The 72,089-nt window shown below is 46.3% G+C and overlaps 1 protein-coding gene across 1 annotated transcript; it reads right to left on the bottom strand.

The window, feature by feature from the left end:
* Positions 1 to 45,873: 45,873 nt before the first annotated feature.
* LOC120994461 (receptor-interacting serine/threonine-protein kinase 4-like) lies at positions 45,874 to 64,265 on the bottom strand. The gene is made up of 8 exons (XM_040423042.1): positions 64,039 to 64,265; positions 55,422 to 55,713; positions 51,267 to 51,415; positions 50,890 to 50,939; positions 49,795 to 49,953; positions 48,415 to 48,521; positions 47,541 to 47,793; positions 45,874 to 46,926 (listed from the first exon to the last, which is right to left on the bottom strand). Exons 1-8 carry the CDS (start codon positions 64,218 to 64,220, stop codon positions 45,995 to 45,997), a joined length of 2,124 nt encoding a protein of 707 aa, XP_040278976.1. The 5' UTR covers positions 64,221 to 64,265; the 3' UTR covers positions 45,874 to 45,994.
* Between the last annotated feature and the right edge of the window lie 7,824 nt (positions 64,266 to 72,089).

Below are 72,089 nucleotides of genomic sequence, written 5' to 3'. Positions count from 1 at the left end.
TTCCCAGAGATGCTTAGCACTTGTTGGCCCTTTTGCCTTCACTCTGCAGTCCAGCTCACCCCAAACCATCTTGATTGGGTTCAGGTCCGGTGACTGTGGAGGCCAGGTCATCTGGCGCAGCACCCCATCACTCTCCTTCATGGTCAAATAGCCCTTACTTTCAAAGTTTTCCCAATTTTTCGGCTGACTGACTGACCTTAATTTCTTAAAGTAATGATGGACACTCGTTTTTCTTTACTTAGCTGCTTTTTTCTTGCCATAATACAAATTCTAACAGTCTATTCAGTAGGACTATCGGCTGTGTATCCACCTGACTTCTCCTCAACGCAACTGATGGTCCCAACCCCATTTATAAGGCAAGAAATCCCACTTATTAAACCTGACAGGACACACCTGTGAAGTGAAAACCATTTCAGGTGACTACCTCTTGAAGCTCATCAAGAGAATGCCAAGAGTGTGCAAAGCAGTAATCAAAGCAAAAGGTGTCTACTTTGAAGAACCTAGAATATGACATATTTTCAGTTGTTTCACACTTGTTTGTTATGTATATAATTCCACATGTGTTAATTCATAGTTTTGATGCCTTCAGTGTGAATCTACAATTTTCATAGTCCTGAAAATAAAGAAAACTCTTTGAATGAGAAGGTGTGTCCAAACTTTTGGTCTGTACTGTATTTTTCGCAAGTTTAGATTGTTCTGACAAATGCCGAGCACCATCCACGATATCACACGCTAATGCAGACAAACTCCAGTCCACCCTAAAAGTGGCAGCAGTGCCGTCACCGGAATAGTGTTTTCCTTTCTTTTTTGTTTTTTTAAACATGCCTGGCACTATTCGTGGAGACAATGCTGCTGCCATTATTCATGGGGGCATTTTTGCTGGTAGCAATCATGGGGTCAAGGTTGCCAGCACTATTTATGGGCGCATTGCTGCTGATATCATCCATGGGGGCACTATTGACAATATTATTCATGAGGGCAATGTTCCAGGTATTATTCATGGAGGCACAGTTGCTGGAACTATTTATGAGAGCACAGTTGCTGGTATTATTCATGGGGGTACTTTTACTGATATTATTTATGGGGGCAATGTTTCTGGTATTATTCCTCGGGGGCACTGTTGCTGCTATTATTCATGGGAGCACTGTTGCTGGTATTTTCATGGGGTACTGTACCTGGAATTATCCATTATCCTGTTGACAGTATTATTCATTGAACCTTGTTTGTGGTTTTTATTCTTGAGGACACTTTCTGGTATTATACATGGGAGCACTGTTCCTGGTATTATGTATAAAGATAAGGCAATGTTTCTGGTGTTAATGGTATTATTCCTGAGGGGCACTGTTGTTAATATTATTCCTGAGGGGCTCTGTTGTTAGTATTACTCCTGAGGGGCACTGTTGATGGTATTATTCCTGAGGGGCACTGTTGATGGTATTATTCCTGAGGGGCACTGTTGATGGTATTATTCCTGAGGGGCACTGTTGATGGTATTATTCCTGAGGGGCATTGTTGATGGTATTATTACTGAGGGGCACTGTTGCTGGTATTACTCCTGAAGGGCACTGTTGTTGATATTATTCCTGAAGGGCACTGTTGTTAATATTATTCCTGAGGGGCTCTGTTGCTGGTATTATTCCTGAGGGGCACTGTTGCTGGTATTATTCCTCAGGGGCTCTGTTGCTGGTATTATTCCTGAGTGGCACTGTTGATGGTATTACTCCTGAGGGGCACTGTTGCTGGTATTATTCCTGAGTGGCACTGTTGATGGTATTACTCCTGAGGGGCACTGTTGCTGGTATTATTCCTGAGTGGCACTGTTGATGGTATTACTCCTGAGGGGCACTGTTGATGGTATTATTCCTGAGGGGCACTGTTGCTGGTATTATTTTTCAGGGGCTCTGTTGCTGGTATTATTCCTGAGTGGCATTGTTGATGGTATTACTCCTGAGGGGCACTGTTGCTGGTATTATTCCTGAGTGGCACTGTTGATGGTATTACTCCTGAGGGGCACTGTTGCTGGTATTATTCCTGAGTGGCACTGTTGATGGTATTACTCCTGAGTGGCACTGTTGATGGTATTACTCCTGAGGGGCACTGTTGCTGGTATTATTCCTGAGTGGCACTGTTGATGGTATTACTCCTGAGGGGCACTGTTGCTGGTATTATTCCTGAGTGGCACTGTTGATGGTATTACTCCTGAGAGGGCACAGTTGCTGGTATTATTCCTGAGTGGCACTGTTGATGGTATTACTCCTGAGGGGCACTGTTGATGGTATTACTCCTGAGGGGCACTATTGATGGTATTTCTCCTGAGGGGCACTGTTGCTGGTATTATTCCTGAGTGGCACTGTTGATGGTATTACTCCTGTGGGGCTCTGTTGCTGGTATTATTCCTGAGTGGCACTGTTGATGGTATTACTCCTGAGGGGCACTGTTGCTGGTATTATTCCTGAGGGGCACTGTTGCTGGCACTATTCATAAACACACACTGGCTGGAGTATATATAAAGCAATTCTTGTTGTGATCATTTTAAGAGGTACTCCCGCTGGATCTTCTACAGAAGGCACTCTGCCTGACTCATGGGACACCACCAGCACTATGAATGGGGGCACACTATACTAGAATCCCCATCATGGAGAAGGACACCAGAAAGAAAGTGTGCTGCTCAGCAGATTCCCCTCTTTTTCAAAAAGGGTAGGTAGGTCAACAACCACCCCCTTCCTCCATGGTCCAGGAAAGTGCAGCCACATGTAATACATTTAATAACAACAAATCGGCTCAGTGGCTAAGTGCGCACAGTCCATTACAGCTGAAATGTGACTGTTAGCAGACAATTACTGCCAGCAGAATTAGCTTCAAAAGATCACAACCGGTGACTCACAAGATCAAACATGGAGCTGCGGGCACAAGTCTCCTCTGTTCCTGTGAACCTCTCATTAGGTTTTATTGGCTCAGTCTGATGTGTACACAGCTCTGCTATGTCACTGAGGTAGTGTATCCTGGTGAGGAACCCTTACCCTCATGATCTGCTCTTATTCATGATGATCCAGCATTACACGTTACCAGTAGTGCATCACAATATCCTGAGGAGAAGGCCGCAGACTTTACTTACTGTCAGGTTATTGACTAGCTATCGCTGCCCACTGACTCCTCCGTGGTGGATTCCGTTACCACGGACCATAACGCCATTGCATGACAGAATTATACATTTCGTCATAATAGAAGTCTATGTGCTGCATAACGGATCCGTCCCGTTTCCGTTATGCAGGCCATAGACTTCTATTATGACGGAATGAATAACGGAATGTCTCTAAAGGCATTCCGTTATGCATTCCGTCATGGAATTGCGTTATGGTCCGTGGTAACGGAATCCATAACGCAATTCTGCTTTTACCATCAAATGAAGCGTGAACGAATTTCAAAATATGAAATTCGCTCCTCTCTAATCAGCACTGCTGAAAAATGTCTTGTTTGGCTGTTCTCCTGACTACCACTTTCGTACTGCATAGCCAGCTCTGCTACATCGTTACTGCAACATAATTAATTTGATGGCTACATATTCAGCCCTGCTACATCACGGTCATTGAATCTGGGCTTGTTTAACCATTCTTTTGACTACCACTACTGTACTACATACCCAGTATGGCTACATCACCATCATAGAAACTTGATTGCTTTTCCAGCTTTACTCACTACCGCCAGTGTACTTCATACTGGGCTTTGCTTCATCGTCATTACTGAAAAAATGACTTGTTTGACTATTTTCCTACTGCTGTTGTATTGCACATCCGGCTCTGCTACAACATCATTACTGCGACATGATTTGTTTGCCTGTTCTCCTGACTACCGCTACTAACCCACATAACCAGCTCTGCTACATCACTGTCACTAAAACCTGACTCATTTGACTGTAAACTCACCCGTTTGGCTTTTCTTAACCTTTCTCCTGGCTTCTTCTAGTGTACCGCAAACCCAGCTCTGCTACATTTCCCTGATTGTATCTCTGATATGTTTTTTTTGTGGTTTGGTTCCCCATCAGCTAAGGGGTTGTGTAGGGTTAAAAAAAAATGGCTGCTTTCTTCCTGACACAGAGTCACCCCTGTCCTATGTCTGGTATTACAGCTCTGCTAAGGCCTCTTTCACACTTGCGTTGTCCGGATCCGGCGTGTACTCCACTTGCCGGAATTACACGCCGGATCCGGAAAAACGCAAGTGTACTGAAAGCATTTGAAGACGGAACCGTCTTCCAAATGCGTTCAGTGTTACTATGGCACCCAGGACGCTATTAAAGTCCTGGCTGCCATAGTAGTAGCGGGGAGCGGGGGAGCGGTATACTTACCGTCCGTGCGGCTCCCGGGGCGCTCCAGAATGACGTCAGAGCGCCCCATGCGCATGGATGACGTGATCACATGATCCATGCGCTTGGGGCGCCCTGACGTCACTCTGGAGCGCCCGGGGAGCCGCACGGACGGTAAGTACACTGCTCCCCCGCTCCCCGCTACACTTTACCATGGCTGCCAGGACTTTAGCGTCCCGGCAGCCATTGTAACCATTCAGAAAAAGCTAAATGTCGGCTCCGGTAATGCGCCGAAACGACGTTTAGCTTAAGGCCGGATCCGGATCAATGCCTTTCAATGGGCATTAATTCCGGATCCGGCCTTGCGGCAAGTGTTCCGGATTTTTGGCCGGAGCAAAAAGCGCAGCATGCTGCAGTATTTTCTCCGGCCAAAAAACGTTCCGTTCCAGAACTGAAGACATCCTGATGCATCCTGAACGGATTTCTCTCCATTCAGAATGCATTAGGATAATCCTGATCAGGATTCTTCCGGCATAGAGCCCCGACGACGGAACTCTATGCCGGAAGACAAGAACGCAAGTGTGAAAGAGCCCTTAGTGAGCTGCAATACCACACACGACCGGTGCATCGTGTGCCGCTATTTTGGAAGAAAGCATCCATGTTTTTCTATCTCTGGACAAATTGGAGGCAATGAGCTCATATTATCTCACACTGCGCTGCATCCCCAGGGCTACAAACCACAAGAGAGTGGCTTTCAAGTCTTAAGGTTGGGCTCAGTGCCGTGCCATTGTATCAGCCCCCCGGTAAGAGCTATTGTTTCCCGTGTGGGACCCTGAAGCCGTACAATGACTCAGAATATCTGATTACGTGACGGCAAACCTTATAATCACCGAGCGAAGGCGCCAAATCTTGTGGTCCAGGAAAGAAAGGCTTGACAGTCGGTCGGCCCAGACCTGTAGACATCGCACACAATGACACGACTCATTTGCGCCGCTGTAGGGTGGGATACTTTAAATCTGGGCATCTTTGGGACACTCTAAAAAGAGACTGCAATGACAGTCTCAGGGTCATGGAAATGTCTACATAATAGAATTAGTTGTGTGCATAGAAAATGAGGAGAGGGTGGCTCATAGCAAGGATAAAAAATTAGGTGGCTCTCAGGAACTGCTCGACACCAGCACACAACTGCAATGCCCCAGAGTAAGGGGGTATCTGCAAACTGTTTGTTTTTTATGTACTGTGATAATAGAATTCTATGCTATGTATTGCACCCAGCCAAGCTAAGAAGGGATGCAAGATACAGGGCTAACAATCCTAGCTCAGCCTTTGTAGGAGGTTAGGTGTGGGCTGGCTCCACCCCTAATCTTAAATCAGTCTAGATTGGAATCCAGAGAGAGAAGAAGCCCATGTGCTCCTTCTTCTTAGGCCCAGAACACTGTGGAGATTAACAGATCTCTGCATGATCTACAGAATGAGAGGAGGAGAACCACAAAGGTGAGAACTGGAGAACCTAGAGTCTGCATGGCTGAGCACTAGAGTCAGTAAGGTTAAAGAGGACCTTTCATCGGTCCAAACATTGTGAACTAAGTATCATGACATATACAGCGGCGCCCAGGGATCTCACTGCACTTACTATTATCCCTGGGCGCCGCTCCGTTCTCCCGTTATGCCCTCCGGTATGTTCGGGGACTTGGTTATAGTAGGAGGAGTCTGCCCTTGTTCTGCTGGGCGTCTCCTTCTCCTAGGCTGTAGCGCTGGCCAATCGCAGCGCAGAGCGCTACAGCCTAGGAAAATTAGCCTTTGTCCCTAATTTTCAGAGACAATCCCTGCAAATTTCAGTTGTCTCTTGCCAAAAATGGGCAATCCCACACACTTTGGGGGCGTTCCCAGGGGCAGAGTCTACTTGTCCCTAATTCACCAGCTGCACTGTTGGTAAGTATGCCTGAAGGGAGTGAGATAACTTCAATCCCAGCCCTGAGAGGGTTAACTGTTGGCGGCATTTAAATGATCAAAAGAAGTTTATCCAGCCATCGTCCCATTTTACTGCTCCCATTTGCATCCAAACATGTCCATCTCGAATTGTCCTCTCACTTCTTATCCCACTCACTTTCTGATAAGATGCAATCTGGCTTCAGACCAAATCACTGCACTAAAAGTGCCCAACCAAAGTCACCAACGTTCTGCTAGCTGTCAAAGCTAAACGTCATTACTCTGCTCCTCCTTCTTGACCTTTCCTCTGCCTTCGACACTGTTGACCGCTCTCTTCTCCTACAAATCCTCTCTTTCCTTGGCGTCAAAGACCTAGCCCTCTCCTGGATCTCCTCGTACCTCACCAACAGAACCTTCAACGTTTCCCATTTATCCACCACCTCCTCGTCACGCCCCCTTTCTGCTGGTGTCCCTCAAGGCTTTGTCCTGGGTCCCCTGCTTTTCTCCACTTATACATTTGGCCTGGGACAGCTCACAGAGTCCTATGGCTTCCAATATCACCTCCATGCTGACGACAATCAAATCTACCTTTCCGGCCCAGATGTTGCTTCCCTCCTTTCCAGAATCCCAGCGTGTCTGTCGGCAATATCTTCATTCTTCTCTTCCTGCTTCCTAAAACCCAACATGTGTAACGCCCCAGAGAGGCATTACCACTTTTGCACCTCGCTACTATCTCTAATGAGCTAGTATGATGTCATCCTATGTATTAATTTCCAGGTCCTGCACAATGTGTATTCATATTTTTTGTAAATGTTAACATGTAATGTGCCTGGTTTGTCAGCAGGTGGCAGCATCAATGGCAGAGCTACAGGTACATAGAATGGAGCCTTCCTTTCCATTCTAACCCCCCTCTGTGGTGTGGTGGGCTTGTCCTGCTTGCTGCAGGAAGGGTTGGGTTTAGTTTCTAGTCAGTTTAGCTTACCCCCTTCTAGGGGAAAGATGTAGTTTTCCCCCTGCCAATTGGGGGGTGCAGCGGGTGCACGTCCCTGTTGGACGTGCTAAACCAGAGCCAGCTAGAGCACCTTCAGCTATGCTGGACATGGAGGCAGAAGCTTGAAGCCTCAGAAACCAGGAGTAACGTTTTCCCTGGACAAAGCTAGAGACAGACCAGATTACAGCATAAAGAAGAAGCTGAGTTCTATAGCCAGCCTGTCAGCATAGCAGTGCCACAGAGCAACCGACGTAGCAAAGAGGAGTTTGCCTGCCACATTAATGCTAAAGCCTGCTGGGAACCGAGACAAAGCCTGTAAACTGTTTGGAGGAACGTTTATTGAAAGTAAATCTGTTATCAACTTCATCACAAGGTCTGGACTCAACTTATTTTATCATCCCCTTTATCAACTACCCCCTTTGTCTGCTTCAGAGCCAACGTCTGGGATTCAAGCATATCCATGTAGGAGCACCGTGACACGTGCACAAAACAAAGAGACATTTAGGCCACCCTACACCACTCTGGCATTCCTACACCTTGGTACCATTCTCAGTATCACTAAAAGGGACCCTGTGCCCTTGTTGCTTCATTGCAACTGGCATCATGAAAAACAAACATGCATCACATTTCTTAAAGGGACCCCAGCGCATCACCTGGTCTTCTGTTGCACATGGAGTAACTGAATTCATCTTTCCCCCATGTCACTCAGCTCCCCCCCCTTCCCTACCTGACCTGTCCAATGTCCATCACAGTTAATAGCACAACACTTTCTCCAATCTCGCAGGTCCGCTGCCTGGGGGAAACATTTGATTCTGCCATGTCCTTTAAGCCTTGCATCCAAACCCTTACCTCCACCTGCCGTTTCCAACTTAAGAACATCTCTCGTATTCTCCCCTTCCTCACCCCTGAGTCAACTAAAATACTAGTGCATGCCCTTGTCATCTCCCGCCTGGACTACTGCAACATCCTCCTGTGTGGCCTCCCATCCAGCACTCTCGCTCCCCCCTAATCTATTCCCAACTCCGCTGCCTGGTTAATCCACCTCTACCCTCGTCTCTCCTCTGCCTCTCCCTCTGCCAATCCATCCCCATTGCCCAGCAAATTCAGTTTAAAATACTTATAACTACATATAAGGCCATCCACAACCTGTCCTCTCCTTACATCTCTAACCTGCTTTCTCGATACAGCACCTCACATAATCTCCGATCCTCACAGGACCTCCTCATCTGTTCTCCTCTCATCTGTTCTTCACACAATGGACTACAGAATTTCTCATCTGCATCTCCCCTATTCTGTAACTCACTTCCCCAACACGTCAGGCTCTACCCCAACATCCAAACCTTCAAGAGTAACCTGAAAACCACCTTTTCAGGAAAGCCTACAACCTGCAATGAGCCTGCTGCCACCACACAGCCACATGAGCAGCCTATACCCTCACCTACTGTGTTCTCCCCTTCCCTTAGGCCCCTTTCACACGGGCGTTGCGGGAAAAGGTGCGGGTGCCTTGCGGGAACCTGCGTTTTGCACTCGCGTGAGAAAAATCGGCATGTTTGGTACCCAAACCCGAACTTCTTCACAGAAGTTCGGGTTTGGGATCGGTGTTCTGTAGATTGTATTATTTTCCCTTATAACATGGTTATAAGGGAAAATAATAGCATTCTGAATACAGACTGCATGGTACAATAGCGCTGGAGGGGTTAAAAAATAAAAATTAAACTCACCTTAATCCACTTCCTCGTGCAGCCCGGGTTTTCTTCTGTCTTCTTTTTTGCTCTGTGCAGGAACAGGACCTGTGGTGACGTCACTCCGGTCATCACATGATCCATCACCATGGTAAAAGATCATGTGACGGACCATGTGATGACCGGAGTGACGTCACCACAGGTCCTGTTCCTGCACAGAGCAAAAAAGGAGACAGAAGAGATGCCGGCTGCGCGAGCAAGTGGATTAAGGTGAGTTTAATTATTTTTATTTTAACCCCTCTAGTGCTATTGTACTATGCATTCTGTATTCAGAATGCTATTATTTTCCCTTATAAACATGTTATAAGGGAAAATAATAATGATTGGGTCTTCATCCCGATCAACTCCTAGCAACTGTGCGTGAAAATCGCTCCGCATCCGCACTTGCTTGCGGATGCTTGCGATTTTCACGCAAACCCCATTCACTTCTATGGGGCCTGCGTTACCAGAAAAAAGCACAAAGAGGAGCATGCCTCTGATTTTCACGCAACGCACAAGTGATGCGTGAAAATCACTGCTCATATAAACAGCCCCATAGAAATGAATGGGTCGGTATTCAGTGCGGGTGCAATGTGTTCAACTCCCGTGTGAAAGGGGCCTTATAGATTGTAAGCTCTTGCGGGCAGGGTCCTCTACCCCTCTGTACCAGTCTGTTAATCGTTTCTTGTTTACTGTGTTTTTTTATTTCTGTGTGACCCCAGCTGGATGTACAGCGCCATGGAATTAATGGCGCTTTAAAATAAAGAAGAAAGTCCTTAAAAACTAGGATCCCTGTGAGTATCACAAAGGGTCTTCAGGATTAGAAGTGATGGCTTCTTGCAAAAACAGGGCTACAGACTGTGCGTGGTGGGCGCTTTGGCCCTCAAAGGAGCTGAGCTGTAATACCACACACAACCTGTGGGGTGGTGCTGTTTGAGATATCCCCAAAAACTTATTTTGTGAAATTCTCAGACTTTTAAAGACTTCTGCTTCCTGTATCTGAATGTATCTGGCCTATACCAGTAAGGAGTCTCCACCAGCCAATCTCCACCTCAAAGAATCTTCTGATAACTTCCTTCCTATGTCGTATAGATGTTTGCTTGACATCACTGTCTTCCACTCTCTATGACAGGGGGCACTGTTGCACGAACCATGACCACGGCCACCCTGGAGCGATTATTAACAAGGTGCCAGGGAATTATGGGATCACGTAATCTGTGTAAAATCTGCCCGGTGATGTAAGACCTCTGCAGCCCACAACTCTTTTATTGCTCTCAGGTTAATCATTCTGAGCCGAGAAAAACAACACAATCCTGGAATTGAGTCCAGAGGACAGAAGGTAATGTGGTCAATCATTACAATGGGGACTATTTATGGTCAGTATAAGAATGGGGCACTGAGGAGTGAATGAGACCATTACTGCAATCTCCTATGGTAAACAGACATCCTATTGACATAAATGCTTGCTCTGCAATACTTCTCTCTGCCTGTGGAGGAGCTGTAGGGAAACTGAACACCTGCTGCCAGGCAGGCCCACAGATTGCAGATGACTGGTGGGGGTATAAGCTGGGGGACACTTTGTGATCAGTCACCTTTAGGGATGGATTGGTAATTCAGTTGCATTTTAAGGAACTGGAGATTTGGTCCTTGTCCAGGACAATCCATGGGAATTCGGTCCTTTAAATCCTTAATGGCGCAGTTATAACTTCACGGCACAAACTGAAAACGTATGTTCTACACGACCTCAAATTCTCACTTCTATCAATGGCATCATTCCAAAGAGCTTCCACTGTCCTCTATTGGGCCATCTCTGAGTCCTGTGCTGACCATAGCAACGTGATAAGTGAGCATCGCTGTCACAAGCCACCAGACATGTTATACCGCCATATACCTGCCGATTCAGTGAATTGTTCATTTTAAGTCTCGAGGATCGTGGCAGCGCTGTTCAGCAGTCATCTTGTCATGGCCGGGGCAGGCTTCAGCTGCAGCCTAGTAGGACAGGGGGGATGTCTAGTATGGTGTCATTATGGACTATTATAGAGCAGATACATAGATAGATAGATAGATAGATAGATAGATAGGAGATAGATAGATACAGTACAGACCAAAAGTTTGGACACACCTTCTTCAAAGAGTTTTCTTTATTTTCATGACTATGAAGGCATCAAAACTATGAATTAACACATGTGGAATTATATACAAAACAAACACGTGTGAAACAACTGAAAATATGTCATATTCTAGGTTCTTCAAAGTAGCCACCTTTTGCTTTGATTACTGCTTTGCACACTCTTGGCATTCTCTTGATGAGCTTCAAGAGGTAGTCTCCTGAAATGGTCTTCCAACAGTCTTGAAGGAGTTCCCAGAGATGCTTAGCACTTGTTGGCCCTTTTGCCTTCACTCTGCGGTCCAGCTCACCCCAAACCATCTCGATTGGGTTCAGGACCGGTGACTGTGGAGGCCAGGTCATCTGGCGCAGCACCCCATCACTCTCCTTCATGGTCAAATAGCCCTTACTTTCAAAGTTTTCCCAATTTTTCAGCTGACTGACTGACCTTGATTTCTTAAAGTAATGATGGCCACTCGTTTTTCTTTACTTAGCTGCTTTTTTCTTGCCATAATACAAATTCTAACAGTCTATTCAGTAGGACTATCAGCTGTGTATCCACCTGACTTCTCCTCAACGCAACTGATGGTCCCAACCCCATTTATAAGGCAAGAAATCCCACTTATTAAACCTGGCAGGGCACACCTGTGAAGTGAAAACCATTTCAGGGGACTACCTCTTGAAGCTCATCAAGAGAATGTCAACAGTGTGCAAAGCAGTAATCAAAGCAAAAGGTGGCTACTTTGAAGAACCTAGAATATGACATATGTTCAGTTGTTTCACATTTTTTTGTTATGTATATAATTCCACATGTGTTAATTCATAGTTTTGATGCCTTCAGTGTGAATCTACAATTTTCATAGTCATGAAAATAAAGGAAACTCTTTGAATGAGAAGGTGTGTCCAAACTTTTGGTCTGTACTGTAGATACAGTAGCGGATTGGCCATAGATTCTTCGGAAAATTTTCCCAGTGGGCCAGTGCCTAAGAGGGCCACCCAAGCCCTCCTCACAGTCGTCACCCAGGTACATAATGATCTGATTCTCTCCTATGCACCTGGCCAGCAGCCTTAGGTGCCCTCCTGTATACAACAGTATCTATGTCCTCAGGACATCGATACAGTTGAATACTGTGCAGCAGGTGCCAATATTTAGTGCTGCACTGTGGTATTGCTGGCCCTGCCTAATGATGTTGCCCTGCCTTCTGTCAGTTTGGACTTACCTACAAGATGAAGCCGCTTTTAATTTTTTTTCCCATGGGGCCGCTTTTAGTTTCCAATCCGACCCTGGATAAATAAATAGATAGATAGACAGACAGATAGATGATAGATAGACTACTAGATCTGACAACAGCATCCTACTGATGGTTTCAATATACAGTCAGGTCCATAAATGTTGGGACATCGACACAATTCTAACATTTTTGGTTCTATACACCACCACAATGAAACGAACAAGATGTGCTTTAACTTCAGACTGTCAGCTTCAGTGTGAGGGTATTTATATCCAAATCAGGTGAACGGTGTAGGAATTACAACAGTTTGCATATGGGCCTCCCACTTGTTAAGGGACCAAAAGTAATGGGACAATTGGCTTCTCTGCTGTTCCATGGCCAGGTGTGTGTTATTCCCTCATTATCCCAATTACAATGAGCAGATAAAAGGTCCAGAGTTCATTTCCAGTCTGCTATTTGCATTTGGAATCTGTTGCTGTCAACTCTCAAGATGAGATCCATAGAGCTGTCACTATCAGTGAAGCAAGCCATCATTAGGCTGAAAAAAACAAAACAAACCCATCAGAGAGATAGCAAAAACATTAGGCGAGGCCAAAACAACTGTTTGGAACATTCTTAAAAAGAAGGAACGCACCGGTGAGCTCAACAACACTAAAAGACCCGGAAGACCACAGAAAACAACTGTGGTGGATGACCGAAGAATTCTTTCCCTGGTGAAGAAAACACCCTTTACAACAGTTGGCCAGATCAAGAACACTCTCCAGGAGGTAGGTGTATGTGTGTCAAAGTCAACAATCAAGAGAAGACTTTACCAGAGTGAATACAGAGGGTTCACCACAAGATGTAAACCATTGGTGAGCCTCAAAAACAGGAAGGCCAGATTAGAGTTTGCCAAACGACATCTAAAAAAGCCTTCACAGTTCTGGAACAACATCCTATGGACAGATGAGACCAAGATCCACTTGTACCAGAATGATGGGAAGAGAAGAGTATGGAGAAGGAAAGGAACTGCTCATGATCCTAAGCCTACCGCCTCATCAGTGAAGCATGGTGGTGGTAGTGTTGTGGCGTGGGCATGTATGGCTGCCAATGGAACTGGTTCTCTTGTATTTATTGATGATGTGACTGCAGAATTCATCATGCTGATTTTGTCAGAAGTGTTTCGGGCAATATTATCTGCTCATATTCAGCCAAATGCTTCAGAACTCATTGGACGGCTCTTCACAGTGCAGATGGACAATGACCCAAAGCATACTGCAAAAGCAACCAAAGAGTTTTTTAAGGGAAAGAAGTGGAATGTTATGCAATGGCCAAGTCAATCACCTGACCTGAATCCGATTGAGCATGTATTTCACTTGCTGAAATTCAAAACTGAAGGGAAAATGCCCCGAAAACAAGCAGGAACTGAAGACAGTTGCAGTAAAGGCCTGGCAGAGCATCACCAGGGATGAAACCCAGCGTCTCGTGATGTCTAGGCTGAAAAGGATTTGCAACCAAGTATTAAAAAGTGAAAGTTAAATTTATGATTATTATTATTATGTCCCATTACTTTTGGTCCCTTAACAAGTGGGAGGCACATATGCAAACTGTTGTAATTCCTACACCGTTCACCTGATTTGGATGTAAATACCCTCAAATTAAAGCTGACAGTCTGCAGTTAAAGCACATCTTGTTCAAATCCATTGTGGTGGTGTATAGAGCCAAAAATGTTAGAATTGTGTCTATGTCCCAATATTTATGGACCTGACTGTATCTACTTAGATATCTATAAGGGTGTCTTCGCACGCTGCAGAATTTGTTGCAGAAATTTTCTGAAACCGAATGAGGCTTGGAGAAATCCATGAGCTTCCTGCCCAAAATACACAATTCAGATGAATGTATGCAAGTTGATTCAAGTAAAGCTGTTGAATTTTTTTAAAGTCTGGACTCGACTATTTCTCCACCTCCACCATTATTCTTCCCTTCATTGCTTTGGAGCCTAACCCTGGGGAGCGACGGTATCCAGGTAGGAGCACCACGACACACGCAGAAAACTATTGGAGCCGCACCACACCACTCGTCATTCCTAAAATCCTGGGACACAATCAACCCTGGGGCACGTTGCAAATGGAATTTAAGTTTCTGTTACAGAAATTTTCTGAAGGGAGCCATAGTGAGTCTACATGGAAAATGGTGGTCACTGGTGACAGTATGATAAGGAACTGGGTCACTGTGCCACTATATGGTACATGGCACAATTATCACAGTCCTTCACATGAGCTCATCCATCTGTTCTGATTCCAGCACCTGGCATCCCTCCAGGATCCACCTTCATATTTTCTTAATTACCCCATGCCAGAAGCATCCCCGTACAGCACGTTCCTTCTCAGAGGTCGATAATTGCTAATTACCACCACGCTTGGAATTTAGAAGACACAGCAGGAATGTTCTCCAGGGGAAACCTGCTCATTGCTGTGATCACCAAACAAACACAACCGTAGCTGGCATCATAAATATGTAGAGCAGAGAGGACTGAGCACAAGGGACCTGACACCAAAAACTGAGGATCCCCAGAAGACGCTGCACTGTGTATGGTCGAGATCCTGGACATATCACAAATACTGCAGTTATACTCTGATAGTGGAGTCATGCATTACTGTGTATAACACAAGTAATGTATGTATACAGTGACTGCACCAGCAGAATAGTGATTGCAGCTCTGGAGTATAATACAGGATGTAACTCGGGATCAGTACACGATAAGTAATGTATGTGCACAGTGACTGCACCAGCAGAATAGTGAGTGCAGCTCTGGAGTATAATACAGGATGTAACTCAGGATCAGTACAGGATAAGTAATGTAATGTATGTACACAGTGACTGCACCAGCAGAATAGTGAGTGCAGCTCTGGAGTATAATACAGGGTGTAACTCAGGATCAGTACAGGATAAGTAATGTAATGTATGTACACAGTGACTGCACCAGCAGAATAGTGAGTGCAGCTCTGGAGTATAATACAGGGTGTAACTCAGGATCAGTACAGGATAAGTAATGTAATGTACAGTACAGACCAAAAGTTTGGACACACCTTCTCATTCAAAGAGTTTTCTTTATTTTCATGACTATGAAAATTGTAGATTCACACTGAAGGCATCAAAACTATGAATTAACACATGTGGAATTATATACATAACAAACAAGTGTGAAATAACTGAAAATATGGCATATTCTAGGTTCTACAAAGTAGCCACCTTTTGCTTTGATTACTGCTTTGCGCACTCTTGGCATTCTCTTGATAAGCTTCAAGAGGTAGTCCCCTGAAATGGTTTTCACTTCACAGGTGTGCCCTGTCAGGTTTAATAAGTGGGATTTCTTGCCTTATAAATGGGGTTGGGACCATCAGTGGCGTTGAGGAGAGGTCAGGTGGATACACAGCTGATAGTCCTACTGAATAGACTGTTAGAATTTGTATTATGGCAAGAAAAAAGCTGCTAAGTAAAGAAAAACGAGTGGCCATCATTACTTTAAGAAATGAAGGTCAGTCAGTCAGCCGAAAAATTGGGAAAACTTTGAAAGTAAGGGCTATTTGACCATGAAGGAGAGTGATGGGGTGCTGCGCCAGATGACCTGGCCTCCACAGTCACCGGACCTGAACCCAATCAAGATGGTTTGGGGTGAGCTGTACCGCAGAGTGAAGGCAAAAGGGCCAACAAGTGCTAAGCATCTCTGGGAACTCCTTCAAGACTGTTGGAAGACCATTTCAGGGGACTACCTCTTGAAGCTCATCAAGAGAATGCCAAGAGTGTGCAAAGCAGTAATCAAAGCAAAAGGTGGCTACTTTGAAGAACCTAGAATATGACATATTTTCAGTTGTTTCACACTTGTTTGTTATGTATATAATTCCACATGTGTTAATTCATAGTTTTAATCCCTTCATAGTCATGAAAATAAAGAAAACTCTTTGAATGAGAAGGTGTGTCCAAACTTTTGGTCTGTACAGTATGTACACAGTGACTGCACCAGCAGAATAATGAGTGCAGCTCTGGAGTATAATACAGGGTGTAACTTAGGATCAGTACAGGATAAGTAATATAATGTATGTACACAGTGACTCCACCAGCAGAATAGTGAGTGCAGCTCTGGAGTATAATACAGGATGTAACTCAGGATCAGTACAGGATAAGTAATGTAATGTATGTACACAGTGTCTGCACCAGCAGAATAGTGAGTGCAGCTCTGGAGTATAATACAGGATGTAACCCAGGATCAGTGCGGGATAAGTAATGTAATGTATGTACACAGTGACTGCACCAGCAGAATAGTGAGTGCAGTTCCGGAGTATAATACAGGGTGTAACTCAGGATCAGTACAGGATAAGTAATGTAATGTATGTACACAGTGACTGCACCAGCAGAATAGTGAGTGCAGCTCTGCAGTATAACACAGGATGTAAATCATTTTTTTTTAAAGACAGAATTGCTAATTTATTCTTAGTTGCCACTGAATAAACTTAATAACAAGCGATCAAAAAGCGCCATTTACTCCAAAATGATACCAATGAAAAATACAAGTCATCTCGCAAAAATCAAGCCCTCACACAACTCCATAGAAAGAAAAAAAAAAGTTATGGGTCTTGGGAAGCGGCAATGCAAAAAAAAATATTATTTTAAAAAAAAGGGGTTTTATTTAAAAAAAAGATAGTAAAATGTAAAAAAAAAATATATGTATTTGGTATCCCTGTAATCAGACTGACCCATAGAATAAAGATATTGTGTTATTTATACCGAAAAATGAACGCCGTAAAATTTATAATGTAAAAACGCAGTGGCGGTATTGCTGTTTTTCCCATCTCCCTCCCAGAAAGAGTCAATAAAAGTTAATCAGAAAGTTATATGTACCCCAAAATGGCACCATTAGAAACGACAACTTTTCCCGCAAAAAACAAGCCCTCATAAAGCTATATAGACGGAAAAATAAAAAAAAGTTATAGCTCTTGGAACGCGACGATGAAAAAAGGAAGAAAATCGCTTGGTCAGTAAGGCCCAAAACAGGCTGGTCACTAAGGGGTTAATGTTGCAGGGTACGATAAGCACCATTGTTTTATATCTTCCTGGTTATTTCCTGACGTCCTGCATTTACCCGTCCAGAGCATCATGGAAGGAGTAATACTGAATTGTCCTGCAGAACATGTTGTGTAAGAACATAAGAAGCGCTCAGTTACTCATCCCAGGAGAATGTCAGACACCATACACACATAATTATATATTTGGGACTCGGGCAATGAGTGGTAGATTGTGGCACTGACTTACTGCACCCCCGCTGCTCGGTGTCACCTCTGTAATTGCCCTATTTATATTCCTCACCTCTTATAGTAACATGAGGATAATGAAAGCTATGTATGGACGTTCTTTACAAGTTACATAACCCGCAACTAGACCAGCGCTAGATAGGGACCTTGGTATTGTGACATGTAACAGCTGCCGGCTGAAGCTGGCCATGCAATACCTGACGGCCAAACTGTCCCCAACCCCTCCATATTTTATTAGAGAGAGTGGAAGTGAGCTGCTGCCAGAAACCTCTGAAACCTGCTGATCTCCTGCAGTCACATAAGAATGAGCATGACAAAATCCTCTAAAGGGGTCGTCTCACTTCAGCAAATAGCATTTATCATGTAGAGAACGTTAATACAAGGCATTTCCTAATGTATTGTGATTGTCCATATTTAGGAATGAGCGAACCCGAACTGTATAGTCCGGGTTCGGTGTTCGGCGCTTTCTTGGCGCTTTTTGAAAGGCTGCAAAGCAGTCAATCAACAAGCGTCATACTACTTGCCCCAAGAGGCCATCACAGCCTTGCCTACTATTGGCATGGCTGTGATTGGCCAGTGCAGCATGTGACCCAGCCTCTATATAAGCTTGGGTCACGTAGCGCTGCACGTCACTCTGCTGATTGAAGCATAGGGAGAGGTTGCAGCTGCGACGTTAGGGCGAGATTAGGCAGATTAACTCCTCCAAAAGACTTAAGACAGTGATCGATCTACAGCTGTGGATCATTGAAGTGCTGATATTCAATTGCTCAGTGTTTTTAGGCTGCCCAGAGCGTTTTTCAGTCACTTTTTTCTGGGGTGATCGGCGGCCATTTTGTGGCTTGTGGTGCGCCAGCACAAGCTATCACCAAGTACATTTAACCATCAATAGTGTGGTTATTTTTTGGCTATATCCTACATCAGGGGCAAGCTGCCACCAAGTCCATTTAACCATCAATAGTGTGGTTATTTAAATCTATCCCTAAAAGGGTATATTAGATTCAAGGTGCTGATAGGGTCATTCTCAAGAACTTCACACACACGCTACTGTGCATATCCCAGTCTAATTCTGTCCGTAAACGTATACCGGTCACCCAGCGCCTAAATAAAAGGCCTCAAATTTATATTCAGCTAAATCTGTGGTTATTGCTGTAGCTGGTCAAGTTATATTGTGTCCGTCAAAGCACAGTTTTTGTTCTGGGTTGAAATACAATTCCCAACCTAGCAATTTCCTAAATTAGTGGTTTCTGCTGTATCAGGCCTACTTTAAATCTATCCCTAAAAGGGTATATTAGATTCAAGGTGCTGATAGGGTCATCCTCAATAACTTCACACACACGCTACAGTGCAGATCCAAGTCTAATTCTGTGATTAAACGTATACCTGTCACCCAGCGCCTAAATAATAGGCCTCAAATTTATATTCAGCTAAATCTGTCATTACTGGTGTGCCTTTATTAGTGTAATACGGTACCTAAATAGATAGCCAGATAGTGTTAGGTGTCTGTAAAAAAAAGGCCTGAATTTGAATTCAATACATTGGGCCAAATAATATTTTTCTTATTGTGGTGAACGGTAACAATGAGGAAAACATCTAGTAGCGGACGCGGACATGGTCGTGGTGGTGTTAGTGGACCCTTTGATGCTGGGAGAGGACGTGGCCGTTCTGCCACAGCCACACGTCCTAGTGAACCAACTACCTCAGGTCCCAGTAGCCGCCAGAATTTACAGCGATATTTGGCAGGGCCCAATGCCGTTCTAAGGATGGTAAGGCCTGAGCAGGGACAGGCATTAGTCAATTGGGTGGCCGACAGTGGATCCAGCACGTTCACATTATCTCCCACCCAGTCTTCTGCAGAAAGCGCACAGATGGCGCCTGAAAACCAAGCCCATCAGTCTGTCACATCACCCCCATGCAGGGGCGTAGCTATAGGCTCATGGGCCCTGGTGCAAGAGTTCAATTTGGGCCCCCCCTACTCCACAGCAGAAGTATATGCCAATCGTTCACCAGCAAGGCAGTTGGCACTGGGATCTCTATGTTATTGGTCAGTTAATACATCAGGGACCCCCTGGCATGGGGCTTATTATCACAATCTCACCGGCGCTCCCACCAGGCGGGTCAGAGCCCGGATTCACTCAGGACAGACACAGAGTCGCAGTCACTCACTCACTGGACCGACCGGACCAGGACCCCGGTCGGTCGGACGCTCACCTCAGTAAGTCAGTCAGGTCAGTCAGTGTGTCTCGCAGTCGCAGTCACACTCACAGGATAGGAGAGCAGTGGCGTAGCGTGGGTTGCCTGCACCCGGGGAAAGCCAAAAATGGTGCCACCCCCCTACCCCGGGCACGCCCCTTTTAACAAATACTGTAGTAGATCACTAGCAGTCCTATGTAACACAGTGATAACTCTCTGAGTACAGATAATGTTGTAGATGGGTGTGAGGCCCCAGAATTCAGAACACAGTGTTACCTGAAGTCTGGGGCCAGATGCGGCAGTGTGGGTCAAATTCTATATACCCCTTACCCTACCGAGAAACAGATATGTGCATGGGTAATATTATTACAGGAGAATGCCGCACCATACCTGTTACATCCAGTGACGTCTCCTGTGATGTAGACTTTTCTCAACATCTTCATCCAGAGATAAGACCTCCATGACACCTTCTTTCAGCCGCTTCTCGTCTCTGCAGAGTTTCACAGATTATTTTTTAGGTTCCTCACTTTACTCTCATCCTCTCCTTCCTGGTGTCTCAACAACTCATCCTGCTGCCCCCCAATACTGTGCTAGAGCCAGATAGTCCCCCATTCCCCATAATATTATTCCCCCTGTATATTATAATGGCCCCACTTTATTATTAATATAATGGCCCCCACTTTATTATTAATATAATGGCCCCTCTTTAATAACAAAGAGGGGGCCATTACATTAATAATAAAGAGGGGGCCATTACATTAATAATAAAGAGGGGGCCATTACATTAATAATAAAGAGGGGGCCATTACATTAATAATAAAGAGGGGGCCATTACATTAATAATAAAGAGGGGGCCATTACATTAATAATAAAGAGGGGGCCATTACATTAATAATAAAGAGGGGGCCATTATATTAATAATAAAGAGGGGCCATTATAATAATAACAAAGCGGGGGCCATTATATTAATAACAAAGAGGGGGCCATTATATTAATAATAAAGAGGGGCCATTATATTAATAATAAAGAGGAGGCCATTATATTAATAATAAAGAGGAGGCCATTATATTAATAATAAAGAGGGGGCCATTACATTAATAATAAAGAGGGGCCATTATATTAATAATAAAGAGGGGGCCATTATATTAATAACAAAGAGGGGGCCATTATATTAATAATAAAGAGGGGGCCATTACATTAATAATAAAGAGGGGCCATTATATTAATAATAAAGAGGGGCCATTATATTAATAATAAAGAGGGGGCCATTATATTAATAACAAAGAGGGGGCCATTATATTAATAATAAAGAGGGGCCATTACATTAATAATAATGTATTGGCCCCCTCTTTATTAATAATATAATGTCCCCCTCGTTGTTAATATAATGTCCCCCTCTTAATTATTAATATAATGGTAGTCTCTCCAGTCTCCACTCTTATTAATACTATGACTGTCAGTGGTCCTCCTCTCGTGCCCCCAGTGCCTCTGCAATAAGGGTAGAACGTAGGGTACATAAAAAAAAAAAATTAATACTTACCTCTCTCTCCTTCACAGCTTGTGGCATCCTGGTACAGGCGGTCACCAATGCCTCGCTCACTGTGTCTTCCCACGCCGCGTCATCTCGCGAGATCCGACGCAGGAGGTCACAGTGAGGTACGTGACTAAGTCCTACGTCGCACCTCAATTGAAGCCGCTCCCCCGGCCCCTCCTCCTCACTTCGCCTGCCCAGCTGCCCTGCACAGTGCGCGTCACGCAGGGCCTCTCCTCTCGGCCTCCGCTCCGCCCCCTGTAAATCGTATTTTAGTTATTCAGCTGCGGCTGCGTTCTCCTGGCTTGAGGGGGGCCTGTGGGCCCCCCTGACTCAGGGGCCCGGTCGCAATTGCGACCGCTGCGACCCCTATAGCTACGCCACTGCCCCCATGCATACCAGGGAAACTGTCTGAGCCTCAAGTTATGCAGCAGTCTCTTATGCTGTTTGAAGACTTTGCTGGCAGGGTTTCCCAAGGGCATCCACCTAGCCCTTCCCCAGCGGTGGAAGACATAGAATGCACTGACGCACAACCACTTATGTTTCCTGATGATGAGGACATGGGAATACCACCTCAGCACGTCTCTGATGATGACGAAACACAGGTGCCAACTGCTGCGTCTTTCTGCAGTGTGCAGACTGAACAGGAGGTCAGGGATCAAGACTGGGTGGAAGACGATGAGGTCCTAGACCCCACATGGAATGAAGGTCGTGCCACTGACTTTCAGAGTTCGGAGGAAGAGGCAGTGGTGAGACCGAGCCAACAGCGTAGCAAAAGAGGGAGCAGTGGGCAAAAGCAGAACACCCGCTGCCAAGAGACTCCGCCTGCTACTGACCGCCGCCATCTGGGACCGAGCACCCCAATGGCAGCTTCAAGGAGTTCCCTGGCATGGCACTTCTTCAAACAATGTGCTGACGACAAGACCCCAGTGGTTTGCACGCTGTGCCATCAGAGCCTGAAGCGAGGCATTAACGTTCTGAACCTTAGCACAACCTGCATGACCAGGCATCTACATGCAAAGCATGAACTGCAGTGGAGTAAACACCTTAAAAACAAGGAACTCACTCAGGCTCCCCCTGCTACCTCTTCTGCTGCTGCCGCCTCGGCCTCTTCTGCTGCTGCCACCTCGGCCTCTTCCTCCGCCTCTGGAGGAACGTTGGCACCTGCCGCCCAGCAAACATGGGATGTACCACCAACACCACCACCTGCGTCACCAAGCATCTCAACCATGTCACACGGCAGCGTTCAGCTCTCCATCTCACAAACATTTGAGAGAAAGCGTAAATTCCCACCTAGCCACCCTCGATCCCTGGCCCTGAATGCCAGCATTTCTAAACTACTGGCCTATGAAATGCTGTCATTTAGGCTGGTGGACACAGACAGCTTCAAACAGCTCATGTCGCTTGCTGTCCCACAGTATGTTGTTCCCAGCCGGCACTACTTCTCCAAGAGAGCCGTGCCTTCCCTGAACAACCAAGTATCCGATAAAATCAAGTGTGCACTGCGCAACGCCATCTGTGGCAAGGTCCACCTAACCACAGATACGTAGACCAGTAAGCACGGCCAGGGACGCTATATCTCCCTAACTGCACACTGGGTAAATGTAGTGGCGGCTGGGCCCCAGGCGGAGAGCTGTTTGGCGCACGTCCTTCCGCCGCCAAGGATCGCAGGGCAACATTCTTTGCCTCCTGTCTCCTCCTCCTCCTCCTCAGCTTCCTCCTCCTCTTCTTCCACCTGCTCATCCAGTCAGCCACACACCTTCACCACCAACTTCAGCACAGCCCGGGGTAAACGTCAGCAGGCCATTCTGAAACTCATATGTTTGGGGGACAGGCCCCACACCGCACAGGAGTTGTGGCGGGGTATAGAACAACAGACCGACGAGTGGTTGCTGCCGGTGAGCCTCAAGCCCGGCCTGGTGGTGTGCGATAATGGGCGAAATCTCGTTGCAGCTCTGGGACTAGCCGGTTTGACGCACATCCCTTGCCTGGCGCATGTGCTGAATTTGGTGGTGCAGAAGATCATTCGCAACTACCCCGACATGTCAGAGCTGCTGCATAAAGTGCGGGCCGTCTGTTCGCGCTTCCGGCGTTCACATCCTGCACTGCTCGCCTGTCTGCGCTACAGCGTAACTTCGGCCTTCCCGCTCACCGCCTCATATGCGACGTGCCCACCAGGTGGAACTCCACCTTGCACATGCTGGACAGACTGTGCGAGCAGCAGCAGGCCATAGTGGAGTTTCAGCTGCAGCACGCACGGGTCAGTCGCACTGCGGATCAGACCCACTTCACCACCAATGACTGGGCCTCCATGCGAGACCTGTGTGCCCTGTTGCGCTGTTTTGAGTACTCCACCAACATGGCCAGTGGCGATGACGCCGTTATCAGCGTTACAATACCACTTCTATGTCTCCTTGAGAAAACACTTAGGACGATGATGGAAGAGGAGGTGGCCCAGGAGGAGGAGGAGGAGGAGGAGGAAGAGGGGTCATTTTTAGCACTTTCAGGCCAGTCTCTTCGAAGTGACTCAGAGGGAGTTTTTTTGCAACAGCAGAGGCCAGGTACAAATGTGGCCAGACAGGGCCCACTACTGGAGGACGAGGATGAGGAGGAGGTGGAGGAGGATGAGGATGAAGCATGTTCACAGCGGGGTGGCACCCAACGCAGCTCGGGCGCATCACTGGTGCGTGGCTGGGGGGAAACGCAGGACGATGACGATACGCTTCCCACAGAGGACAGCTTGTCCTTACCTCTGGGCCGCCTGGCACACATGAGCGACTACATGCTGCAGTGCCTGCGCAACGACAGCAGAATTGCCCACATTTTAACGTGTGCAGACTACTGGGTTGCCACCCTGCTGGATCCACGGTACAAAGACAATGTGCCCACCTTACTTCCTGCACTGGAGAGTGATAGGAAGATGCGCGAGTACAAGCGCACGTTGGTAGACGCGCTACTGAGAGCATTCCCAAATGTCACAGGGGAACAAGTGGAAGCCCAAGGCGAAGGCAGAGGAGGAGCAAGAGGTCGCCAACGCAGCTGTGTCACGGCCAGCTCCTCTGAGGGCAGGGTTAGCATGGCAGAGATGTGGAAAAGTTTTGTCACCACGCCACAGCTAACTGCACCACCTCCTGATACGGGACGTGTTAGCAGGAGGCAACATTTCACTAACATGGTGGAACAGTACCTGTGCACACCCCTCCACGTACTGACTGATGGTTCGGCCCCATTCAACTTCTGGGTCTCCAAATTGTCCACGTGGCCAGAGCTAGCCTTTTATGCCTTGGAGGTGCTGGCCTGCCCGGCGGCCAGCGTTTTGTCTGAACGTGTATTCAGCACGGCAGGGGGCGTCATTACAGACAAACGCAGCCGCCTGTCTACAGCCAATGTGGACAAGCTGACGTTCATAAAAATGAACCAGGCATGGATCCCACAGGACCTGTCCATCCCTTGTGCAGATTAGACATTAACTACATCCCCTTAACCATATATTATTGTACTCCAGGGCACTTCCTCATTCAATCCTATTTTTATTTTCATTTTACCATTATATTGCGGGGCAACCCAAAGTTGAATGAACCTCTCCTCTGTCTGGGTGCCGGGGCCTAAAAATATCTGACAGTGGCCTGTTCCAGTGGTGGGTGACGTGAAGCCTGATTCTCTGCTATGACATGAAGACTGATTCTCTGCTGACATGAAGCCAGATTCTCTGCTATGGGACCTCTCTCCTCTGCCTGGGTGCCTGGGCCTAAATATCTTACAATGGACTGTTCCAGTGGTGGGTGTTGTGAAGCCTGATTCTCTGCTATGACATGAAGACTGATTCTCTGCTGACATGAAGCCTGAATCTCTGTTATGGGACCTCTCTCCTCTGCCTGGGCCTAAATATCTGACAATGGACTGTTCCAGTGGTGGGTGACGTGAAGCATGATTCTCTGCTATGACATGAAGACTGATTCTCAGCTGACATGAAGCCAGATTCTCTGCTATGGGACCTCTCTCCTCTGCCTGGGTGCCTAGGCCTAAATATGTGACAATGGACTGTTCCAGTGGTGGGTGACGTGAAGCCTGATTCTCTGCTATGACATGAAGACTGATTCTCTGCTGACATGAAGCCAGATTCTCTGCTATGGGACCTCTCTCCAATTGATATTGGTTAATTTTTATTTATTTTATTTTTATTTTAATTCATTTCCCTATCCACATTTGTTTGCAGGGGATTTAACTACATTTTGCTGCCTTTTGCAGCCCTCTAGCCCTTTCCTGGGCTGTTTTACAGCCTTTTTAGTGCCGAAAAGTTCGGGTCCCCATTGACTTCAATGGGGTTCGGGACGAAGTTCGGGTCGGGTTCGGATCCGAACTTCTCGAACCCGAACATCCAAGTGTTCGCTTAACTCTATCCATATTGCTTCCTTTGCTGGCTTGATAAATTTTTCCATTATACACTGTGGGTATCCATGGTTATGACCACCACTGTAATCCAGCAGCGGTGGTCGTGCCAGCATACTATACGAGAAGGCGCTGGCCTATGTGCAGTGGCTGGATTTGAGGTGGCCTCAATGCTATGCTAGGTCCTTCTGACACCGTCAAGGTCTCGCCACGTGCTGCGGATCTCCGGAAGGGTTGGTGGTGGCACGGTCGTGCTTGCACAATATGGGAAAAAAGGGCCGGCCTACCAAGGTGTTACCATGCGTTGCTGCTCTCCAATAGGGATGATAAGGTGTGGTGCACCCCAATTGGAAATAAGTCCAAAGAGTCAAGATCTGCAGTAAACCAGTGTTCTTCTTTACACGAGGAACTCAAGTTCAAAACAATAAAAGCAAGGCACTGAATTGGTTTCCAGTCTCGTCCTGGGCAGAAGAAAGGTTAATTGCTGAGGAAAGGCCTGATCTACTGAAGCTGTCCTTCTCTCTCTCAGAAGGCTGGCACCCTTATCAAAGTCTGGTGTCCCTGGGTCTGTGGCTCAGTCATCCGGCTGGCTACCTGGTCATAGAACTGGTGGGCCAGGGTCTGTGGCTCAGCATCCCCATCTCAGCATCTTCTGGTCACTCATACAGTCTGGCAGAGTCTCCTCTTCTAAGCACTGGTTCCTATCTACAGACAACTAGGGTCTCTGACTGCTCTCCTAATATACAGATTCTGTCTGAACCATAACCTTCTAGTGGGAGAATGGAGTGGAGAAACTCAGCACAAACAGATACAATGTTACAATTCTGGTCTCTTATAGACTTGTATAGAGCTGCAAGGCAAGTCTATTGGAACAAATAAGCAGTTTTTCCAGACATAAACAAAAGCGCTAAACCAGACGGTCTGACAGTCAGTGTGTCTGTTTTTAGACCTCCAAAACTTTACATAGAAAGTAAAAAATTCTCTCAGTATTAGCTAGCTGTGCATTAACCCTTTTCTATAATGCAGTGCAGATATAGCGTAATAACAGAGCAAATGAACAGGATATGTTACAATCTCTTATATATATAAAAATGTGTTTCTGTATGTCTGTCTGTCTGTCTGGAAGTCTGTCTGTCTTTTCTTTATAAGCGACCAAACGACTGGACCGATCTTCACCAAATTAGGCACACAGGTACATCAGGTCTCAGGGAAGGTTTTAGACTGGTCTCAGCTCACTAGGACGTACCGTTCCTGAGATATTCCCGAAAATTTACCTGCATTAGCCAATACAAGCCTGCAAGTCCCTAACTACCATACACATATTCACATGTCCCTTATCAGCCAATAGAGGCTCACATGTCCGTCGAAGCTCACAGGTCCTTCATCTCCACATAGACACAGTTTTACACTAGGTTTCCATAACAACCCAGCCATTTTTCTTCACTTCTGTAGGTCAGCTTTAAAGGGGCAGGGTGCTGTGGATGACACTATTAAGGGAGCAGAGTGCTGTGGAGGTCACAGTTCAGGGGGCAGGTAGGGTGGCCATTCAGGTCACGCTCAAAAGACAGACTTAAAACCCCACCCCCAGGTCCCGCTAAGCCACACCTCTGATCCGGGTTAGGTCATGCCCCCACTCATTAGCCGACAGGGATTGAACAAATTAAGTTAAAAATCAACTTGTCACGGGGTAGCGTCACGGGTATAAAGATAGAGCAGAGATGCACCCCCTGAGCTGCCACCCGGTCCCCTGTCCCTGCCTACTTGCACCACCCGCCCTAGGCGACGGGGCGCAACTGGGCGACAGTCCCTGACCTGAGTAAGTGCAAGCAGAGAGATAGAGACAGCAGGGAAGCGGACAGCCAATGAGAGGTAGCACTCGAGCGGACAAAGAGGTGGAACAAGCAAGGTACCACCAAAAACGGAAGGGCGAGGCAGGTCAACTAGCCGGGGTCAGTCCAGGAGGTCACGTCAGTACGAGGGAGGAGACAGAGACAGATCCGAGAACGGGCCAGGGTCAAAATCCGGGAGGTCACGTCAGTACAAGAGAAGAGGCAAAGATAAAATCCAAAAGCAAGCCGAGGTCAAAATCTGGGAGGTCACGTCAGTACAAGAGAAGAGGCAAAGACAAAATCCAAAAGCAAGCCGAGGTCAAAATCCGAGAGGTAGCGTCAAGGTTCAGGGAGCAGGCAGAAGAGGTGTCAGGAAGCAGATCAAGGGTCAAATCTAAAGGCAAGCTTAATAACAATAATAATACACAGCCTAAGGGACCAAAATCACAGGCAACCTGTAGCCAGCAGGTTGCCTGTATTTATAGTGGGGAGTGAGGGTCATGTGACGTGGCCAGCGTCACATGACCGACAGACAGACAAGTCGAGCACCGAGTGATCAGCTCGGCGCTCAAGGCAGACCTAGGAGCAGGGAGCCTCTCAGCTAGCAAAAGCCGCCCTGGGAACTAGGCCGAACGCAGATCCTCGCTCCCGAAGCTAAGTAGCAGGTCTGCGGCTGATAGGAGACTGAGTGCGCCTTCGGCGCCCCGTTACAGTACCCTCCCTTTTACGAGGGGCCACCGGACCCAAGCCCTTAGGTACAAATCTCCTAGGATGCTCATCATGAAATTTCTTGATGAACCTTGGGGCGTGGATCTCAGTAGCTGGGACCCAAGACCTCTCCTCGGGTCCATAGCCCTTCCAGTGGACCAGGTATTGAAAGGAGTTCCTAACCTTTCTAACATGAATAATTCTAGAGATGATGAATTCCTCCTGACCTTCAACCTCCACAGGTGGAGGAGGTTTTTTAACCGGAACCACTGGTGACACATATCTCTTAAGCAACGACTTATGAAACACATCATGTATACGAAATGAGTCGGGTAGCTTAAGTCTAAAGGACACTGGGTTAAGAACCTTAATAATATTGTATGGTCTAATGAAATGCGGAGAGAATTTCCTAGAACACTGTTTCAAAGCAAGATTCTTAGTCGACAACCACACCTGATCGCCGAGTACAAAATTTACCCCCTTGGAATGTCTCTTATTGGCATGTTTACACTGGGTTTCCTGGGCCTTTTCCAGGTTCATTTGAACCTGTGCCCAGACTGTGCACAGTCTAGAGGTAAAAGAATCTGCCTGCGGGTTGAGTGAGGATACAGAGGGACTAGAACAAAAGCGAGGATGAAAACCACTGTTACAAAAAAAAAGGAGACACCCCCGTGGAAGAATTAACTCGATTGTTAATAGTGAATTCTGCCAACGGGAGGTATCTCACTCATAAGAGTTGATTATGTGATACATAGCACCTTAGAAAAAGCTCCACTGCCTGATTTAATCGTTCCGTCTGCCCATTGGTCTGTGGATGGAAAGCAGACGAAAAGGATAAAGAGATGTCGCATCTTTGACAAAAAGCCTTCCAGAAACCAGAAACAAACTGAACGCCTCTATCAGAGACGATATTCTCAGGGACACCATGCAGACGTACCACATGTTCAATGAACAAGGATTCTAAGGTCTTCGCATCAGGGAGCTTACTTAAAGGAACAAAGTGCACCATCTTGCTAAAACGGTCAACCACTACCCACACCACTGATTTCCCCTCAGAAGGGGGCAGATCAGAAATAAAATCCATGGAAATGTGAGACCATGGCTTGCAGGGAATGGGTAGTGGTTGTAGTTCACCAGCGGGAAGTGTTCTTGGGGTCTTAGACCTGGCACAAACATCGCAAGCCAAAACATAAGACCGTACATCCTTAGACAAAGTGGGCCACCAGAAAGACCTCAGGAGCAATTCCTTAGTGGCAGCAATACCTGGATAACCAGAGAGCACGGAGTCATCACATTCACCCAATAATTGAAAACTAAAGCACTCAGGAACAAATAATTTATCTGCCGATGTTTGTGGAGGAGCAAGTTGCTGAGCCCGTTGAATCTCAGAGGAAAGATCGGCAGAAACTGCTGCCACAAAGATACTTGCCGGCAAGATGGGTTCCGGGGGGGAGTCAGGAGGTTGGACGGCATTAAAACTCCGGGACAAGGCATCTGCCTTAATATTTTTACTTTCTGGTCTGAAAGTACCAGAAAAATTAAAACGAGTAAAAAACAGGGCCCATCTGGCTTGTCTAGGATTAAGGCGTTTGGCCGCCTCAAGAAACACTAAGTTCTTATAATCGGTAAGGACAGTAATACGGAGTCGAGCCCCTTCTAAAAAAATGCCTCCATTCCTCAAATGCCCATTTTATGGCCAGTAATTCGCGGTTTCCAATATCGTAATTTCTCTCCGAAGGAGAGAACTTACGAGAGAAGAAGGTGCATGGCCCTAAATTAGTGAGGTTAGAAGACCCATGAGAAAGAATGGCCCCCCACACCATCCTCTGAGGCATCAACCTCCACCACAAAGGTTCCTTGGTATCGGGGTTTCAAAGGCCCGACAGGCCCCCAACGACCAGTTAACCAGATCAGAACCTTTTTTAGTTAAGTCAGTAAGGGGCTTGGCAATAACAGAAAAATTATTAATGAATTTACGGTAAAAATTGGCGAATCCTAAAAAGCATTGGAGTGCCTTTAAGGAGGATGGTCTTACCCAGTCTTGGATAGCCTGAACCTTACTGGGATCCATTTTAAATGAATGAGGAGTAAGAATATAGCCGAGATAAGGAATCTCTTGAACGCCAAACACACATTTCTCTAATTTAACAGACAGATGATTCTCCCTGAGGATTTGAAGAACCAATCTGATGTGAGACACATGAGAATCCCAGTCAGGTGAAAAGACAAGAATATCATCGAGATAAACAATCATAACTTTGCCGATGAGTTCTCTAAAAATGTCATTCATGAAATTCTGAAACAAGATACTCAAAGTGTCCCTCTGGAGTATTAAAAGCATTTTTCCACTCATCTCCCTCCTTAATACGAACTAGGTTATACGCTCCTCTCAAATCAAATTTAGAAAACCACGAAGCACCCAAAATCTGGTTAAACAAATCAGGAATCAACGGGATGGAATACTGATTCCTAATAGTGATTTTATTCAAATTTCTATAGTCAATGCAGGGCCTGAGACCACTGTCCTTCTTTTTAACGAAAAAGAATCCTGCTCCCAGGGGAGAGGTGGAGGGCCTAATATGTCCCTTCTTGAGACTCTCCTGGATATAGTCTTTCATGGCCCTGCGCTCAGGACCAGAAAGATTATAAATTCATCCTTTAGGAAATTTAGACTCGGGTACCAAGTCGATAACACAGTCATAAGACCTATGGGGAGAAAGAGTATCTGTCTCAGTGGTGGAAAAAACATCTGAATAATCAGAAATAAAATGAGGAATAATATCTGATGAAACCCCAGCTTGAACTACGGTTAAGCAAGAACTACAGTTAGGCCCCCATCTCTCTAACTCGCCCGAACTCCAGTTAATGACCGGATTGTGTTGCAGAAGCCAGGGCATACCAAGGACTACCTGGACAGGAAGATTCTCTAAAACAAAGAAAGAGCATTTCTCTGAGTGGCAGACCCCCACAGACAGGGTAACCTCCGGAGTACGGCGTTTGTTTAACAAATTTGCAATCAATAAAACTAAAAGCTGACCCTTTAAGACTCCAAAGGCAATAGAATCCGGCAACATTAATTTACTTCTTACCACCTCCGGGAGTACCTTGTCCTTGGATCCTTCAGACTTGGATGACTTTCCAGAAGGCGGAGCTTTAGGACACTGACGGATCCAGTGGTCGGGATCCCCACAATAAAAACAAGGGCCCCGACGACGGCGTAGCTCTCTTCGCGTCATCCCGAGTTGCATGGGCTCGTCCGAGTGGGCCTCCATCTTGGGTTCAATGGGGGAAACCTCAGGTTGAAGAAGGGTATGAGGAGAAAACAAATGCTCTCGTTGTCTCTCTCTGATCCGTCTATCTAGTCTGATGGCTAGACAGGGATAACAAAGTCAGGACAGGGATAACAAACCAACATGTCTTTTAACTTCTCAGTCAAGCCTGCCCTAAATTGACTCGTTCCAACCCAAGGGAACACACCACTTGCGGAACTGCATACAATATTCCTCCACAGGACGATTCTCCTGAAGATTGGATTCTGCCACAGAGGCTCGGTCTGGTGTATCATAAAGAACCCCTAACGCCTGGAAAAAGAGGTCCACAGAATTAAGACAAGGGGAATCCGGAGGCAAAGAAAAGGCCCATTCCTGGGGGTCCCCTTGAAGCAGGGAGATGATAATACCAACCCTCTGTGGATCAGGGCCAGAGGAGTGAGGACGTAGTCAAAAAATAAAGTTTACAGCTTTCCTTGAAAGCTAAAAAACTTCGGCGGTCACCCGAAAACCGATCGGGTAATTTAATGTGTGGCTCCACCTGAACGGTGGCGGGAGCAAGAATGGGGGGAGTTCGGACGGTCTCCTGAACCTGTAGTCTCTCCCCAAGTTCCTGTACTATTTGAGCAAGACCCTGCACATGTTCGGTGAGGCTCTGTAGAGGGTCCATGCTAAATTAAGGCCTGTGATTCTGTCACGGGGTAGCATCACGGGTATATAGAGCGGAGGTGCACCCCCTGAGCTGCCACCCGGTCCCCTGTCCCTGCCTACTTGCACCACCCGCCTTAGGTGACGGGGCGCAACTGGGCGACAGTCCCTGACCTGAGTAAGTGCAAGCAGAGAGATAGAGACAGCAGGGAAGCGGACAGCCAATGAGAGGTAGCACTCGAGCGGACAGAGAGGTGGAACAAGCAAGGTACCACCAAAAACGGAAGGGCGAGGCGGGTCAACTAGCCGGGGTCAGTCCAGGAGGTCATGTCAGTACGAGGGAGGAGACAGAGACAGATCCGAGAGTAGGCCGAGGTCAAAATCCGGGAGGTCACGTCAGTACAAGAGAAGAGGCAAAGACAAAATCCAAAATCAAGCCAAGGTCAAAACTCGAGAGGTAGCGTCAAGGTTCAGGGAGCAGGCAGAAGAGGTGTCAGGAAGCAGATCAAGGGTCAAATCCAAAGGTAAGCTTAATAACAATAATAATACACAGCCTAAGGGACCAAAATCACAGGCAACCTGTAGCCAGCAGGTTGCCTGTATTTTTAGTGGGGAGTGAGGGTCATGTGACGTGGCCAGCGTCACATGACCGACAGACAGACAAGTCAAGCACCGAGTGATCAGCTCCACGCTCAAGGCAGACCTGGGAGCAGGGAGCCTCCCAGCTAGCAAAAGCCGCCCTGGGAACGAGGCCGAACACAGATCCTCGCTCCCGAAGCTAAGCAGCAGGTCTGCAGCTGATAGGAGACCGAGTGCGCCTTCGGCGCCCTGTTACACAACTTCTGTCAGCTGCAGAGGTGGGAGGGAGGGTGACTTTCTCCCTGCAGCTCACACTCAGACAGCACAGTGCTGCTGTCTTAGAGTGAACTGTTCAAAAGGAAATCTCCCCTATCCGGTTAGGCCACGCCCACTCCCACTCCTCAGCCAACAGGGATTGAAAAAATGGAGTTAAAAATCAACTTCTGCCAGCTGCAGAGGTGGGAAGAACGGTGACTTTCTCCCTGCAGCTCACAGTCAGACAGCACAGGGCTGCTGTCTTAGAGTGAACTGTTCAAAAGGACAGCCCTCGATCAGGTTAGGACACACCACCTCCCACTCATCAGCCAACAGGGATTTAGAAAAATGAAGTTAAAAATCCACTTCTGTCAGTTGCAGGGGTCGGAGGGATGGTGACTTTCTCCCTGCAGCTCACACTCAGACAGCACAGTGCTGCTGTCTGAGAGTGAGCTGTTCAAAAGGACATCCCTGTGTCCGTCCAGGCCCTATGCCAGACGGAGGACAGGTAGTCTGAAAGCCTATAACTGGACCTCTGACCACCCTAGGGGCTGGCTGCTATGGAAGTCACAGTTAAGGGGACGGTCTGCTATGAGGTCAGTGTTAAAGGGCAGATTGCTGTAAAGGCCACTATTAAGGAGGCGGGCACCTGTGGAGGCCACTGTCAAGAGGGTGGTGTGCTGTGAAACTCATTGTTAAAGGGGAAGGCTGCTGTAAAGGTCAAAATTAAAGGGGTGGGCTGCTGTGGAGGTCCCATTTTAAGGCACTGTGGGGGGGTCAGTGTTAAGGGGTGGGGGCTGTGGAGATCACTGTTAAGGGGGCGAGGTGCTGTAGAGGTCACTGTTATGGGGGATACTGTCGATATATTTTAACGACACACACAAACATTAAATGAAATAGATGAAATATACCTGTGCGAAGCCGGGTCCTTCTGCTAGTAAACATATAAATGCAATTCAGTAGTATGAAAAGTACAAGTGCACACAACAGCATAAATCACAGTGCAAGTGAACCTTTCAAAGTGCTATAAAATGGGGCATTGATGGCTTTGCATAGTAGCAATAAGGACAAATGTCCACAAATATCCATAGTCCAAAGTACCCTTCGTCCAGCGCACTGCATATGCACACTTCCATGGTCCCGGCCGGTGCCTTTTCCTATAGTGTGCAACCACGGCCACAGCTGCTGGATTGCAGGGTGGTCAAAGTGAGTGCAGCTCTGGAGTATAATACAGGATGTAACTCAGGATCAGTCCAGGAAAAGTAAAGTAATGTATTTACACAATGACTGCACCAGCGGAATAGTGAGTGCAGCTCTGGAGTATAATACAGGATGTAACTCAGGATCAGTACAGGATAAGTAATGTAATGTATGTACACAGTGACTCCACTAGCAGAATAGTGAGTGCAGCTCTGGAGTATAATACAGGATGTAACTCAGGATCAGTACAGGATAAGTAATGTATTGTATGTACACAGTGATTGCACCAGCAGAATAGTGAGTGCAGCTCTGGAGTATAATACAGGATGTAACTCAGGATCAGTACAGGATAAGTAATGTAATGTATGTACACAGTGACTGCACCAGCAAAATAGTGAGTGCAGCTCTGGAGTATAATACAGGATGTAACTCAGGATCAGTACAGGATAAGTAATGTAATGTATGTACACAGTGACTCCACCAGCAGAATAGTGAGTGCAGCTCTGGAGTATAATACAGGATGTAACTCAGGATAAGTAATGTATGTACATTGTGACTCCACTATTTATGCAAATGATTATACTTACATACTATTTATATAAGAAAATGCGCATTTGGTAATAATGTTTTTTTTTTGTAATGGCTCAATAAATAATTATGAGTCAGACAAACCCCGGTTCATTATGACTTATAATTAGACAGTGTCACATGATCCACATGAGAGGGTTGTCAGCGTCTTCAGTCAGGGCCTGGGAACGCTGGGCAGGAGTCACATTGCAGGTATGTAAATAATTACCGCTCACAGGAGCGGCTGCAGCAGTGTATACATTCTGTGATTGCTTAGTCATCACCACAGAGCTGGATGTGACGTCACCGCCACTGACAACTAGACATGACTATGCAATAACGAGATGTGTGGGCAGCATGGCTGTCAACAAGGGGCCCCGAATATGTGCATCTACTGGATGTGTATGGCCTGTCGTTCTTGGTAATTAAGGCTGTACATATCATAGCGGCAGATTACGTGGGCCCCATTCTGGCTGGTCCCAACCCCTTTACTGTTGGGTTGTATAGGACTCTCCTCTGAATTATTAGCATGAGGGATTGGCCCAAGGGTCATGGAAAGTGGAAAAGAAGCTCCAGACTCATGTCCTGGGTAGTAAAACCCAACATCCTAATGGGGGCTCATTTTATTTCTTTGCTATGGGGCTTTCTTCTATGTATGCCACTGTTGATATTGGTAGGGGTTCCATCAGATGGACCACCACCAAGCTCCAAGGGTGTACATACTACACACAACCCATGCTGCTGCTGCTGAGGGTCTCTTGGAGAAAGTAGACCATTCCAGGTTGGTTTTTGGAAGCTGCACCAGGGACTGCAATGATAGCATAAAATGGGAAGAGGACCAGAACGGGTAATCTCAGTTGGTTAGAAGCTTGGTGGTGTCAAGCAGCAGCTGCGAGCAATATCATTTTATCTTCGCTATGAGCCCCTCCTTATCGTTAGGTATAGACATGCTGTCCTCAGGGGTGGGGAGAACATGGCGGTGGTGCATCATTTTCTGAATAAGGTATCTGATTTGGGAAATGCGGTCTTGAGGTGCAAGTTGTGGACACAAACCTTAGGAGATGTCCCATGTTCAGAAGATCAATGGCTATCATTAATGCAGGTAAGTGAATGGGAGGAGAACCAACTGTTATGCTGATTCCGCCTCTTACTGTGCAGCTGCCCCGGGGAAGGGATGGTTCAGGTGTATTTCTAATTTGGAATTTTACTTTGTCCTTCTATCAATTGTATGTTAAAGGAATTTTCTGGGTGTTCAATATTAATGACCCACCCTTGGGATCTGATCGGTGGGGATCCAACCCCCCACAGATCACTTGTTTGAAGAGGCCATAGTGCTGCGGCATCTTCCTAGGTCAGTGATGTCACATGGCCTATGTGCAGTTCAGTTCTATTCGAGTGAATGGGCCTGGGCTGCAGTCCGAAGCACTGCCACTATACAATGTATGGCGCTGTGGCCTCTTCAAACAGCCGATCGGCGAGGGTGCTGGGATGTTGGATCCCACCGATCAGATACTGATGACCTATCTTGAGTAGGGTTGAAAAAATCAGGTCCGGATTGCTGTATCCAAACCCTATTCTATTAAAAACTATTCTATAAAAAATATAGATAATTAAGAATATGGCATCCGTCCTACTGTAAAATGTATGGCCTCCGCGGAGATCTTTCCGAAGTTTTACCAAATATCGCGAGACTTACTTTTTCTCGCCTCTATCACGTGTCACTTCGTTTATTCGCATAAATTACTACATCAAAGTACAAAGCTCAATGAGGCCCAAAGCCAAGTTCGGCTTAGTGATTTATGCGAATAAACGGAAGTGACACGTGATGGAGGCGAGGCGAAGCAAGAGTCGCGATATTTGCAGAAACTTAGGAAAGACCTCCATTGAGGCCATACATTTTACATTAGGACGGAGCCCATATTCTTAATGCAGTTTTTAAAAGAATTAGGTTCGGATACAGTAATCCGTACCCGATTCACTCAGCCCTGATCCTGAGGATAGGTTTCAATAGTCTACTCCCTTTACTCACTCTACTCCCCTTAGGATATATCGTAAATCCAGGGGTCTTACCCCTGGGACTAGTGGGAGAACGGTGGTCTTCTAAAAACCAGTTCTGCTGGAAAAGGCAGCCGGTGGCCACTTCCATTAGAAGACAAAATCAGAAACCTGTTTGAGTCCAGACGCAGTTCACAAATAGAAGCGGTCGAAGTCACGGATTACATATACGTTTTATGCACAGCAGGGGGCGCTGCACTGTCAGCAGTGGTCTTTAGGGAAGGAGATTCAGCCCGGACAGGACGTGGGCAGTTTTGTGCGGTGTGCAAAATGAACGCACATTTAACCAGACCTGCCAAGTGTCCCTCTTTTGCAAAACAGATACGGCTTTCTGGGCTGAGCATGCGCAGACCTTTAAAAATGCAAAAAAATAAAAAATTCCGGATCCGCTTTTCCGGATGACAAATGCCATCAGTTTGCATCCAGATTGCCGGCGACGGAACTGCCTGCTGGAAGTGTGAAAATACCCTTAGAAATTTCTATATTCGGATAATTTTTTCGCTATTTCGTGAGAGAAAACTAGTGAAGTGCATAGATATGCCGTAAAAACGGATCTTTCACACAATGTACCATAAGTGTCCCTCTTTGAATGTCCAAAAAGTTGGGGGGTGTGATTTAACTAAGAGCTCATGCACACAAATGTATTTTCCTTCCGTGTCCGCTCCGTTTCATTGGATCCGCCCAAAAAAAAAAAAAAACGGAAGTTACTCTGTGTGCCTTCCGTTTCCATATGTCCACATGTCCGGTCCGCAAAAAAATAGAACATGTCCTATTATTGTCCGCATTACAAGGATAGGACTGTTCTATCAGGGGCCGGCTGTTCCGTTCCGTAAAATATGGAATGCACACGGACGTCATCCGTATTTTTTGCGGATCCGTTTTTTTGAAGACCGCAAAATACAAACGGTCGTATGCAAGAGCCGTAATACAGACTTTGTTGTGGATTTGTGAAGGAGATACAGCAAAGCCCTCATGAGCGATGCTGCTGTGTGCATGCTGCCTACATGGTTATTCTCATAGCAGTCCTTTATGGCTGAGGCTGGACATTCTGGAACAGCCCTGTAAGCGGCAGCCGGAGATGCAGAAATTGGTAGAGCAGAGGCTCAGCTATTCCCCTAACCCCAGCCACCCCCGTCCTCTCATTATTCCAGCTATAAATGATTGGGAATATCCCTTTAATCATTTTCCAGGATGGAATTCCCCGTATATTTCCCAACCAGTGACCTGCGGAGAAAAACGAGGCCAAGGTTTCCTTCACCCCGGCTGAGCCTGCACTTTATCCTCTGGTGAGGGCATTATGTCACCTACAAGTAACCTGATCCATCAACTACGATGAAATTCCAATAATCCAGATCTTCTAATAACCTGAGAACATCAAAAGGATCTTCTTCCTCCCGGTTCCCTGCATTTTATACACTCTCCTATTACCTTCCAATAATACAGAAAATCTGATACTTTGATGCTGGATTAAAGGAATTTTACTGTGAAAATACTGTATATTCCTTTTCTTCCATCCAGTGATATTCCCACGTGGCTGTTATATGACAGGTACAGTTAATTTTCATAAACTAGCATGTTTGAGACTATGAAGCTGCCAGATTATTGGAATTTACGAAGTGTCAACACTGATGGTGAGACTTTCCAGAATGCAAATCACCAGAGCAAGCAGCATTCACAATAGTGAGTGCAGCTCTGGGGTATAATACAGGATGTAACTCAGGATCGGTACAGGATAAGTAATGTAATGTATGTACACAGTGACTGCACCAGCAGAATAGCGAGTGCAGCTCTGGGGTATAATACAGGATGTAACTCAGGATCGGTATAGGATAAGTAATGTATGTACACAGTGACTGCACCAGCAGAATAGTGAGTGCAGCTCTGGAGTATAATACAGGATGTAACTCAGTATCAGTACAGGATAAGTAATGTATGTACACAGTGACTGCACCAGCAGAATAGTGAGTGCAGCTCTGGGGTATAATACAGGATGTAACTCAGGATCAGTACAGGATAAGTAATTTAATGTATGTACACAGTGACTGCACCAGCAGAATAGCGAGTGCAGCTCTGGAGTATAATACAGGCTGTAACTAGGGATCAGTACAGGATAAGTAATGTAATGTATGTACACAGTGACTGCACCAGCAGAATAGGGAGTGCAGCTGTGGAGTATAATACAGGATGTAACTCAGGATCAGTACAGGATAAGTAATGTAATGTATGTACACAGTGACTGCACCAGCAGAATAGCGAGTGCAGCTCCGGAGTATAATACAGGATGTAACTCAAGATCAGTACAGGATAAGTAATGTAATGTATGTACACAGTGACTGCACCACTACCAGCAGAATAGTGAGTGCAGCTCTGGAGTATAATACAGGATGTAACTCGGGATCAGTACAGGATAAGTAATTAATGTATGTACACAGTGACTGCACCAGCAGAATAGCGAGTGCAGCTCTGGAGTATAATACAGGCTGTAACTCGGGATCAGTACAGGATAAGTAAGGTATGTACACAGTGACTGCACCAGCAGAATAGTGAGTGCAGCTGTGGAGTATAATACAGGATGTAACTCAGGATCAGTACAGGATAAGTAATGTAATGTATGTACACAGTGACTGCACCAGCAGAATAGTGAGTGCAGCTCTGGAGTATAATACAGGATGTAACTCAGGATCAGTACAGGATAAGTAATGTATGTACACAGTGACTGCACCAGCAGAATAGTGAGTGCAGCTCTGGAGTATAATACAGGATGTAACTCAGGATCAGTACAGGATAAGTAATGTATGTACACAGTGACTGCACCAGCAGAATAGTGAGTGCAGCTCTGGAGTATAATACAGGATGTAACTCAGGATCAGTACAGGATAAGTAATGTAATGTATGTACACAGTGACTGCACCAGCAGAATAGTGAGTGCAGCTCTGTAGTATAATACAGGATGTAACTCAGGATCAGTACAGGATAAGTAATGTAATGTATGTACACAGTGACTGCACCAGCAGAATAGTGAGTGCAGCTGTGCAGTATCAGACTACATTTACACGAACGTATTTTGTTTCCGTGTCCATTTAGTTTTTTTGCGGATAGGAGGCAGACCCATTCATTCCAATGAGTCTGCAAAAAATGCAGACAGCACACCGTGTGCTATCCGCATCCATATGTCCGTTCCGTAGCCCCGCAAAAAAATAGAACATGTCCTATTCTTGTCCGTTTTGCGGACAAGGATAGGCAGTATTATAATGGATCCGTAAAGAAAACGGATGCCATGGATAAGTAATGTAATGTATGTACCCAGTGACTCCACCAGCAGTGAGTGCAGCTCTGGAGTATAATACAGGATGTAACTGTACACCATTAATGCCAAAGTAACAGAACATTAGGCTCTTCGCTCCCCAAGCACCGCGGCTTGTTTCAGCTCCCTCTTTGTAAACTTCCTGTTTGACACCTCTGCAGCCAATTACTGGCTGCTGCTCCTCCTGCGTCATGTCAGGTGGTCACGTGACCCAAGTGGAGCAGATCTTCTCTGTGGTCAGTGATTCGCCGCAGCGGCGTCAATCTGGAATTTTACAGAGAGGGAACTGAAACAAGCAGCGGAGGCTGGGCAGAGAACAAGCTGAGGCCGGGGATCATCAACGCGGGTCCTGACAATCTGACTGGTCTGGAAATTATTGCACAACCCTTTTAATAGGGCAACAGTTGCAGGTCTGACCTTAGGGATCCACTCCTCTTTAGGGAACAGGGCGCCCATCTTGCACTGCTGTGAGTGTGCATGCTCTGCACTTTCCATTTACTTCGGTGGGAGAATAATAACCGTCAACTTTTATTTGGCGCTCCCATAGAAGTGATTGGAGGGCTGCACTGCTATGACCACCTCTCCATCCACAGCAGCTCAAGATGGGACCCTGTTCTCAACATGGAAATGGGTCCCAGAGGTCACATCTGAACCTATAGGACATTTATGGGGGTGGGGGATATACCCCTTTAATACTTACAAGCGTTGTCTTCTTTGGGCCATATAATAGGGAGGGCACACCGCTCACGCCCAAGGGCTTCTGCCACTTTATGGCCTTTGGGACCCCCACACCCGCCTAGGCCAATTCTGCCAACCTGTTTGTTAGATCACAATGTGAGGCCTTTGACAACCTCCTTCCCTCCTACGTTTGAAGACCAGAGGCCAGTTCCAGCCTTCAGCCCACCCAACACCCTCTTACCATGAAGCTATAGGGCCAGGAAGCAGAGCACAAGAAGTACAGTAGGCTCAATATTAGGGGGCAGGAACCATTTTGGGGAGCAGTATCTGACAGAAGCCTTAATGGACGGTCTAGCTAGAACGGAGAAGTAAAGAAGACAACTCTAATCACACAAGATGCCGACTGATTTAGAAATGCACGAGAAATCATGAAGAAATTGTGACTGTTTTTGGACAAGCCCTCTTTATTTTGGGTGGTTGCCATCTCCTGCTTGCTGGGACTTGAGGCGTAGCAGGTGTTGCTGACTAAACCCATAGAGAACTTTCCCACAGCAGATATAACCAGGGATATGCCAGGCTCCCGTCCTTCTGTGTTTGAAAGCCATGTCCCTAAGCATATGAAGGCCTCGGGTGAGGAACCTCTAAAGACCATAAACCCACTTCCTGTATACAGCTCCACCCCTTCTGCCAAAACGGTGCCGATAGGAAGTGACCATGCCTTATCCTGGAGAAGGGAGTGGCTGTCATAGGACAAATATGTTAGATATACATGGAAGCACCATATAGCAGTACATACATGTCGTGTGGGGGCCTCTAGGGCTCCCGCACAGTGCATAGAGCCTTAGGTTTTTTGTTTGTTTGTTTTTTGCTGCAAATAAATTAAACTGTCACTTAGCAAACTGTAGTGTTGTAGTCGGTAGTCTGCTGCTATGTTTTTGCTCCTGGGGTCCAAAGCTAGGACCTCTAGGAAATACGACCCGTAAAACTGGTCCTTTATTCCAGGTGAGAAAATAGGTTTTCTCGGAGCGAGAACCCCTTCTAGTCATGGTGGCCATATTGTCACACAGCTTTTCCAGAAGAATGGATCATCGAAGGTCAACTCAGAGACATTTAGATGTTTACTAGTATTTTTATTATATTGTATGGGGTCAATGATCAGGATTTGCCCCGAGTCGCCCGCTGTAATCCACTCATTTCTATAAATACACTTCCCTCCTTTTGACCAACACGGCCTTTGCTCATTCCTCCTTCCCAACAGGGAAATCAGATCTACTGTGGGAACACGTGAAGAGGCAGTGCAGGCGTGCAGCAACTTGCGCAAGCGTCAGACTTCCATCATCTAAATTAGCAAGCAGCCGACAAGCAGCTACACCTCCCTGTATAAATAGCTCCAGAATAGCTCTCCAGTCTGTAATCCCATGCATAGGTTTTATTGCTGCGCAGTAAGATCGCCTGCAGACATTAGGAGTTCTTCCTTTATATATGCTACAGCTCACGTGGAAAGCGAAGGCACCGGGTACTGCAAATACATAGCAAGAAGGGAAGCCCTAACGAAAAGCAGGCAAAAAGCGCAATATTCCCCCCCCCCCCCCCCCCCAGCGGTAAACTGTGGGGAAGCCTGGCAGTAAGTGTTCAGTTTCCCTGCAGCGCCTCCGCAGGGAAAGTGAAGTATTAGGCCTCTTTCAGACGGGCGTTGCGGGAAAAGGTGCGGGTGCGTTACGGGAACACCCGCGATTTTTCTACTCGAAAAATCGCGCATGTTTGGTACCCAAACCCGAACTTCTTCACAGAAGTTCGGGCTTGGGATCGGGGTTGCGTAGATTGCTATTATTTTCCCTTAGAACCCCATGTTAAAGGGAAAATAATAGCATTCTGAATATAGAATGCATAGTAAAATAGCACTGGAGGGGTTAAAAAAAAAAAAATATATATAATTTAACTCACCTTAGTCCACTTGATCGCGCAGCCGCCATCTCCTTCTGTCTCCTTTGCTGAACAGGACCTGTGGTGGAGTCACTCCGGTCACCATTGTGATGGATCATGTGATGACCGGAGTGACGTCACCACAGGTCCTGTTCAGCAAAGGAGACAGAAGGAGATGTCGGCTGCGCGATCAAGTGGATTAAGGAGAGTTAAATTTTTTAAATTTATTTTTTAACCCCTCCAGCGCTATTTTACTATGCATTCTGTATTCAGAATGCTATTATTTTCCCTTATAACCATGTTATAAGGAAAAATAATAATGATCAGTTCTCCATCCCGATAGTCTCCTAGCAACCGTGCGTGAAAATCGCACCGCATCCGCATTTGCTTGCGGATGATTGCGATTTTCACGCAACCCCATTCACTTCTATGGGGCCTGCGTTGCGTGAAAAACGCAGAATATAGAGCATGCTGCGATTTTCCCGCAACGCACAAGTGATGCGTGAAAATCACCGCTCGTGTGCACAGCCCCATAGAAATGAATGGGTCGGTATTCAGTGCGGGTGCAATGCGTTCACCTCACGCATCGCATCCGCGCGGAATACTCGCCCGTGTGAAAGGGGCCTTACACTGTGGCCATTCACTCCTGTATAATGCAGGAAAGGACAGGTCCTTTAGTGCGGGGGGCACTCTTTGCAACCTAACAGTTGAGGGTCCTGAACAGAGGGCACCCCTCTTTTAATTCAGAGCTCCCTAATATGGTTTATGAAAAAGTTTTTTCTAAAGACTCTGATCTAAACCCGCCGTACACATTACCATGTGAATGAAGTTGCTTGATAACCAAAATGGCCCCCATGACATGTACCATATAAATTGTCGCCCAGCTTTTCCAAAAATCCTAGATTTTTTTAAATCTGCTTTAGGGCTCATGCACACGACCATATGTATTTTGGGGTCCGCAAAACACGGCTCCTAATAGAACAGTCCTATCCTTGTCTGTAATGCAGACAATAATAGGACATGTTCTATTTTTTTGCGGAATAGACAAACAGAATGCACACGGAGTAACGTCCGTTTTTTTTATGGACATTAAAATGAATGGTTCCACATACAGTCCGCAAAAAATATGGAACGGACACGGAAAGAAAAATAGGTTTATGTGCACGAGCCCTTACATAGTTGCCAACTGTCCCGAATTTGAAGGAACTGTCCCGAATGTTCAGAGACTGTCCGGGGCCACAAATGGGCGTGGCTAGTGTAAGTCCCACCTGTAAGTGGACGTTCCCTAGCAGGTTTGGCTTACATGCTCCTTATTTACCATGTTGGTAAGTATGGCCTGATAATACAGTGACAACCCATGTGATCGCTAAATGCTGTTCATATTGGTTTTCAAGGGCAGATATAACAAAGAAACAGGACATTTCTGGATCCTCGGTAGTAAAATAGTTTATTCGTAAAAATGACTATAATACAAAGCATAAAAGATGAGAAAACCCATAAGTGTACTAAAACATACACCACTCATCCTGTGCTCAATACGGTTCTGTCATAGAAAGAGTTACATGCGGGTTACATGTCAAAGACGGGTTACACATGATATACACAGTATATGCATAGCGTCTGTGTATTGAACATACAGTCCTGTATACATACAGTCGTAGAAAAATAACATTTGAGGTGCAAGGACATGAAATCTCAGCTGGATTTGCAATAGCAAACAGACACGTGTCCTCCCCGATCAGCTGCAATGGAGGAGGCACTGGGCACAGTCCTAGGCGAGGTCTTATTGTATAATTTGGTAAAAGGGTGTTAACCGGGCACAGCATGGCGGACTGCCCATTAGCATGCTTTAACTACTGATGTGCCTGCAAAGCTAGCAGGCCAGGGACACAAATTACTGGGCCGAGTAGCTAGGGGAGCATGGTGGCAAAGGTAGCGAGGTTGTGTTTACTTGCCAAAAATCATGAAAATTGGGCGTTCCTGGGTGGGCCACAGGGAAGGGCTAAAAAGCCCCGATTTTTTTTTTTTTTTATGTGGGTAAGTATGGAATAGCAACTGAACGGGAATTGGGTTGAGCACAGATCGTGGACAGGTGTGGCGCCGATTTTAAAAGAAGGCAGCCATGTTTTTTGTCATCCTGGACAACCCCTTTGACTTTGGGCAAGTGGGGTCTTATGGCAAATATACAACATAGCGAAGCCCAAGATGGGCAACGATCGTTAAAGGTTTAAAGACCATTTTTAAAATGAAGCCGGAACAGTAAATAGATGAATGCCACAGGTCCGGCATCTAGGCATACAGGGTGGATGCAATATTACATAGAGGTCATTCAAAAAAAAAGGGCGCCCACACCACCCATGGTATGACAAGTCCACAAAATGGGAACCAATCTTACAGACTGGCATATGGATAGGGACTGATGACCCATGGTTGTTGTCTCACCCGTTTAATGGAAATTATAGAATACCATATACACTAAAGAGATATCATGGCTTCCCAATATAAAGTGACTTGGGTAACTTCATCGTATGAAGGTTGTGCCCACTGACCAGATCGCCATAAAACATGGTAGCCCATAAGGAGAACCAGGGGATGACCCACCATTGTTTTGGATGATATCCTCTCCTCGCTCAAGTATGTGTGTCAAATGTGATATTCACCATGTACAATGGTTTACCTCTAAAAACCTGCATAGTTGACATATACAACCCAAAATACCTCCAGTACAGATCTGGAAACTGGTCGCTGAAAACACAACGGCCGTGCCATCCTCATGAATTGAAATTAGACTTATTCCCATGCTCCTACACAGCGGATCACCATCTGACTCTCAACTGATCACTCAAGGACTCTGGTTTGAAGACTATGTTCGGTACCAGACAGTGGTCATTGACCATACAAGCATTGTCCATATATTACATTTGCTGAGGGACATTGACCACAACAATAAGTAGACCAGGTCTTCACAGTCCAGTTACAACTAAACAATGCAGAAATGTTTGAAAGAAGCAACATCCACCCTAAAAACAGGCATTGTCATAACAAAAGCACAACTTGAATTAATGAACGATCGCCACTGTAGAGGTTTCCTTTCTCATCAGAATGTTCTTGTGGTCTATGACCTATATTCAGGTAGCAACGTGAATGCAATATTTCCACTGAGATTTTTCAAACTCCAGGTGTGCCAACCATAACCACACAAGGTTATTTGCTTCCAGATGGAAAAGAAAGTTACTGGAGAAGAGAAATGATCATCCGGTTATGAAATCTGTGGGATATTTCTCAATCCTACAATTTCATGTCATACATTTTCCACAAATAGGATGGATCCCTCACAATTGAGGTTTGGTCTTGCATCCATCAGAAGCTTAACAGCAGAATAATGCCGGTAGTGGTTGGCCAGGTCTAAGGCAGTGTAGCCCTCTACAGTAGTAGCGCTGATGTTGGCACCATGATGAATGAGGAGTCGGGCTGTGCTGGTATGACCCGTCTCGGCTGCAATGTGTAGAGGTGTCTTCAACTGCATATTTGGAATATTTACGTCACAATCAAGTTCCACCAGTATTCGAGCCACTCGGTAATGTCCTCTTTGTGCCGCTAGATGCAACGGTGTTCTTCCGTCGGATGTCTGGCAGTTCAGATTGGCCTTGCATTGCTTGGCAAGAAGCTTCACAATATTTAGATGACCTTGCCAAGCAGCATAGTGTAAGGACACCCAGTTCTCCAGTCCTGGGACATTTATGTCCGCGCCCCGTCGTATGAAAAGTCGGACAATACTCTCTTGACCGTGCTGGCAAGCAACGTGAAGAGGTGTTCGGCCTTTACTATCAACCTCACTCAAAGAGGCGTTCTTCTCCAAGAGCAACCGAGTTATAACCTCATCTCCATTTTGGGCAGCAAAATGAAGTGCTGTGAAGTGATCTTCATCCTTGGCATTGATGTTGATCTTCTTTGAAAGGAGTAGTTCCACAATGCCTTTCAGTTTCTTTTCAGCAGCGATGTGGAGTGGAGTAGAACCTTTCAAGTTGGTCATATTGGGGCTGGCATTGTAAAGAAGAAGCAATTTGGCACACTCCTCCTGTCCGGTCTCGACTGCCAAGTGAAGGAGGCTTGACCTCCCTTCCAACACTAACTCAACATCTTGAGGCTGGAGGATCTTAAGAAGCTTGGCATTGTCTCCGGTGACAATGGCATCAATCAGTTTCTTTTTCTGGATCTCTGTGGTACTAAGGTCTGCATTTAGAAAAAAAAGAAAATAAATAATCACATTAGAATTTTATAATATGAAATACTTGATATTCACATTGATATGGATGGGCACCATGTAATTCTTCACTTCTCTAGTGCTACAGCTGCAGGAGAACTATTGCTAACAGGTTTCCCTGCAGAATAGAGCTGATCACAAATGATCCTAGCAGTCCGAGACAATCCAGACAACCTCTTCTTAGAATGAGATCACCCTGACAATAAACTGGCCTATATGGGTCCAGCTAACTGTGGTCTAACCAATGCTGTCAATAAGTTCATTTCCATATTCCCCGCCTCCCTAGTTAGCAGTGCCCATTGCAGGAGAAATGAAGTATTAAATGGTGGCCTTTCAGGTGACCAACTGGACATCAAGGATGGATCAAGTTTGCCAGAACAGGAGCCACTCTCATACAATGTCTCTCCATCCTGGCTCAGAGGGGATCCCAAGTGGGGGAGAACCGTCTATGACGTCTGTATGCCCTAGGAGGACATATAGACAGGGGTTGTCTTTATGAAGAAACCACTTGAAAGTACATGGATAATTCACTGTCATCACTCCATAGAAGTTCAATCTATCTTCTAATTTTATGCCAACCTACCTTCTACTGAGCCATCCTTTTCAAAGGACAAGTTGAGGGAGCCTCTGGACGAGAATGCGGAGTCAATGGAGGAGATTCCGGAGAGGCGCTTGTCGCTAGGTGCCAGCTCCGGCTCAGAAGCACTGTGACACAAGCTCTCTGACCCTTCTATGGTTTGTGAAATCCCAGAATCCAGTTGGGAGAGAAGCTCGGAGAGACTGTAGTCTTTATCATACATTGGATATCCTTTGGGTTCTGACTGGTTGGCCAAATCCTGAATAGTAAAAAAAAAAAAAAAAGTATAGAACGATCAGTATGTGCATCTTCAGAACTGACCTTACCAAGCAAATGTAAACTCTCACAAGGGGGACATAATTATTAAATTGTAGGGTGACTATACGAGGAGAGGCTGACATCAGTCACATGTATATAAATGTCCCTGGAGGTTGTCAGTACTGGAAATATGTCCAACAAAGTAATGTTCATGGAGTGGAGACGTCCTGCGCATGCGTGGATACAGGGGATTCTACTGCCTGTATTTGCGCATGCACTGGATGTGTCCTCTTCATAATGACTACTTTGTGACTTGCTGTTCGGCGAAAATACTAATAGCCAGGAACAGGGTCAAGAAGTGGTCACATTACTGCCGCCATCTTGCAGGCCATTGACACGGAGGTAGTCCAGTGAGTATGTTTACTGGGGCAGCCGGTGTCCTTCACTATGACAGCTGGGTGACCATACAAAGTCATGTATTCTTGTTTATAGTATTTTGTGAAATATTATAAATTGTCCAAAAAGTCTGCCCAAAAAATCCCCAGGACAACCCCATGAAAAATGGAATGTTTTTGAGGTATGCCAGGAGGACCATAGATTGCACAAGAGCATCATCACTTACCTGCTCTTTGGTGTTCGCAGTTGCTTGGGCAACCGATTCTTGACCCGTCTCTGAAATGGACTCGTCTTCATGTTTTGTACACAGTAATTCTGTCTCTGAGGTAATTTCTAGCGGAAAGGAGGAAAAAAATAAAATTGATTATTTTTGCAGTGTGACACCCCAGGAGTATAGGTGTTAACAGGCTACTGGTTGGCAATGGCCTCTACAAAGAACCACATGAACGGCGCCTTCACCGGGTATGCATACTTTTGCAACCATGCATAGGTCTGAATGGAACCTGTATGCACAAAACGGAAGGTATATTTTTTTTTTGTCAAGGCCATTTCCAAAGTTGATCCAGCAATTTAGATGCGCTGGAGAAAATAAAGGCAGGGTTGCATAAGTATAGATACCCCTCTTGAAAACAACCTTTCAGCCTGGCCGATCAGCAAGACTTTCAAAACGCGTGTGTTAAAACTTTAACTATTGCAACATGGACATTCCTGACACACAAGAGGCGCACTGTCAGGACTTGCAGCGGCGGATCGCCCACATTCCTGCCTGTGACAATCAGATACAGAAGTTCAGCCTTCAACTCCTGTGACTGAAGGGAAAAAATATGCTAAAAACAACCACCGCATCCAGCACCAACTATATTTAAACTGAATAAACTTTTACTCAACTCTCGAGGTCAACACGAGGAAGATACGCTTCCTTCTAGACACCCGCCAGCATCGAGTAACCGCACAGAGTAATACTTGAAAATGTCTAAGTACTGCCCTGCTAGGACCTTCCCCCTCCATTACATCACTAGAAGGACTCTAAGGGCACATACACATTAGAGGTCAACCAAACCCCTTGATTTCGGCAAGACTGGCAGACTATCTAATGTGTATTGGGTGTTCAACCCATCACCCTATGTCAGGGAAGAAAAGGATCCACCATGCAAGCTCGTAGGCTGAGAAGGTGTCCGAGAGATCACTGCTGCAGACTCACGGGACATGTAGGAAAAGACATGGAAATGAAAAAATACCAAAGTCCCCTTTCTAAAATCTGAAATAAACCAAAAGGTCGCTTATTGGAAAACCCAGTGTAGCTGTATACATAAACAACCCTTTGCCATATTAAATCCAGTTAGTCGATCAGCTGATCGACGCTGATCTGTCATCAGATCTACACATTTTGGCTACAGCAGCCACTACAGGTGAAAAGTAGTACTACATGCTGGCTATTCAAATAAATAGACAGGTTGGGTCCTCCAAAGCAAGATCAGCTTTTTTTTTTTTTTTTTTGCCGTAGAGGAGAGCCGCTAATTGTGGAGTCCCAAGGGTGGGATGCCTTGGGCATAAGGAAAGAGGTGAGACAATCCCTTTAAGAGGAATATCACTTGACATCACCTACCTTGAAATGTTGGCCGTCTGATGGGCTTGTCCTGCCAGCAATGCTGCATCAGTTTGATCATCTCGTCGCACTGTTGGGGTCGAGCCCTCGGTATCTGCGATAAGTCTGGGCGCAGACCGCCTCCTACTTTCACCATAATATGCAAAATGTTTTTCTCTTCTACAAAAGTTAAAAAATAAATAAAAAAAATTAAAAAAAAATCAGAAAAATTTTCCACAAATTATCACGGCCTGTCAAAACATTCTTCTGCCCACGCAAGACACGTATAACATCCTGCACAACAAAGTGCTATGTGCCTGAGCTTGTAGCAAGACAACCTCCGGGAAAGTGCTGAACATGCAGGGAGTCACTTTCCACAACTAGATCAGCGTGAGAGTCTTTGGAGATTTAAAGGGATCTTCCAACAACTACCCCTGTTCCATGGGTTGGGTCTGGTATTGCATTTCAGCTCCACTAGAGTCAATACAACTGAGTTGCAATACCAGACACAGCCGCTGGACAATTGTGGCGCTGTTTCTGGAACGACTGTGAAATTATTTTTTTTCCTAATCTCATAAAATGTTGGATCATTGTATAATAAAATGTACAGCTATCCTATATGCTTTCATCTCTATTTGCTGTCTATGAATGGAAGCATTCTTGATAGCATCCAGGGGTTGAAAACCCATCGGATTCAGGTCAAACTAAACACAGGTAAAAAAATTATAGTGCTCTGATGTGTGATCATGACACATTTTCAGCCGTTGCACATAGATGACAAGCATTTCCATTCATCAACAGCAAGCAGAGATCTTGGAAATGGTGAGGAACTGATATATAAAGCATTCTAGAAAGTTGCTGAATATTTCATTATACAGTAATTAAAGAGATTAGGAAACGGTCTGTCTTTTACCCAAGAAACAGCGCCCCCCTCATGCCCAGTGGTCGGGTCTGATATTGCCGTTCAGTCGCATCCAAGTGAAAGCCACAATACCAGACACAGCCTATGGACAAGAGTGGAGCTGTGTCCGGAAATAAAAACTCAGACCACTTTAAACAAAGCCAATCCCACGTCTTGGTCTACAGCCCATGTTATTTATCAGTCTGACGACTTACCTGCAAAGGGCTTCTGCTGGGTGAGGATTCCCCAGATGACAATTGCGAAACTGGAGAAGAAAGAAAACCAGAATTATACTTCTAGAAATCCAAGGCATGGAAAACGATTCTTCATGTCACATTGCTCTACAAGCAGTCACTATATTTGCAAATTTTTGAAAAATGAATTTATCACCATATCACCACCCACATCAATGTCCACCTAGTGCAATTAGAATAACAACAAGGAAGGAGGATGATGATTTGGTTCCAGGCGATGACCAGGCTTAAGTATCAAAGTACAGGACAAGAAGTGTGCTCATGTGGATGGGCTATCAGCTCCAGTTCTGCAACGTCAACTTTTTGCCAAAAGGTTTAGAAAGTGGTGGCTTGCTCACCTGTATACATCATGCTTGGTGTCGAAGCTCCTATTCTTCTCCTTGAAGCGTTCCGGTGGGAGGTAGGCGATGGTCCCACAGATCCCGTCCAAGCTCAGATCATGGGAATTCGACAAGCCGTTCCACTTGGCAAGTCCAAAATCTGATATCTACAGTAAACCAAAATGAATGTGGATGAGAAGGGACATCAAACGAAAAAAAAATCTTCACTAAAACCTAAAAATCCAGGTGTGACTAACCCTACACCATAAGGTTCCGGGAAGCTGAGATATGAGATGTTGTTTGACATTGTTTTTACACAGTAGGATAGTGTCTCTCCAGGGTCAAGGAGTAAAAGTGACATTTTCTTGACCCTGGGCTACGACCAGTTTGTAACAAAGAGGACCAGAGCGTTGACTACAGCGTGAGGACCCTCAAGCAGCAGCCTACGTTTCAGCTTCCTGGAATTCTGTGAGGCTGACAGTCACCAATGCAAGCACAATCTTTGCACCAACGATAAAGATATTTCCTTCACTCAGGTTCAAGGAGAATGACAGACAGCTCTTCAGATCTCAGCTCCATTTGCTGCTTTTGGAAGTTGCTCTACCAGAAAAAAAAAAAAGTTCCTTCGAGGAGAAAAAAAAAAAAGTGTTGCAAAGAAGTTAATCCAAGGTGTGTAGGTTACAGAGGCCACTTTGTACACATGGGCTGAGTGTACAAAATGCTCGGGACTTGCAAGAACAAGTTTTATCAGAAGAGGAAGAATTCCAGGTCAAACTAACACTGACCCCCTGGAGAAGACTGGTCAGAAGCTGATAACTTATGATTTTGATTGAACCTAAAAAGGACTGTCCAGAATTAGAAAAACATGGCTGCTTTCTTCCATAAACAGGACCACTCGTGCCCACAGGTTGGGTGTGGTATTACAGCTCAGTCTCATTCATGTCTCATTCATTTTATTGGAGCTGCAATACCAAACAGAACCCACGGACAGAGGTGACGCTGTTTTGGGAAAAAAAGCATTTTACTCTAATCCTTACATCCACTTTAAGAAATGGAAAATAAACCCACGTCTTGATTATATAAATGTCCGCCCTTTTCCATCTTCTGAAGATTTGCTCCATACATATTTATGTACAGTATGACAATCTTGGGCAATATTTGACTCCCAGCACTTTCACCGATCAGAAGTTTGAGTAAACCACAGCACTAACCGGAGCTCTGGAGAGCACCATGACCTCCTTACAAGTTACCAAGCACAGTGCCATCCGTTGAATTGTTGCTGCATTTGGTATTGCAGCTCAGCCCAATTCACTTGAACGAGACTGAGCTGTGCCTAGGCCACATGACATAGCCTAGGAAGAGGCCAAAGTGCTTTAACGCGTCACCCTGACCAGTTGAGAATCTCTATACCTTCAGCAAAATCTATACGAATGTCTAGGGGGGATGGGGGGGTTGTATTGTGACAACCACTACTCTCAACACAATTGTGTGCCAAGGGTAGTTGTCACATCCCTGCCCCACACAGCAACAAAGGGCACAAGAATCATCAAGACTTGTAGAAGGTTGAAGACAACAACCACCAAAAACAATTACCCCTTAATGCTATATCTGCCCTTGAATAATTCACCTAGGTATGGTGTAGGACAAGCACAACAATCTGTTGACATGATGGGAGTGATGGTTCAAAGCCTCTGAGAAGCTGATGGTAGACATTGCCCTCACTATTTGTGGTGACTCATTAAGTAGTTATTATGAAAAATGATAATTTTACAGCCCCAGAGAGCATTCCAGTCATACCAATCTAGTCATAAAACAGCTGCGGCCAAGACATCGAGTTATATAAAAGCCTCAAAAAACTGAGAAGATACTGAAGACACACAAGAGGTTGTACCTGGGCCCTGGTGCTTGAGGGGGCCCCAAGCCACCAGTATTACAAATGACATGTGGTAGGTGGGGGGGGGGGGGGGGCTGTTAAATATTTAGCCTTGTGGTCCAAACTGGAAATGAAGAATCTCAAAAATAAAATCCTCCCTCCCGGTGCCAATCAATACTTTCTACTCACTTAAATGATGCTGACCTACAGTAACACACACTGCCCAGGACCAAGAGTGGTGCCGTTTTTGGAAACATTAGGACAACCACTGCAAAGCCACTAGAGTTTTCCCCCTGCCCATGCTACTTGCTAACATCTCAGGAGCTGCATGGAGTAAGGTCCTCCAAACACATAAGATATCGGTCCACCAAATGCTTGTTCACCCAAATGCTACCCCTCCCGATCCCTCAATATACAGGTCTGCTCGGGTGGCATCTCTGACAGTGGCTGGTCTGGCTCAGAACTTTAGGATCGGGCATGTTGAAATCTACCGTAGGTCCCTCAAGAGAGTCAGGAGAAACCCATAAATATTAGACAGTCGAAATCAGCCAGAATGTTTCTTTTTTTTATGGCTCAGTAGAGTATCCTGGGAAATATTCATATCCCATAAAAAGTATTTATCACTTATGTCAAATATTGGGAGACTTTGGCTTATTAATAATATGAACAAGGAATGGATAATATACCATAGATCCTAAAGGGATTCTAGGCTTTGGACAACCCATTGGAAGACTCCCTTGAAAGAATTTGGGACCATCCTGCTATCTTTGTTAAGACCTGGCATTGAGTTTTCAATTTTACTGCAGCGCCACCAGAGGGGATAGTAAGGATTACACAGTGTTCATTAACAACGTTAGGTCACCTGTGAAAACAGGACCAGATAGGTCCTCCAAAGAGAGAGAGAGAGAAGCTCTTTATAATGGCTTTTCACTCTGTACAAGAGATAAAGAGCCTGAGCAGAGGACTTTGCAGTGGGATTTATGAAAATGGGCTTCGTAAACTGGACAATCACTTTAAAAAGCCACTTTCACAGCAGCAGTAAGAACTCAGCAAGAACCCAGAAAGATAGGCCAAACCATCAGAAGAACAACTACCTGGCTCCTAAAATAGGTTAATCCTCCAAGGATTTGTGGAACATGTAGAAGAAGGTAACTTAAAAGACCAAGACACCAAGTTCACACAATACACACAACTAGTAAAACATGGATGTAAATTAAGACCTGGCCTTGTGTGATAAGACAACTGACAAGACTAAAAGCCCCTCCAAACCGATGCTTGACTACATGAAGAATTACATCAAAGAAGTAAAATGTTGTAATCCGGTGATCCCTCACAGGTTCTGAAGAGCAGGATGTGACATGTAAGCACCACACATCAAATACACACAATTGACAACTGCATACAGTTGCGCGATTTGACCCTCAAAGTTCTTATTAGAAGCTTCTACTAAAATCCTCAATTCAAAGCAAAAATTATAAGCAATTATAAACCTCACTCACTGCACAAGAAACCCTTCCCCTGAGCTAGGTGGGATTTAGAGAGATTGCACACTTTGAAAACCCCCCATGCAATAGGCACTTCCCCCAACAATGTGCAGATTCCTGGAGGACAATGTCGAAGAGATGAAGAACTATAAAAAAAAACTGGAATTGTCTAGGTAATCTATTGATGCTTCAGGTACTCGAGGGCAAAATACTTTCTTTGTAGAGGCTCCTTACAACAGCTAGGACATTTGAAAAGTGATATGTAAAGTAGACAACCCCTTTAAATAACTCGTAGGAAGAAGATATATTTTTTTTGAGGCTCACATGTGAACTTCTGGAGTGGCTTTTGGCCCATTAAAAAGATATTCAAAGCTCAAGATGACCCTAACCACCTTCTCAATGGATATTGCGAACCTAAGCAGAGCCTCAGAGGTGTGGCTTTGAGCACGGGGCCACAATGCAAAATTTATAACAGGGTCCCCCCTCCTATCTACCATAAGCTGTATACACAATGCAGCTGTCTTCTTATGTGAAATAGGTCTTCAGGTCTAATTAGGCACCAGGGCATGGGTGTGACTGCTCCATCTGCACCTCTTATAGCTCCACCCCTGCAGAACATCTCTCTAACATTGGCAAATTAGAGAGGGAGGAACTTAGTGAGAAGGCAATGTGTCCTGCTGTCCACTGTTCCAGGCTAAAGGTAAAAATAGCCACCACATCAATTAGGCCCTTATTTTGATATTTGCTATGGGGCCTACCCCTCTCTGTAGGCATCCTTATGTCATGTAGTTTTGGTATGAACTTATAGACCCATACCTTGACGTGGTAATGTTCATCAAGCAGGATATTCGCCGGCTTTAGGTCAAGATGAAGTAGAGGAGGGTTCATGCAATGAAGGAAGTTCATCCCCACCGCCGTCTCATGAATAATCCTGAACCTCAAGTCCCATGGCAGGCGTTCAGCAGCCAGGAGCTTCTCCAGAGATCCAGTCTCCATATATTCCATGACAAGACCAACTGGGTCACTGCAGATCCCGTAGACAGGCAAGATACAACGGAATTTGGCCATCTCCATCTTCTTTGCCTCTTCGACCAGCTCAAAACGTTCTCTGTGGGGACAATGAGGAACCTGAGATCAGATGTGCACAGAACATAAGTACATAGATTTTTAATTTGGAAAAAGGGGGGGGGGGGATTTTTGTTTTCGGTCCATGCAAAATGAAATACAGAAGTCCTAGTTTATGTTTAGTGTCCCTTTAACCTCAGCAGGGTCAGATCAAGAGGCAGCATGTGCCAGCAACACTTCCTGCCTGCTCTACGTTCCCATAGGTGTATCTACAATCATCTCCAAAGCCCAGGGCTCTTTAAAATATTCATGGGCAGGTAGGGATAGAGCAAAAAGTAATTTTGCGATCCACCCAGAACACTTTCCCGGCCTGCAGATTAACTTCGCAAACGGCATTAATTAAAAATCTATTGTTTTGTACCTACAGCTCGTATGCAGGCCTATTGTATGTGACTTCATAGTACTGAGCTGATATAGCCTGACCCTACAGACATGCCCCCCTCCATTTCTCCTCTACTTCTTAGGCCTATTGCACAAGACTGTATGGCTTTTTCGGCATTTTGCGGTCCGCAACAAACGGATCCGCAAATAATACGGATGACGTCTGTGTGCATCCCGTTTTTTTGGGGAACGGAACAGCTGGCCCCTGATAGAACAGTCCTATCCTTGTCCGTTATGCGGACAATAATAGGACATGTTCTATCTTTGAACGGAAACGGAAGGCATACGGAGTACATTCTGGGTTTTTTTGCGGACCCATTGAAATGAATGGTTCCGTATACGGAAACCCAAAAAAAACGGAACATGTGCATGAGGCCTTACTAGCATACATTTGGTAGGTTAGCAAGTGACAGGTGGAAGATAGTAGAACTGCAGGACCAGACTACACTGAGCTTGTTTGTAGTCTGTTACCATGGAAACACAAAGCTCTACATAATAGATTTTTATAATTGACTTGGGCAATACATTTTTTTGAAAAAAAGTGATTGCAAAGATGAACGTAACCTTTAAGGAGATGAGACTTTGAATCTCATCCACTGCCGATACCGTAATACACTGCAGATTTTTCACCCCACATTCCGAAAATGAACAGGATATTCGCCGCAAAATCTGGTTGGTGTGGCAGCAATAAACCCTCTGCTCACATCTCGCTGCATTCATTACTTTGGAAAGCTGAGGGAGAAACCGTTCTAATAGCAGTCACCCAGCTTTCCTAGAAAAACGGATAAATAATACACGGCTGAGAGGGCTCATATTGACTTTGCTTCTGCAGAAGAGACGCAGGACATTGACGAGACGTCAATCATCTCCTCGTCTTCTAATCGCATCGGGCGTTTGCTTTTGATGTTGATGGGTGCAAAAAAAAATAAAAAAATACAAAGATGTTAAAAATAGACGATCGACTAAACAGGTTCCTCCGGAGATCTCTGGGACAGATTTACAAACCCTGAGAGTCTGAAAATGCACAAATAGACCATAAAAAAAAAAACGGACGGATGTCACCGCGAGCTCCAGCCCGGAGTCAAATCCTTGGAAACATCCAGTAGGTGGAACGTACAGGAGATCAAGTGACCATCACTGAACCACTAGAAGAAGACAATGGGGCAGACACCGGATAGATTACACACCATTCAGAGGCGCTGATCCATATCCAGTTACTGGAAGCCTACGCGCTCCCGACACTGCTGTACGCTGATGTGGTTCCCGAGGGACTATGACCGTAACCTCCGTCACCCCCCCCCCCCCCCCTATATATACACACTTAAAGGGGTTGTCAGAACTTTTTTCAATGGCAGGGAAGGTATTAGAATTAAAAAAAAAAAAAAAAAGTACACCGCACAGTTCCAACCCACGCCATTATAGAGCGCCCATATACTGCCCATGACCACTGCAGCCAATCACTGGCCTTACTGGTCTTGTGCCGTATACAGCAGAGGCCAGTGATTGGCTTCAGTGGTCAGGTGCGGTATACGGCATATCATCACTGGTGATGGGGAGGATTGGAGCAGCAGAATTATTTTTATTATTATTATTCTAGTAGATTCCCTGCCTTTTTCAAAAAGAAATCGTTTTAAGGCCTCTTGCACACGACCGTATGTATTTTGCGGTCCGCAAAAAATACGGATGACATCTGTGTGCATTCTGTATTTTGCGGAACGGAACAGCTGGCCCCTAATAGAACAGTCCTATCCTTGTCTGTAATGCGGACAAGTTTTATTTTTTAGCGGAACGGATATACAGAAATACGGAAAAAACGGAATGCACACGGAGTACCTTCCGTTTTCTTTGCCGACCCATTGAAATAAATGGTTCCGTATATGGTCCGCAAAAAAAAACAAAAAAACGGAACGGCGTGTCCATTTTAGTAACTACTTAAATTCCCCTTGTAATAACAATTCTAGAGCATCTAGTCTTATCATTTTAGGTTGCGTCATTCCTCTATTCTTCCTGCTAGAAGTAATTAATGAATTGCGAGCAGTTTGCAATGGGTTTGCAGATGGGCGTTACCAGCTGAGGGGTTTCCCTGCATAGTCTGACACTGTCCAATCAGTGACTGTAGAGGGACACGCCCGATCTGGTAACACTCACTGCAGACTGCTAGCTATTCATTCATAAATTCTAGTAGGAATAACAGAGGGACGTCATAACTTTGAGTCATAAGGATAGATGCTCCAGAATTGTTATTACATGGGGGAATACAAGTAGTTACTAAAGCAGACCTCTCAGGGGAGGTGACCGCATCTCTTTAAAAGGGACGGTCCATAAAACAGCACCACCCCTGTCCATGTCTGGTATTGCAACGAACAGAGAGGCGTTGCATTACCACACACAACCAGTTGGACAGGTATGGCGCTGCTTTATTTTATTTTTGGTCATGTTTTTCTAAATCTGGACACCCAGTTCCCCTCACATCCCTCCACCCCCGGGACAGTCCCTCTTTTGTCACCCCAGTCACCCTCTGAGCCATTGTTTAGTGACATATACATGTGAAAGGATGCGTGGAAAATGGAAACATGTGCCAATCAATACCTCCCCCCACCCCGAAACTCCGGCATCTCTGCAGATACCCAAAATGCAATGAGGGCAATCAAAATGCAGAAAGTGTCTGCAACCAGGTCCCAATCCTGCGCCGCCGATCTCCCCACTGTACGCAGTGACATCACGAGGTGATGTCATCAAGGCCGGGATGTCACAGCAATGGGTCTCATGTGACGTCACCTCCGCCGATCAATAAGCGCAATTGGAGCTGGTAGGGATCAGCGGCGCCAAATATATTGCTTTAATTTGTCTTTGTCTTTATGCACAAAAAGGCCACATGACCGTTTTTTTTTCCCGTTTACGGACCGTTTTTTGTGTTCCGAATACGGAACCATTCATTTCAATGGTTCCGCAATAAAACGGAATGCACTCTGTATGCATTCTGTTTCCGTGATTCCGTTCCATTGAAGGATAGAACATGTCCTGTTTTTGCCCGCAAATCACGTTCCGTGGCTCCATTCAAGTCAATGGGTCCTCAAAAAAAATATATTAAAAAAAAAAGGAACACATACGTATCCGTTCCATTTTTTGCGGAACCATCTATTGAAAATGTTATGCCCAGCCCAATTTTTTCTATGTAATTACTGTATACGCCATACGGAAAAGCGAAACGGAAACAAAAAAAAAACGGAACAGATCCATGAAAAACGGACCGCAAAACACTGAAAAAGCCATACGGTCGTGTGAAAGAGGCCTGAGGCTTATTTATGAATGCTTTTCTTTTATACATGGTGCACACTGCCTCGTTTTTAAATTCCTTGCTTGCTGACAATGAATGGAAACAAGAAGCTGTGAACCTGTACAGGTTATAGTCCCACAGGGCAGACCTTTCCACATCCACATGTAAAGCACTGAACTATCTGCAATAAACCTGCCGCGTGTGAATTCAGCCTAAACCATCTCACAGCTGAGGGTTTGCTACAATTGCATCCAGCCCAGACGACTCCCTCGGGAAATCCTCCCAAGTGCACTGCAAACACAATTAGGCATCCGTTATTATTTTTCATGATCTCAGCTTGCTGCTGCTGCTGAATACCCTCACAGCTGAGGGTTTGCTACAGTTGCATCCAGTCTAGACGATCCTCTGGATTGCAGAGTGATACAACGCATCAGCGCAGGTGAAATGTAACTACTAATTGTCCAATGTCATTAGCATAGATACAAGGAGTAGGTTTTACAGGTCTTCTGGGTATAGACAGGCCTGCAGCCATTCACTGACAGCAAGCAGACAATGGAAACACAAAGTATATCCGAAACTTGCAGAACTTTTTTATTCTACAATGATTGTTTTTTTTTTTTATGTAAAGACCGCTCAAACAAAAACGTATTACTAACTGTGCCCTGCCATCCCGGTAGTATTATGCGCCGGGTGCACACTGCTACATCACAATCAGGACATTTAACTCGCCCTTGCAGATTAGCACATCGCATGTCAGCATCACATTTATGAGGAAATTCGGAGGGTGTGACGTGGGGGACAGGTAGAGCGCTCGGAGCCACATGCATCATCTGTACAGACGGGAGACAAGCCCGGGCAGCGTCACCTTCAGTACAGGAAGCGGCGCCGAGAGCGGGGGCCACAATATATTACACGGAGCACTGCGCTGATGAAGCACGACCCTGGACACTGGCGTTCTGGGTGGACACGCTGCAGTCAAGTCTAGGGGGACTATTTCAAGGACACAATTACACCTCCGTGTCCATGGTTCATCCATGCGCCCGTTTTCTGCCCTCCTTGGCCAGACTGGGTGCACCCTGTTATCTGGTGCCATGTCCGGGGGGGGATTCTGATCAGGAGCGCCATAGACAACCATTGAAAACAGACACACGTGCAATAAAGGCAAATAAGATAAGCGGTGCCAGTTCTACATGGCAGACACTTATCTCCAGCTCCAATGGTGGCCCATAGACCCCACTGGCCTGAAACATAGCGCTGCACTACCGTCACGGATATGAACATACCCCAACATGGGGGGGGGGGGGGCTAACTCACAAACAAAATCATAACTGCGCCCTTTTATTGAATAGAGGGCGCTTCTACACCTTTCTGATTTAACTTGTGTTGCAATTTCATGATCTTTGCTTGCTGTCAGTGAATGGAAACAATATCGGCTGAAAACCCTCTACGGTTCCCATTCTGGTACTTCTGAATCCTCTGAAAAGCTGAACACATCACAGTTCGTTTGTTGCAGTGTATCAGCGCAGGATACACGGAGTCCGCCCGAGCCCCTCGCGGCCTCCGAAATGTAGTATACCATAGACTGGCACGGCGCCATGTTCACTAAGCGGCTCCAAACGTATCTCCTCCCTGGGGGATCAGATACAAAAAACACATGAAAGCCTCGCAGGGAATTCGGCAAAGGCTTCAGGGCTCCGGCAAATCTGAAAATGACTTAATTGCTCCGGAGAATATGAGCCGCGGCATGCACGGGGAGACAAATCCGGCCAATTATCTTCTTACAGACATGAAGGGGGCCGCAGGACAAGATGGAAGCACGACGAGGAGATGGGGCCTGTCCACGCACACTCTGCCTTATCGTAACCTACCCTCGTAGGACACGCGCATGGACAGCGCTGGTACAGCGCCTATACCCGGGGAGACCGTATCCAAGTTCTCCTGGAGGCCTCGTGGTTATGAGACCCTTTGAAGATTAGAATCGCTTAACTTTCAGGACCACCCCCAATTTTTGGTCAGTTGCCCATAGCAACCATTCCAAAACAGGCCTTGGGGGGAAAAATTAGCACTGCTATCGGTTGTTATACTCTGTCGGTAACAGCGCGGCAGAGGGCAGTACCATTACTGTGTACATGTGGCTTTGCAGCACTGCAGTAAAGGAAAGGCAAAGTGGTTGCCCATAGCAACCTATTAAAAAAAAGGACCTTGGAAAATGAGATCTGGAATTGGGTTGCTATGAGAAACTAAGCAGAGTAGTTGTCCATAGCAACCAGTAACATAAGTCCTTGAACATGAGAGCTGGAACAGGGTTGCTAAGGAAAAGTAAGTGAATTAGATGTCCTCACCAATAACAAAGGGCCTTAAAGGTGACAGCTGGGATGTGGTTGCTATGGGGAACTAGAAAAAGTAGTTGTCCATAGCAACCAATAAAATGGCCTTGAAAATGAGGGCTGGGAATGGATGTGGTTGCTATGGGAAAGTAAAGGAAGCAGTCGTTCATAGCAACCAATAAAATGGCCTTAAAAATGAGAGCTGGAATCTGGTTGCTATGGCAAACTAAGTAAAAGATGCCCATAGCAACCTATAAAAACAGGCCTCTTAAAAACGAAAGCTGGAATCGGATGGGGGAAACGACTCCAGTTTTGATTAACCTCTTGCACAGAATGCGGGGTAGTTGGGTCACAAGATGGCGTCACTCAAAGGCCCATGTGTCACCTTGTGATTCATGATCTCACCCCGCGCTGCGATGACACGTATGGGATTGTTTCGGGGGGTCATCAGCTAATGGTCCAATGGCTTTGATGTGAATTAGCTCGCTATGTGCGGCCGCCATTACACACCGGACACATAAGCAACACTCCTATAGCATCCATCGCCTCGGTATCATGGTGGATGTGAGCGATGATGGGAAAGCCAATTCCACACAGCCATGGCGAGACCACGAGGGGCCCTAAATCCACAATCCCTGCCATAGGGCCCGCACTGTCTGCAGAAATCTCCATTTATTACCCGCAGTCCTATGTAAATGGAATGGATAGGTGCCAAATGACAAACCCAGCTCTGCTACACCAAGATATTTATGCTGCACATACGTATTTGTAAGATCTCAATTACCATTGAATTCTGGGAAAGATTTCAAGCCCCATATATCTCAAGGTGTGTCAGGAACTACTAGTCTCAGCATGCCCGGGGCCAACCATGAATGCAAAGGCTTAGCTCCGCAATAAGTGGAGTCCTAGGAATTGCCTAATCACTTAATATTCATCTGTACTCTAATAATACATGAGAAAAATAATCAAACCCGCGCCCACGCGATTTCCGCCCTATGGTAAGGTTTTTGTTTTTTTTCTCGCTTTATTTACATTGCGTTATGTTTATCACAAAATCAGTGCGGCAGAACGTCGAAGAATTTTATATAAATTTTATATACAAAAAAATAAGAAAAAATTTCCAGCATTTCTAGCACAGTAAAATAACAGCGGGTCCGTGGGACGGGTGACGGCGCCACGGCCGCCTCTCACATACAAACATGTTTTGACCTTGGTTACGCCTGCGACAAGGTAGATAAGAATTAGAGAGCGATTAAAGGGCAGTAGAAAATGGGTGAATTTTATGAGACGTATAAAACCGTCATTTCGTGCCCTCGAGGAGGATGGGTATACAAAACCGATCTATGTAGCAGAGCCGAATTTGTCATTTGGCGCTATTCTAGGCGATATCAGATTTGTCGTTTTCCAGAACTGCATGCGAGCTTATCGAGTTATCGCGAAGCACCATAGAAACCGTTCATGAACAAAGACAGCTCTGCTACATCTGTGTTATCAATGCTGCTGAGAAAACGAGTCAGCTAGTGCAGCCCTGGTTGTTTACCTTCTTTACCTCACACCCAGTCCTGAGAATATCAGACCAGGCTGCAGCTGGGCGACTACCGGAGCCACATCAGGGTCCGGCTAACCTCTGCACTTACTGCTATTAAACCAACCGTTCCATTAAAATCATTGGAAGCCACAAAAATGGCCTCTTGTGAGATCTCAATGAATTGTACCAAGTGACAAACTCAGCTCTCCTACATCGGTATGAATTGTATTGCTTATCGATATCACAACAAACATAAACGTGACTTTTTGCAGACCGACAACAAGCCCCTAACAAGGGCCCCATACCTAACCCGGATCAATCACTGATTTAGAGATCTCGATCGCCACATAGTCGTTTTTTACATCCAGTCGCTACTGTTCACATTAATACGATAATTGATCAATAGAAATGGACCTTTCATAGCAAATTGAACAATTCCCACATTGCTACCCAGCAGCAGCCCTGCATTGCCTCCTCCACTCCCTGCCCAAGCTGCACCCTATTACTTGCTGAACAGAACCTTCAAATGTCTGTCTGCAAACACAATGTCACAGCAACAATACTGCACAAACCCCCCAAGAAAGCATCTTCGCCCCCCAAGTGTCTCCTCCACTCCCTGCCCAAGCTGCACCCTTACTGCTTCCTGTTTAGAACCTTCCAATGTTTCTATTTACAAACACAATGTAACACTCCGCACAGAATGATACAGTCAGTGCTCCTGCACCCAGTGCAAGATACAAAGTAGCAAGAAACCTTTAACCCTTCAGCTGCCACCCCTGAGCCTCTGCCACTTACTTCTCATCCACATGCAGGCTGGGAGGACACTTGATGGCCAGCCATGTCTTCCAGGAGATGTGCTTCACCTTGTAGACATGTCCAAAGCCTCCTGATCCTATCTTCTCCCATCCACAGAACTCTTTGGCGTCAAAAGTCCTAAGGAGCCCCATGTCCCATGGGGAAGAGGCCTCCTTGTCCATGGTGCTGCTCCCTGTCAGCTCTGACTGTGTGAAGCCTGTAGCTCCCTGTCCAGGTGAATAAGGTGTGTTCATTACTGACATCATTTCCTGACTAGTTCTACCTTAACTCCTCAAGGCCTAAGAGGGATTTTGAGGGAAGTGACGTCGCCATCTAGTGGCGGAAGAGCGCAACTGCAAGATGTTATGCGCACAACAACCACATTGTAGCAATTGTAAACACTCCCATCATTCATGCATCTAATGGAGGTCACAGTATATATCAGAGGGCTGCTGGGGTATGTGTATTGGGCAAGCAGGGGTGCACCACCAATGAGGCGATCGCCTCAGGCAGCACCAGGTAGGGGAAAGAAGTGGGCAGCGAAAGGGCCATGGGCAAGAAATTGGCATTGGGGGGGAGCGCCATTTCAGTTTTCGCCTCAGGCAGCAGAAAGGCTAGGTTTACCCTTGTGGGTAAGGGCATATATACCCAATTAAAGGGGTCCTCCCATGTTATGGATAGGATATGCCATCACTTTATGATTGGTGGGGGTTGGATCCTGGGAATGTAGGGGCCATAGTGCTGCACCCCTCACCACCTTTGCCAGCACATCGGTGCCCGGTCACTGGTTGTGCCAGTGAATAGGGCTGGCAGTTTTCTGCAGAGCCATGTGGCCAACTGCTACACTGTGGCCCCTTCATTCTCAGGAATAGTGGGGGTCCCAGAGGCGAGACCCCAACTAATCCTAGCCGTATGCCATATTTTAAAATGAATGTCGTAGGGGAGCATACCCTTACTGGAGACCCCTCTCTATTATATTCTATAAAGCCCATGTGGTATTACTTTTGGGCACTGCAGGATTTGTAGCTGGCACTGTTAATGGGCACCATTGTGGCTGGCACATTATGGGCACTGATATGCTGCTGGCACGATACTGTTGGTCAGTTCAGTTCTCGTTACCCTGCCCGGGCATGTGCCAGACCACCCTGCCCATAGGGTGCCCTCCATCAGGTCTTTTAGATATAAGGCTCTGTTCACACAATGGCATCACATTCCTCTGCAGATTCCCATTCGCTGGGGCGAATCTTCTGCATTTGTGTCCAATATTTGCCAGGGCATTTTTAATTTTTTCTACGGTGACCTAAAAAATCCTTCTGGAAGATCTCTGCTTGGTGTGAACGGCCGCTCTATTCAGGGTATGCGAAAATACACGTAGGGAAAAAAATCGGATGCGTCTTTGCCATGAACTGCAAGGCTGCCCCTCGGATTTCGGCTGCGGACTTTGTCACGCCACGGATCTGACCACAGCTAATCCGTGTCCACATCAAGAAGCAAAACTGGTGCAGATTGTGAACCCACGGAGAAGAATCCGTGTATACACGTGGTCTGTGACGTGGTTCTCATGTGACGCATATACCCATACATGTGCGGGATGTAGATTTGCGATATCTGACACATAGAGTATGTAGTCGCCTTCACGTTTCAAGGGTCACTATGCCAAGTCCACTACAAAAGGGTGAGGGCCCTTTAAGAGAACTGAAGTGCGTTGATCTTTTTCCCATTCCTCAACTTCCACAGACTTTGCAGCCACCATCTTGCTCCAGAGAGCCCCCGTTTTACTGATGGGGGGTCCCAGCCTCATATTTCAGTGATGGACGGTGAATCCAATGAGAGTGACACCACAGAAAGGGGGCGCCGTACTGGAAATAAGCCAAGGACTGTCAAGGACACGAAAAGAAACGCGTGGGCGGCTGACTGCGTTATCAGGAGGATGTGACAATGGGCTGAGATAGGGAGAGCAGTAAAAGCCTCATCAGCACATCAAAGCCTCCACCTCAACTCACACCCAACATGGTCAACAAGGGTCCGGCTGAGGAGGTGCGAACCTTTAACGAGCGTCTGACAGATCCTGTGTATGACTCCAGGGGTCAGCCGTTTACGGCAACTTAGAAACAATGGGGCGTTAAGGGACTTGTAAGGAGAAATTTTCTTTATTTCCATACAAACAGCGCCACCCTTGTCCACAGGCTATGTCTTGTATTGCAGCCCAGCCTAAGGACAAGAGTGGCGCTGCATCGGGATTTACGAGCGAAGTTTATCGAAAGTTTAGCAAAACTTACAGATGGCGTCCGTGTGCATTCCGTATTTTGCGGAACGGAACAGCCGGCCCCTAACAGAACAGTCCTATCCTTGTCCGTAATGTGAACAATAATAGGACATGTTCTATTTTTTTTGCAGAACAGAAATACGGATATACGGAAACGGAATGCACACAGAGTACCTTCCTTTTTTTTTTTTGCGGACCCATTGAAATGAATGTTTCCGCCTACGGTCCACAAAAAAAAAAGGAACGGACACGGAAAGAAAATCCGTTTGTGTGCATGAGCCCTAATTCGGTGGGAAAAAATATAAATTAAAAATATTCACCTCATCCACTTGATTGCGTAGAGGCTGTCGTGGCCATCTTGATCGAAGACACTACGCAAAATCTCGCGCGATGACATCATGTCAGCACAGTGACGTCAAACGTCACCACGCGCAAGATTTTGTGCGAGATCATCAATCAAGATGGCCGCGACGGTCTCGTTGCATGCAAATGGGTGAGAGGAGTATGAGTTTTTTTCCCCCGATTCAGGGAAAATAGATTAATTACCACGAAGCACGAGGACATTCAGCCTCGCGGCGAATCTAATTTTCCCTGAAATTCAAATCGAAGTCCACTTCGGATACTTCGATTCGCTCAACCCTAATGGGTTGGCCCAGTATTAGGGCTCTTTCACACGGCCGTGCCTTTTGTTTTGCGGTCCGCAAATTGCAGATCCGCAAAACACGGATGCCGCCCTTGTGCCTTCCGCAATTTGCGGAACGGAACAGGAGGCCCATTATTGAAATGCCTATTCTTGTCCGCAAAATGGACAAGAATAGGACAGGACTCATATTTTTTGCGGGGCCACGGAACAGAGCAACAGATGCGGACAGCACATTGAAGTAAATGGGTTCGCACACGAAAATGCGTATCAGATGCGGCCGTGTGAAAGAGCCCTTAGAGAAACAGCGTCACCTCGACCGCAGGCTGTGTGTGGTACTGCAGCTCAGTCCCTTTCCGTTCAATGGAGCTGGAACAAGTCACCCACGGTCAGATCCGGCGCATCCGTGTTTTACTAATCCTGTACGACTATTGCATGAATTTGTGATTTTACGTCTCATTTTCTATAGTTTTGGGGTCATTGTGATTTTGAAGGCTCCATCCCTTAATTGAAAAAAAAAAATTGCACACAAAAGCGCACGTGTTTTCAAACGTGATTTTCCTCAATGTAAAGTCAATCACATATTGGGGTCCACACACATATTGGGGTCCACACACATATTGGGGTCCACACACCGGCTTTTCTGCACTTTTGCTCTGGTTTTAGTGCTTTTTTTTTTCCGCAGTAACGACGCCAGCTTCAGAGGTTAAATTTAATTCTATGGGAAATATGAAACGGACGCACAGGCGGTTTATTTTTTTTTTACTACTGGTGTTTTTGTTAATTACATTGTGTGGCAGTTTTGGGGTCTGTGGTGATTTTTTATTTGTAATTTTTAATGGTGAAGTTTTAGGCATTTTTCTGACACCATAAAAACCACATGTAGTATGGAAAAAACTGCCGGCATTTAGATTTTTTTTAGCCAGTTTGTGTATAGTGACCTTATGATTTGTGATCCTGTCCATCACATCACCACGATGCCCCCAAGTTCTGGATTATTGGATGGTCAGATTCCCTGGGCCGTATTATCGGACTTCTTCCCTTACCGGATGCTGGATTTCCTGTATCCCCCCCTTTGCCCTGGGCTTCGTCCGTCACTGTGAAGGCTGCAGAGATTTGTCCAGATTGTAAAAATCTCGCTGATAACACTTATCTGGTCTCCAACAATGAGATGACGAGGCGGCATCGGTCACTCCGATAGCAGACAATACCCGCCTATCAGTGCACACAATGGGATACAGTCACAGACAAAGGGGGGGCGTCCAAAATGTCTGTAACTGAGTTTAATTTCATCCTTTTCCATCAGTGAATAGAAACTTTCATTGATCACATTCAAAGGCCTAAACCCCTCCTGGCCTAAGGCTCTGTTCTCACTCATATTCAATGTCAGGACAATGCAACATGCAAAACAAACAAATTCAGACAACTGTACGGCTGTGGTGTCCGTGCTGCGGTCCGCAATACACGGGCTACGGCCATGTGCACTCCGTGGTGCAGACGCAGACCCATTGACTTGAACTGGTCCGTGATCCGCAACATACGACCAAAGATAGGACTTCACCTATCTTTTGTGATGCGGAGGCACAGGTCGGAAGCCCATGGAAACACTACAGAACACTAAGGGCCGGATCTTGTGGATTGCGTACTTATTCAAGTCAATGGATCCTCCTCCGCAAACAGAGTGCACACGGCCAGAGTCCGAACATTGCGGACCGCAGCACGGACACTGAGCCAGTACACTGAGCCTTTAGGGTTAAAACTGTTACGGGGACCTGGGCAGGAGGAGCTACTGTGCACTGGACCAGGTCATGAGCTCATGGCAGCCCTGGCAATCCAAACTGCAGGACCAGCTTGGCAGCACTGCTTCTCCCCTGGTTCTGGCTGTAAATGAAACAATTGGTTCGGCAGAAGTGGGGAGAACCAGCTGGACAACGCCCCTGGACCACTACTATGGACCCGCCCCTGGGCCTCACCCCTGGACCCCTACCATGGACCCGCCTCTGGATCCCACCCCTGTACCCCGCCCCTGGATATCACCACTAGACCTCACCCTTGGACCCCAACCATGGACCCGCCCCTGGACCTCAACCATGGACCCCGCCCCTGGATCCCACCCCTAGACCTCCCCCCTGGACCCCAACCATGGACCCGCCCCTGGATCCCACCCCTGGTCCTCACCCCTGGACCTCAACAATGGACCCCGCCCCTGGATACCACCCCTAGACCTTAACCATGGATCCCGCCCCTGGACCTCTACTATGGACCCGCCCCTGGATCCCACCCCTAGACCTCACCCTTGGACCTTGTCCCTGGACCTCACCCCTGGACCCCGCCCCTGGACCCCTACCATGGACCCGCCTCTGGATACCACACCTAGACCTCACCCTTGGACCTTGTCCCTGGACCCCACCCCTGGACCTCAACCATGGACCCCGCCCCTGGACCTCCCCCTTGGACCCCACCCCTGGACCCGCCCCTAGACCTCACCCTTGGACCTTGTCCCTGGACCCCACCCCTGGACCTCAACCATGGACCCCGCCCCTGGATCCCACCCCTAGACCTCCCCCTTGGACCCCACCCCTGGATCCCACCCCTGGTCCTCAACAATGGACCCTGCCCCTGGATCCCACCCCTAGACCTCACCCCTGGACCTTGCCCCTGGACCCCAACCATGGATCCCGCCCCTGGATCCCACCCCTAGACCTCACCCCTGGACCTTGCCCCTGGACTCCAACCATGGATCCCGCCCCTGGACCCCAACTATGGACCCCGCCCCTGCCCACATAGCATGTCAGGTCACATAAAGCACAGTTTTCACGTTCAATCTCCCACTCCATAGCACACATAGCGAGCATTGCTTTCATATGAAATACAGTTTTTTCAAATTTTAATTTTCTATTTAAGAATTGCAGATTTTCCCGTCTTGGGCCGTCTTTTCTGCGCATTTAGATGCTGCAAGGAGCAGCCGATTGTTGCGAAAGAAGCGAATTATCAGGAACGAGCGTTCATTTCCAATAATCAGCCAGAACATTGGGCAGCTTTATGCCTCATTCACACGTCTGTGATGAAATCCGTGATAAGATGGTCAGTGATGACGTCCGTGAAGGATCCATGTTTGATCCGTGTGTCATCCATGTTTCACACACACCGTACAGCTCAAAATGAATTTTCATAGCATCCCCTCCAAATGGTCCGTGAAATTTTGGCATCCGTGTTTTTCATGGACCCATAGACTATAATGGGCGTGGTGGACGGACAAAATAGAGCGTGCCTCGGTGCTAAAACCACGGACCCACGAACCGTGCTAAAACACGGATGTGTGAACACACAGATTAAAATGAATGGGTATGTGTGCTGTGCACGGAGAACATGTACAGCAGGCGCCATGTGAATGAGGTGTTCTACAGAAAACAAGAACAAAAGAGGACACCAACCTTTAATAGATGTTTCACGTCACTTCCTCTTAGGCCCCATTTTTTTTTCACGGATTGGATGCGGACCCATTTATTTCAATGGGGCCTCAAAAAAATGTGGACAGTGCAGCGTGTGCTGTCTGCATCCGTATAGCCGTTCCGTAGCGCCGCAAAAATATAGAGCATGTCCTATTCTTATATGTTTGGAGGAAAAGAATCGGCATTGTTACAATGGATCTGCAAAAAAAGAATGGATGCAACACGGGCGTCACAGGGACCTCATCCGTATTTTGTACGTTTGTGTGAATGCACCAAAGGCCGGGTTCACATTTGCATTGTGAATTCTGCCACTCTGTTCCGGTCACTGTATCTACATTTCACGCAGAATTTTTTGTACCGCCATACTGTATATGGGGATCTGGCGGCGCACAGAGTAGACGCAAATGTGAACGCGGCCTTACTTATCTGTCACATGAATTTTTTATCTAATGAATCACTTACTGAGCACCTCCCCGGAGGAACTCGAGAAAAAATCTTCATCTGCATCCACTTGTTTGTTATTATCTATGTACAATGAGTCACTCCTAGTAATAATCTAGACCCTTAAAGGGGTTCTCCTATGGTTGATGTAAAACATGACAATCTCTTCCTAACAAAGCTGGAACCAGCCCCGTACCTCACATGGATCCAGAGAGATCTCCCCATTCATGTCGGTCCTCAGTATAAAACTAGCAGACAACCCATTTAAACTGAGCGCGTGCGACCACCTCAGTGAGGTGGACAGGAAATAAGGAAAAGAACAAACAGCAGGTGGCGCTATACAGATATATTTTTATTGAGTAACTTTATGGGTCCTGTAATCAGATCCATGTAAGGCTACTTTCACACTAGCGTTCGGAGCGGATCCGTCTGATGTTTCATCAGACGGATCCGCTCCTATAATGCAGACGTTTGTATCAGTTCAGAACGGATCCGTCTGCATTATAACTTAGAAAATTTTCTAAGTCTGAAAGTAGCTTCAGACGGATCCGTTCAGACTTTACATTGTAAGTCAATGGGGGACGGATCCGCTTGAAGATTGAGCCATACTGTGTCATCTTCAAGCGGATCCGCCCCCATTGACTTACATTATAAGTCTGGACGGATCCGCTTGCCTCCGCACAGCCAGGCGGACACCTGAACGCTGCAAGCAGCGTTCAGGTGTCCGCTCACTGAGCGGAGCGGAGGCTGAACGCTGGCAGGCGGATGCATTCTCAGCGGATCCGCGTCCACTGAGAATGCATTAGGGCCGGACGGCTGCGTTCAGGGCCGCTCGTGAGCCCCTTCAAACGGAGCGCACGAGCGGACACCCGAACGCTAGTGTGAAAGTAGCCTAAGGCTACTTTCACACTGGCGTTCGGTGCGGATCCGTCTTGTATCTGCACAGATAACCACTTTTGCTTAATAGACCACATACATAAGCCGGGTGGCAGCAACGTTAGGGTTACTTTTGAACATGTCACGTGATTGTGACCTTTGCCTCCTCTAACGGCAAGATGCTGCCTCTGGCGCGCCTGTTGATTGACAGGGGGGGGGGGGCGTTGCTGCACGCGCACAATGATGATGCGCCACCTTTGGGGACAACACATCGGAGGACACCATTTGAGAGGGAGGGGACTGTAGCTATGTAACAGGGCTTTTGGTGGTGCGCGCGCGCTATTACCCATACTCCCCTGACGAAGCCGCACGTGCG

Source organism: Bufo bufo, chromosome 3 (genome assembly GCF_905171765.1).
Source record: "Bufo bufo chromosome 3, aBufBuf1.1, whole genome shotgun sequence".
NCBI classification, from domain to species: domain Eukaryota; kingdom Metazoa; phylum Chordata; class Amphibia; order Anura; family Bufonidae; genus Bufo; species Bufo bufo.
This window is presented reverse-complemented; position numbering and strand designations above follow the sequence as displayed.

What these genes read in the sequence shown, in the direction of transcription:
- LOC120994461 (XM_040423042.1), bottom strand. Translation starts at nt 64,220, where the DNA reads ATGGACAAGGAGGCCTCTTCCCCATGGGACATGGGGCTCCTTAGGACT. An exon ending in ACCAAGCATGATGTATACAG is followed by an intron (nt 50,940 to 51,266) that starts GTGAGCAAGCCA and finishes TTTCTTCTCCAG; the next exon opens with TTTCGCAATTGTCATCTGGG. An exon ending in AAAGGATGGCTCAGTAGAAG is followed by an intron (nt 46,927 to 47,540) that starts GTAGGTTGGCAT and finishes TTCTAAATGCAG; the next exon opens with ACCTTAGTACCACAGAGATC.